This window comes from Erinaceus europaeus, chromosome 2, assembly GCF_950295315.1.
Source record: "Erinaceus europaeus chromosome 2, mEriEur2.1, whole genome shotgun sequence".
Taxonomy (NCBI): domain Eukaryota; kingdom Metazoa; phylum Chordata; class Mammalia; order Eulipotyphla; family Erinaceidae; genus Erinaceus; species Erinaceus europaeus.
In genome coordinates, this window is record NC_080163.1 from 127134003 (window position 1) to 127206091 (window position 72089).

A 72089-nucleotide genomic window follows, 5' to 3' on the forward strand; every position below is an offset into this window, starting at 1 on the left:
ATATACACCACTTCTTAAAAAATCTCTAGGGACCCTATTTCCAAGTGAGGTGACATTCTGAGTTTCTGGGTAGACCTGAATCTTTGCACAGAAAATCTTAACACAGGAGTTGGGTGGCAGCACAGTGAGTTAAGGCAGGTGGTACAAAGTGTAAGGATCCCGATTCAAACCCCCAGCTCCCCACCTGCAGGGGACTCACTCGCTTCACAAGTGGTAAAGCAAGTCTGCAGGTGTCTATCTTTCTCTCCCCCTCTCTGTCTTCCCCTCCTTTCTCCATTTCTCTCTGTCCTTTCCAATGACAACATCAATAACAACAATAATAACTACAACAATAAAAGAACAAAGGCAACAAAAGGGAATGAATAAATAAATAAATACTAAAAAGAAAATCTTATGCACATTGCATTCTTTAAACCATCTGCCTACCACCACTTAAATCACATCCCCAAACAATATTTGTCTTTATCTTTCCAGGTCTCCACAACCCTAAACAATTTTGCATTTCCGTACTCCTTTAACCACCACAAACTACCTAATCAGCATTTTTTCATAATAAGTATCACTTTTATTTCAAATACTTAAAAATAAACTTCTTAAGGTAAAACTCTGTCTGTTTTACCCCCATTTTCCAGAATACTACACAATAGTTTATACAGGGGTTTTTATAAACTATCTGTTAAATGAAAGCTTGCTAAGTTGAGTTCAGAATCTTCTGACTTTGAAGAGTCCTTCATTACCTGTCACTGCATCATCCGCTACAGTCAGCATTTGCTAAGTAAAAATTAGGTGCTCTCAATAAATACTTGTTGGTTGATTGATCAATCCATCAACCAGGTTTCCTGCTTTGAAGCATTTTTAACATGGGTCTCCTGGGGGCTAGAGTGGGGTGCATCAGAGAGGGGCAAAGTCGTGGACAGTGGAGACACTTGATCAGCATTCCCTTCTTAGAACTTCTTGGGCTTGCATAATGTTCTCATTTATACAGGAATCCAACTCTAGACTTTCTAGAAAAAATAATAGTAACTTTTGGAAACAAAAAAAAAGTAGAATGCAAGGCACAGAGTTTAAGATTTATATGAAGAACAAATAACACAACCCCCTTTTTCTCTGTAGAAATTACTGCAGGAAGGCAGAGAACTGACCCTAAATTGAAAAAGATGCTTATCGTTCTACTATTTTATCAATCACCAAATGGCCTATAACAGTGAATGAAGATTGTGAGACTAACATTACTGCTTATAACATACTTTGAGCCCATTTTGTAGGAACTTCTGTAGATAAAATATTTGGATGAAATTCTTCCACGCATAGATGTAAGACCACAGAAAACAAGCAGTCCTTTCAGATGGTGCTAACTATTCTATGAATTGAATAACAATAAGACTAAATAGGTATTTTATGGGTGATGATGGGATCCATCATTTTACTGTGGAATTTGATCATGTGTCATACAATAGTTACACCTGAATGAAAGTCAGTCCCTACTCCCACCACTATGCCAGATAAATGTGACCTAAGTCATAAAGGTCAGGTACCAGAGTAAGTGAAATGCCATATGCATCTACCACTTTATTTTGCTGTATTTATTTTTCTCTCTAAATGTCCTAAGTCACCCTAGTCTTAAGGCACATACTCTTTTGGGAATTAGAGAATTAAAGCAGGCTTTATTTTGTTTCAGTTCCCTTATATCCATTTCAATAGACTCACTAATACCACTCATTTTCAGATTTTGTGTGCTTAATAGATTGGGAATATGAGGTCATGTGTCCAAAAAGATAATTATCATTCTGGGCACTGACTGAATGGTTTCATTGTCCTGAAAATACACAGAAGGCAGAAAGAACTGCTGTTATGGTTTTACCTGATGTGTAAGTGTGTCTCTGTGTGTGAGTCCAAAAACTTTACATGACTCAATTTGCCACCCCACAATAGAAACTTAATTTGCTGCCATGAAAGTGGAAGTTTAATAACAGATAAAGTTGTTTTTTCAGAAATTGCAATCCATGCAAAAGTTATATTGAAGATTATTAACCTTTCTGATTAAAGTAAATGAGACTTTATCACATCTGCCTATTACACCTCACTGCCCTCAGTCTAACTGTACCCAAGACCACAGTGAATGGCAGTCACCTCATTATCTCTGGAAGAACACAGTTTGTTATTTTCTGTTTCTATCTCTAGGACCAAGTGGTGGCTCACACAGGAGAATGAACACTAGCTACCCTGTATGAGAACCCATGTTCCAGCACTTGGTCTTCACCTTGGGGGCAGAGAGGAGATTTCAGAAGTGGTGGAACTTTCAGGAGAAGTGGATCTGCACACATACTGAGCCTCGGCAACTATACTGGTGACACCAAAAACAAAACATAAGAAGAAAGAAAAAATATTTTCACTCTCTACCCAATCTCATCACCAGCATGTATCAGTTAATACAACTAAGAAGACCAAACCTATCTAGGCAAAAAGACAGAACAGAGATATACAATCTTGGGATTGAGTCTCACTGTATTAAGTGGGAGAAACTAGGTGATTAACTAAATCCACCTGAATCTCAATGTCCTCATACTGAAAGTGAAAATAAGGGCACCCTACTCTTCAAGCTGTTAAGATTAAAAGTGGCTCTTCTGTGAGCCAGGGTTGGGGCATGGAAACCACCTCTTTGCTGGAATTTTTTAATACTGTCTTTTTGTAACAAATATAACTTAAATTAAAATTGGTAAATTGTATTCTGAATTATCTGAATGACCTTTTATAATTAATAACTGCCACCACATTTTAATGTCAGTAATTACAAACAAGTTGGCAATATAAAACACCAATTTTCCTGGCTCTGCTAATGAGACAAGAATAAAGAAGAAATAAATTCAAAACCAGAATTACTTACAAATTATGGTAAAGGAAGCTTACATTTCCCAATACAAATGGAGAGCAATTGTGGAGTATTTGAGCCATCATACTTTGTAGGCAGGTAAACTGAAATAAACCAGAACAACAGTATCTGATAAACAAGTTTTGAGCCAGTTTTGTCAGAATGATTTAATCTCATGTCTAACTAAAATTGCTAACTTGAATTTCAAATATTTTGTAATATTTTGCATTTAAATTTTAAGTTGTTTTACTGTTTCATGGAAGCATTAAGTGTTATATTAATTAGAATTTATTTTTGAAATATTGAAATACCATACTTAAAAGAAAGTGTGGGGGGGGTTGGGCGGTAGCACAGTGGGTTAAGCGCACGTGGCACAAAGCACAAGACCAGCATAAGGACCCAGGTTCCAACCCCCGGCTCCCCACCTGCAGGGTAGTTGCTTCACAAGCAGGTCTGCAGGTGTCTATCTTTCTCTCCCCCTCTCTGTCTTCCCCTCCTCTCTCTATTTCTCTCTGTCCTATCCAACAACAACGACATCAATAATAACTACGACAATAAAACAAGGGCAAGAAAAGGGAATAAATATTTTTAAAAAATAAATAACCACAACTAGGCTACAACAACAAAGGCAAGAAAAGGGGAAAAAAAAAAAAAAAAAGGCCTCCAAGAGCAGTGGATTCATGGTGCAGGCACTGAGCCCCAGCAATCACCCTGGAGGCAAAAAAGAAAAAGAAAGTGTCAGACTTTTTTCTGTATCTTAAGTAGACTCCCTACACAACTAAGTTAGAGAAATATACTATTAATGCATGTAAATTCCCATGGAGCAAACAATTCCATGAAGTACATGAGCATGACTTGAGTTTCTCTGTGTGTAGGTGCATGTTTTTAGCATGCTGGCGAATATAAAAGTCAGAATAATAAGATCAGACCTCTCATTTTTACTTTCTGTGTCCACTAGCATGCTAAAAACATTGCATAAATTTTAAGTCTTTATAAGCATTTAAAAAAAGAGGATGCTATATATTATATTATATCCTCTTCCTGCCCTCAAGGATTTGATAATCTACACAGGAAATGACTTATACATATAAAGAATTACTGTAAGGTTATAAATATCAAACACTAAAAGAGAGGTATGTTGAATACAGAGGTAGGGGAAAGAAATCTGTCATGGTGGACAGTCTAGAATGTTGCCTGAAGTAAGAGTCAGCTGACTGAGTGGCTGCAGTGCTCCCATTAACTCCTCAATTTCACATCTTTCCTCTGTACCTGCTCTGGACCTCTAGGAGGTAACCCTTATAGATGACAGCAACATCTTCTCCTGCCCTTGTGGTGCCATCTTCTTGTGCCATAACATCTTGACAAAATACTTTCTACTTCTAGAATTCATCTGATCTTAGAACTCTTTCAGTAACTTTTCAAGTCAAATAACTCTCAAGATTTACCATCAGAACTGTCTATCCAGGACTCAGGGTCCTGTGGTGGTCCCTTGCCAGGCTACTGAGCAGGTTAACATAATTTTCTTGAAAAACATTTTAGTGAGTTTGGTTGTTCCTAATATAGATCATGTAGTGTTGTAACCATTGGTGGCCCCCTTGAAAAGGCAGCTTTCGGGAGCCGGGCGGTGGCGCAGCAGGTTAAACGCACATGTCAGAAAGCACAAGGATCTGCATCAGGATCCAGGTTCGAGCCCCCGATGGTGAAGCAGGTCTGCAGGTGTTTATCTTTCTCTCTCCCTCTCTGTCTTCCCCTCCTCGCTCCATTTCTCTCTGTCCTATCCAACAACAATGGCAGCAATAACAACAACAATCATGATAAACAACAAGAACAACAAAAGGGAAAAAATAAATTAAAAAAAAGGCAGCTTTCGGTTTTCAGGTGTATAACATAAAGGTATCACAGTGAAATAAGTCAGAAGAGATGCCAAGACAAAAAATCTTGACAGAGATGTGAGCAGGACATAAGAGGGAAGAAAGAGAGGGACTTGCTACTTGTTCTTGACTTCTGCCCTGTCCTAGCAAATTGGATATTCCTATGAGACCAGAGTTCAAGTTAAGCAACATTTTCCACATGATCACTCTGTCTGGGTTCTCATAACTGCTTCCTAGCCTTGGGCTTTCAAGTTGGGGAGTAAAACACTTTCTCATTTCCTCACCCCTGCCAACACTGATAGTCCTTTGGCCTCATGTTGCCCCCCTTGTTGATTTCTTAAACCCTTCTCTCACCTTGGATAAAAATTCCTTTATTAAAAACTCTCCTTCTATTTATTGCCTAGTTTGAATATGCCATCTGTTTCTGTCCAACCTCTGGTTCATTATGTGGAGGGATGAATGGTCTTTTTAACTTTCTCTTTGTTCACTGATACATGTATTCACTTCTCAGTGACAGTCATAGTCTTAAGATATAAAGCAACTACTGGGTTAAAGGACCTAATACTCTCCTGAAAAGGAATAATAATGGAGAAAAGACCCTGTATCCTTCCACCCTCAGATTCCTGTGGTCTTTCCTGCATCCCTAAGACGTAGAACCAACAGACTCAAGTCTTTTGCAGGACAGTCTATCTTAAACTTTATCCTATTCCAGAGAACACACCAGCATGCTGGTTGGAAAACCCTTCCCCAATGAAATCAGAATCATACTTTAGAAACTCTCTGAGTGTCATTAAGTTAAAAGCTGTCCATCATGCACCTGACTAGTTTGCATGCCTACAGGCCTTGAACTTTGGCCGACTGCTATATCTGAGCTGGAGCCCACCTGCTCCTCAAAGAGCTGAAGCCTACAGAATGAGCATGCATTAATGTGATTTCCTTGTGGTTAGACATTTGAAAAGACCTAATATAGTTATAGAAGAAAATCCAGGCACCAGGCATGCAGACCTAGCAAAGAATGTGCTGGAATACCTGGCCATTTGACAAGAAGTATGAGAAGGGAAGATTTTTTTATATTGATAAAGTGTATTGCATTTTAAAAATGTTTTCTTTACATGTTCACTATTAAATTTTTGAAAAAAGAACTTTCTTACTTAAGGGGAAATCTACTCTTTGATTTATATATGACAGTTATTTTGAGTCTATGAATATATATGTGAAAAAATACAATTTCCTCCTACAAAATATGCATTTTGTTACTCAAAGTGTGGCCCATATACCATAAACTTGGACTCACTTGGGAATTAATGATTTACTGAATCAAATCAGTATCTGCATTTCAAACAATATCTTTTGGTGACATGAGGGCACACAGATTATAAAACTACAGAGACTCAATAGTATGAATGCATCATGAAACATTTCATTATCCCCTTTCAGTTCAAAATCATGGTCTGTTTAAAATTTTCATGATTATATACTGCAATGTAGTCGAATATGCAACAAAAAATTCTTTCTTCATCCATCTTTGAACAAATAATAATGACAATTACCACCATTATTGCTATCATTTATTGAGTGCTAATTATGTGCTAGACTCTGTGTTGAATGTTTTATAAGAATGATCTCACCTCATCCTTATGCTAGCTCTACTAAGGAAAGATTTATTTCTTCTTTGAAATGATGTTACTTGGGCATTTTAAAAATAAAACACTTCAAAGAAATTATGTTATTTCTACAATGACTCAGGATAAGAATAGCTCTTAATGAACTATTTATTCTAGAGAGCGTACTCAAGGCTCAGAAGTTAACTATGTTGGCCAAAGTCACATATCATAACCCTAAAAGGATCAATTTGAACAATCTGAGCACAGTTCTGTCTGATTTCACTTGCTCACATGATCAATCTTGGGTATGAAGAGGAATGTGCTAAATTGCTTCTAATTCTTCTGTGTATCATTTGGGGCCTCACCTCCCTGTCACTGCTGGGTTTTGAAGTGGGCCATTCTTTCCCCCAAAGCCCTTTGTGTGAATAGACAGAGGGGATTCAACTGTACTGTCTCCTCTGCAGGGACAAGCTTAAGGGCACAGAGGAATTTTCCCCCCCCTAACCACAGCTCTACACAGAGGAGCTGCAGGCATCAAGATTCTCAGACATTCAGACTCTCTTGCCGCGTGGCAAACATCCCAGGACTTTACAGGGAACAATGGGCACTGAACTGCAGGTGACCCGACCTGCTAATCGCTGCCTGATTACCAGCTAATCAGTGCCTTGTTTGGGACACTGAATCCCAAATCCCTTTGGACTGGGATGGGCCCTGGCAGGCAGTCACCTGGTTAATGTGCCAAGGCAAGGCAGGGGGTCATGTGTTCCAGCATAGAATGGCCAAAGGCCACATTCAGGGAAATGGTCATGGGGTCTGTTACCCTCCAGCTGGTGCTGGGCAACTACAGCTCTTGTCAACAGCATTGAAATGAACAGAGGCTATGAATTGAAAGCCGGCCTATGGAGAAAGAGTGAATCTGCTGTTCCCAGCACAGAGAAAAGAGAAAGTCCTTTTTCCTAAAACTCCAGGAGACAATATTTTAGCAACCAGTACCCTTTTTACCACCAATGTTGCAGCTATCACTACCACTGATATCTGTACCACTGCCATAACTACTACTGCTGCCAACATGAGGGCCAGCACCTCCATCACTATCGTCACCCACAGCAAGATCACAACATATGTATTATTGAAATATATTTTTAAATTATTTATTTATTTATTATTGGATAGAGATTGAGAGGGGGATAGAGAGGGAGAGAGACAACTGCAGTTCTGCTTCACCACTCATGAAGCTTCCCCCTGCAGGTGGGGACCAGAAGCTTGAACCTGGGTCCTTGTGCACCACAATATGAGTGCTTTAGCAGGTGTGCCACCACCTAGCCCTTACTCCATATGTATTATTAACATCACCATCAAATTCAGCCATCACTATGATCAATACTTCTGTTACCACCACCATCACCAATAACAGGATCATTACCACCTCCATCATCAGAACTATCATTATATTATGAATACCAACGTCACCACTACCAATATCACTACCTGCATCACTGTCCCATTACCATTTTACTATTATTACATTTGTTTCTACCATCAGTTCTACCATCATCATTGTTCTAAACCCCACCATTACTACTATCACCATTATTCCCACTATAACCCCTATCACCACTTTCACTATCATCTCCTCCAAAACTACCATTGTAACCAACATTATTTCCACTGTCACCATCCTAACCCTCCTTACCACTACTGTAACATCAAGATGTGAACATCACTACATTTCCCTTTATCATCACTACCATCACTCTTACAGCTGTCATTGCCACCATGCGCACTGTCATATCCTAGAAAAGCAATTGTGAGAAGTATTTTTTAAAGAACTGGCTTGAAAGTCAGTCAAATTTAGGATTTAATCTATGAAACACTAGTTGTTTAAGCTTGGATAATTAATTAGAGCCTGAGGCTCAGTTCTTCCAAATAGAAAAAATAGATATAGCAATATAACCAGCATATAAGTATTGTGAATCATGTAGGCCATTTGTCACAGTTATTATCATTATATTCTACCCAGCTCTATTTATTACACATCTTTTCTATCTACTTGTCTGAAATTTGATGGGAGGAGGATAATTTATCCCTTCATCTCCAGGAAGACTGATATTCTTTAAAAACATGGTGGCGTAGTTTTAAAGAAGTTATGTATTTGGATTAAATTGTCTAGGTTTGAATACACATCTTATTTTAAAAAAATGTGATCTTCTCTAACCTTTCAGAGGGGCTCCTTTTCTTCATCTAAGAACTGGAGAAAGATAATCTCTTCCTTGAAGGATTGTGGGAGGATTATGTGAGATAAGATAGGTAAAAGCCCCAGCAGATCAAAAGGCACAAAGTAGATATTCAATACATTGTGTTAACTTCATTTGACCAATATGTTACTTTTGAATAAATAAGTGCCAGGAAATGGAAAACCTATGCCTTACTCTAAAAGAGTCTCTTAATTGGGAAATAAAACAAGTCTTTGTCTTCCTATTTCACTTCCAGAGAGAGCTGACCAGCTGAGCTCAGTCTGACCAGTTCTCAGAGTGTACTTCTAAGGCCTAATAAAAGGGTACCTTTGCCCAGTTGCCTCAGTTCTAGGAAGTTGTTCAATGTTTGACTATATTTTTCCAAACTCATTTTAAAACAGTTCATCAGGTTAGTTCAGTTGAATTATTGCTCCTTGGGAGTTTCCCAAATCCCGAATTTCCTATTTATTTATTTTCTTCATGTCTAGAGATGTCAGGCATTGATATTTTAGTAATCCACATTAACATATGGACATAGGGCTAGGGAGATACAATGATTATGCAAAAGCCTTAAAATGTCTAAGGTTCCAAGATCCCAGTTTTAATCCTCAGCACCACCATAAGCCACAGTTGAGCAGTTCTCTTATAATACTAATACTAGTACTAATACTAATACTAATACTAATAATACATGCTTGAAGTCTTTGCATGGTTAAAGGAAGGAGAAAAATCTCATTCCACATAATCAAAACTGGTTCCTCTATAGCCTATATAAAATTGACTCAATTCTATCCTATAAGGAATCTTACAGGAACAGAAATCTGAGCAGATCTTCAGTCCATGATAATTTAACACAGTCTGCATACAGAAGGTCAAGAGAGGCAGTAATGAATTAGGAACTCACACAAACAGTTAAGAATTAACTACGAAAAAAATAGTATCTGGCTAGCATACCAATAGAACCTTCATACTAACATCAGGTTAGGCACACTGTGTTAGGCACACTACTTCATGGTCCAAGTTTTTCTCCTTATAGAGCACTCCAGTAAGAAAGAATAAATGAAGAAAATAAAAAGAGGTGATTGGTAGTTCATAAATTCTTTTAAAATAAATTTAAATATCTCCCCTCACTCTCTACCCCTGTATTTTTCTGTCACCATGGACTGATCCTCCTTTTCTCACTTCCCACTGATAGAATTGAATACTTCATGTTGAGTAATGTTTTATTTTCATCTTTTGATCCTCCCAATAAAACTGACCAGTTGCTTTAAAGAATGTCACATATTGTTACTAGTGGTTCTGCTTACTCTCTTCTATCTGCTGTATACATAGTATGACATATTCTATAAGAGGACACACAACATTTTACCTCCCTATTTCCTCAACCTATTGATTGTCTCTCTGACCCAACAACCATGTATACTGGCTCTATGGCATTGTCTTAGATCTTATCTCATGGATAAAAATGAAAGGTCTTAGGATACTTCACAAATAAGATCAATAAAATTTTTTCTAATATACATGGATACTCAACTTTATAAAATTATTCTTTCTTTTTTCTTCTTCTTCTCTTCCTCCTTCTTTCTCTTTTTGTCATCAATAGGGCTTCGCATTTCCAGACGAACTTTTTCAGATACAGAGAAAGTCAGAGAGGGAGAGACAACATAACAATGAAGCTACTCCTGTGTCACAGTACTCCCAAGTGGTGTAAAGGGGGCTTAAACCTGGGTCACATGCATGGTAGAGCAGGTAGCCTCCCCAGTGAGTTACCTTGCTTTCCTAAGGATAATTTTTTAGGATGAGACCACTAATTTATATTCTTAAGAACAGCACATAAGGATTCATGTGTTCTCACATATTAGGCCGACACCTAACATTGTCCAAGTTTTGTCATATTTGCCAATATGGTAGATACAAAACCGGATCTTGGATTTGTTTTGCATTTCTCTGACCAGTAAGTTTCAATAGCTCTTGATACTGTGTTAGCCATTTGAATTTCTACCTCTGAGAGTTGCTTGTGAATTCCTTTGCCAAGGTTTCTGTTAGATATCATGATCCTTTTTATATCAATTTACAAGTTACCTTTACATTTTACTTAGTTCTGGACATTTAATAAATACTGTGTTTAAAGTATACAAATATTTGTATACTTTAAGCTTTGTCTTTGATATCATTTATTAAAAATAACTGCTCAAGGAAGGAAAATTAAAGTCATTTACCCCTCATGATTTATGATTTTCAGTCTTGTTTAGAAAGCTCCCTCACAGGGCCTGGGTGGTGGTAGCCTAGGTTTAGTGCACAGTATCACACACAAGGGCTTGGGCTTTAGCCTCCAGTTCCCATCTGCAGGGGGGAAGCTTCCATAAGCTGTGAAGCAGTGATGTGTCTCTGTCTTTCTCTCTACCTCTATATCCTCCGTCTCTCTCAATTTTTCTCTGTCCTATAAAGAAAGAAAGCTCCCTTACTTCTTAGTCATAAATATATTTTTCTAAATATTCTTTGTTAACTTTATAATTTTGTATCTCATTTAATCTCTTACTCATCTGGAGTCCATCTTTTCTTACTATAGGGAAACAGAATTTCATTGTTGTCTATATGGTAAGGTTCTCAATATCACTTACTAAATAATCTAACCAGTGATTTATAATCCATGTTAATCATATGCCAAGTCCTTATTTATAATCTGTCTATTCATCAGTTTCTGTTCTTGAGCCAATACCATACTGACTTTATTATTATTTTGTAGTTTATCAATATTTTGTAGGGTAAATCCTACCCCCCATAACTTACTTCAGGATTGACCTAGCTTTCTGAGGACCTTTACCTCTGTATCCATATTAGCATAATAGTTCCATGTTGTGCAACAATAAATTCAAAATAAATAAACATGTACAGCTGGACTTCAAATGTGATGCATTTGCTTTGTTTTTCATCTTTTTAAAATGAGCAAGACTTGTCTTTTTTCTATGTTGTTGTCCCCTAGTGAAAGAGAGCATTCTCACTGTACTTTCTTATTTCACAGTAAAGTAAATAACTGGAGTTGACCTACTGACTTTTCTTTCTTGACCTGTTCACCCCATGACCAAGGTAGCTCTAGATTTGGTTTTAGTAGAGTTACTAAAGTCTGATCCTTACTTGAATAAAAGACTCAGCTCAGAAAAACCATGCCTTAGGGCTCAGATTTCTCCATTTAAGCTTGTGGCTTCTTGGCCTAGAGCCCGTTCCCTTCCCCAAATGTTTGTTAGTACAGTGGCTTTTTTATGGTACTTTATGGAAAAATTAAAGAGGGTGGGGTAAAAATCACTGCATTCTGCAAACCAGGCTGTCTTTAACCTTCATTTACTGGAATCTGAGTCCTCTACATACCTTGTTGGGGGGGGGGGGGGAGAAGAAAGAAAGAAAGAAAAAAAAAAGAAAAGAAACTGAAAAAATATTTTTCTATCCAAACTTACAATTGGAATGTGCTTTACCTCTTAACAGACCACAGCAAATGTGTTCTAAGTTAAAAAAAAAAAAAAAAAAAAAGCCTCTTATTCAGCAAAGCTGTCCATGGGTCTTTGCATAACAGTTACAACTGCAGTAAAACTACTTGGGCATCAGGAGAGGATTGACCTGGTGAGAATCAAGGAGTAGAAGTAACTCTTGAAAAGTTGACTCTAGTGGTAACATTGGTGGGCCCAATCATTAATCCACTGCAGCCCTTCTACCAACTTTAAAGTTTCACCTTGGAAGTTCTTGGGTTAGAGAGGTCCCTCTAGAATAAGACAGATCTTCACTTTTGAAAATGGGAACCAGCAGGTCTACCTATACAACCTCTGTCTGCTAAAGGGTGGAAAGTTAGAGATGTTGACCATGTTACTAGCTAAAGAAAGAGAGGCCAAAGAAAGGTCTTCCAGAAATGTCATGTATTTCTTAGAACTAGGACCTATATTGCACACAAAATTGAGATTATCTCTAACAATTATCTGAAATTAACTGTGGTTTTCAAATGAAAAACATTTAAGGGAAAATCAGATAAGAAGAGGCCTATTTATAATACTTTTTGAGGGGTTTGGGGAAGCAGAGAGAGAGGGGGAAAAGCATGAGTGAACTCCATACCAAAAAAAAAAAAAATACTAAATGCATTTTCAACATAGTAAGCCAGAAGACAGGCTCTTTCCCTGGTTTCATTAATAACAAAATGAAGATGGTTATCTGAATTGTCCATTCATCTGTGGTTTCTTGGGGTGGGGGGGGAAACCATTCCAGAGTTGTGCTGATTATTCACCTCTTTCTAGATACAAACAGAATCAGATTTCTACAGTTCTGAAACACTGACTTTGTCCTAAAAAATGTTGAATTAACAATGAAATATTAGCCAGTCATTTCTGCCCCTGAAGAGATTTACTGGAATAGTTCACAGATTTGGAAGTAACAACACAGAATCTAGTTGAAGAACTCTGGAAAGAATATATATATTCATCAGCTCTCTATATTTCACATGTATGTGAAAACATACAGTAGCTGTCTTCTACCTCTTTGTTTAAGAACGAAAAGGGATTTGGTGGTGGGTGAGGCATGAAATAATACCTCTGTGGTAATATAATCTTGGAAAATATTATTAAATCACCAATAAGGAGAAAATAAAAATTAAAAGATACATTGAAAGTTAAAAATAGAATTCTGGAAGATGCCACTTTAAATAACTATTTTATAGATGAACAAAGAACACTGTGGTGGTCCTCAGTACCTATTCTCTGCATTTTAAGAGAAACAACTGCACTATGCTAGAGGTAGACTTAAGTTGGTGGTGGGAGTGGTTTGCAGAAACCTATAGTAGTAAGATTTTTTAAAAAGTGTTATGTGACAGTAAATATCTTATAAAATCATCATTTCCCTAATAAAATATGGGAAATTAAAATAAATAAATAAATAAAAGTAGGTACTGTTATTCCATTTTAGAGATGAGAAAATTGAGACACAAGGAGCATATTTGACTAGAGATAAAACAAACCCAAGTTCAGAAATCACATACTTTACCTTCCAGGCCAGATGAACTCTACCCAAATGTGTTCCATTCCTGTTTGGCATGATTCCACTCTGTACACACTGATGGTGCATAGCTAATCTGAGATAAAGAGAATGGGAAGTAGAGGTATGTGTGTTGAGGGAAGGAAGGCATTCTATGTAGAAACTTCATGAGAGGCCAACCTAAATTGAACATATTTTCTATGACAGATTCTGGATATATGTATTTTCATATTATCTTTATAGCTGCTATACACAAGGTCATTTCTTGGGATGCAGGAGGTCAAGCCCAGGATCACATGCTAGGGCATTACCAGTGAAACTCTTCTCTGGCTTATTTTGCTTTCATATTTAGCAAACAAGAGAGAGAAAGAAGGAGAGAGGCAGAGGGAGTCAGGTGGTGGTGCACCTGGTTGAGCGCACATGTTACAATGTTCAAAGACCTGGGTTCGAGTCCCCAGTCCCCACCTGCAGGGGGGAAAGCTTCCCAAGTGGTGAAGCAGTGCTGCAGGTGTCTCTCTGTCTCTCACCTTCTCTATCCCTCCCTTCCCTCTCAATATCTGACTGTCTCTATCCAATCAATAAATAAAGATAATACTTTTTTTAAAAAAAGGAGAGAGGGAGAGAGGAAGAGGAAGAGGCAGAGAGCAAAGTATTATGTCACCATCCTTGGAGCTCTTTTTGTTGCTCCCATGTGGCACAGGATCAAGTCCAGAGCTTCACATGTGTGAGAAGGATGTTATACTACTGAATCACCTCCCAGGCCAGTAAGGTCATTTCAGACAAACAAGAAAACTGAGCCTTGAAAGGATAAAGTACAAGGCTGGAGCTTGGTGTATTTCAACTATGAAAAGCAAGGCCCACTTACTGATTTCCCATTATGTTGTGGCACCTCCTCCCACCATGGCTAGCATCAACCATTTCCAGGGGCTTTGGACTATGTGTGCATTGTATTTTGCTCCCTGAACAGCTCTTAGACACAGGCTGGCAAAGAACAAATGACCCCAAACACCAAATACCAAACACCAAAAAAAAAAAAAAAAAAAAAGCCCTAGTGGAAAATATTTAACCTAGGTCCTTCCATACTTTTTGACCTGGACCAGTGCCTTGTCCTACCTCTGTTCCAGAAAGAAATGGTATGAAATGAAGGACAGTTTTTATAACCTCTTTCAGCTCTAAACCATGTTTCCTGTGCACTTAGTTGGTTTTAATGGAAACCAAACAGTTCTCTGAGGCATCTATATTCCTAACACCCTAAGTTCAGTGCCCATGTGGTTAAGAAAATTGCACCAACAAAAACATTTTTTAAAAATATCATAACACAACATGAAGTGACCATTGCTAATTCAAAGAGGCAGATATATTTCTTAAAGGTTGAAAAGAGGTGAGCCTTTCACAAGATTCTAGCTCAAGGCCACATTTGCAGAAGTATAATCATTTCCCTAACAAAGTTTTGTTTATCTGGCTATTAAAAAATGTAAAACAACTTTTACTTTTAGCTCTCTGAATAAGAACTGTTTATCCAGCTGTGCAGTCTGAGGAGGATACTAGAGGTCTCCTTTGGTTATATGTGTATTTTTTTTCCAGAATAGGAGGATAGTTTCTTAAACAGTCTTGCTTGGGCTAAACTGCCTATGGGGCAGTTTATTTATGCCGTTTTATCACACACCTGTTTGGATATGGGCTGTTTTCTGGTATTTAAACATACCATTTCTTGCCAGCTGCTTTATCTGCAGAGTCTCATGCTTTTTCTGCAAATGTTTCGTATTAACTCAGAAAGAAACATCAATTGTTCCACGAACATTATTAGTGAGGACTAAAATAGCCTAATTGTTACTTATTTCTAACATATTATCATTGAAGAACTATATCTCAAGAATTCATTTAAAATATGTTAAAGTCCATTTTACTGTACATAGTTAAGGGAGAAAAAAACGATAACAAAGAATTTTGGGATGAAGTATTTTAAACAAAAACACTTTTAAAGCCACCTGGTTATTTTGAGCTAGGAAGGAAATGGAAAATATCTGTATTTCATATTGCAATGGACTATTTTATCCAGTGTAGAAGTCCAGGGTTATACTGATGACAACTTTAGAATGTGGGTATTTTAGCTAATTAAATCTTCTTATGAATAACACAAACTCTAAATATCTCTCAGTAAAATGTGGGTCATAATAGCTAAACAGCAGTAAAATGATTTAACTCAACAAACAGTTATTGACCAGTTGTTCTGAGATAAGCTATGTGCTGGGTCTTGGGGTGCAGAAATGATAATATAAAATTTCAGTTCCAGAAATCAACAACATGAAATCCAGCATGCAGAAAATCTTGATTCATTGTTAGAGGAATTTGGGGAAAATATGTATGTATATACTAAATCTGAAATTAAGATTTGAGTGTTTATTGGATAGGCAAATGTTATTTTGCAGATTGTTTCTGTTATCTATTTTTTTAAATATTTATTTATTCCCTTTTGTTGCCCTTTGTCATGCTGCGATGTGGAGGAGAGAGTGAGAGAGGAGATCTGGAGTGGAGAGGGAACACAATTCTTTTGCGGGGGCACCTCAGAGTTGGGTGATAGTGCAGTGGTTCAGGCCAAGTGGAGCTAGCCAAAATGGCCACCTCGTGCAGCAACCTTCCCTGCATCTATCACTGAAATGAAAAGCAAGAAAGAGAACGAGGGGCAGAAGAAGGGCTTTATAGGGCAAAAACTGGGAGTGATGATCTTGGACAGGATTGGTTGGGAAAGGCACTCCAAGAATGTCCCAACTCTCTGGGGAACTGGCAATAGCCTGAGGGGACAACATGGCAGATGTGACCGCATCTGCACAATTTCCTAGCAGCCCTTGTTGTTTTATTATTGTAGTTATTATTGTTGTCATCATTGTTGGATAGAACAGACAGAAATGGAGAGAGGAGGGGAAGACAGAGAGGGGGAAAGAAAGATAGACACCTGCAGACCTGCTTCACCACTTGTGAAGCGACTCCCATGCAGGTGGGGAGCCGGGGCTCAAACCGAGATCCTTAAACTTGACCTTGAGCTTTGCACCACATGTGCTTAACCTGCTGCACTACAGCCTGACTCCCTCAGTTATCTATTGCTACATGGCAACCCCCAATCTAGTACACTGAGATAATAAATGTGTATTATCTCATAGCTTATGCAGGTAAGGAGCATAGGTATGGATTTTCAGGTTATCTTTGCTTTGAGGTCCCTCCTAAGACTGCAAACCAGGTATTATCCAGTATTGCAGTCTCACAGACTGAACTGAAGGGACATCTTCAAGCTTAATTAAATGGCTATTACCACAATTAGGTATACTGAGGATAGTTGTCATGGGGTTGCAGTTCCTTTCTAGCTATTGGTTGAGGGGCATTCTCTTGGGCTCTGTATCTGAATGAAAAGCAGCCCAGAGGCTGTGGAATTGTGTATGTAGGAGTACCTGACTCCACTAAGTAAGTAAGTAAGTAAATAAATAAATAAATAAATAAGGTGACTATCAGGTAGCTAATAATCAGTAATTATATAAAAGCATTATAGTGTTTAATTTGTATGAGTACAATACTGTGTATTGGTTTATTTTCAGTTATCAGTTCTGAGAAAGGCACTATGGGATTGCAGGTAAGAGGGGTTTGTACTTCTCTATAGAGCTTCTCTGAGAAAGAGACTCTAGTATAAACATGGAGGATTAACTTTGTATAACCTGTAAAAAATATATACATACAAGAGTCTAGTGGTAGCACAGAGGGTTAAGCACACATGGCGCAAAGCATGAGGACCTGCATAAGGATCCCGGTTCCAGCCCCTGGCTCCCCATCTGCAGGGAAGTCGCTTCACAGGTGGTGAAGCAGATCTGCAAGTGTCTATCTTTCTTTTCCCCTGTTTTCCCCTCCTCTCTCCATTTCTCTCTGTTCTATCTAACAAAGACGACATCAATAACACCAACAATAATAACTAAAATAAAAAAACAAGGGCAACAAAAGGGAAAACAAATAAATATAGAAAATATATACATACAAGGGGGAAGAACAACAACTTTGTATACCTAAAGGACAACATAAGCAAAGACTCAGACACTGAAGAAGGCATGATATATTTAGAAATCCAAGGAGATTATTGTGAGACTAAAACAGAAAGAACAAGAAAGAGACTGAGGTTACTTTGGGTCATATAAAAGTTTTAAAAATTTACTAGAGGTTCAAAATAAACAACTGAAGTGATTTCAATAAAATTTTGGCTTAAACATATTTGAATTCTAACAGGAGATACTCACAACTTATGGATAGGTATCATTATTGTTTTCTATTTTCCATTGCTATTGCAGCCCTAAAGACACAACTAGTTAAAGAACACACAGATTCTGGCTGCCTGCCCTGTTAGGGAACACAAACAAAGCTCTTGGACCTTTGGATTCAGCCCACTAAAGTCTGGGTTCAAGTCCTCAGAACCAGTCAGGCAGCACCAAAACTAACACCCCTGTTTGAGCAATATTTTAAAGACATTAGCCTGACCACAAATGACTTCTTGGGGTGACATTCCTAAAAATTGTAGATTGAAGGGATTAAGGTGAGCATGGAACTTACTTTACAGATATCTTGACTTTCCCCACATGTTGTTAAAGTATTTCAAGTCCAAAACCTACACATATTCTTGTGCATCAAAATATAAATATAGCCTTCAGAGGACAGAATAGTCACTAAGATAATAAGCCTTCGAGTAAAACTGGGTTTGACAAGAACTTACTCAAATGTCTAAACTCACTTAATTACTCTGGACCTGTATTTCTTCATCTTTAATATTGGAATATGATTAATATCCACCTCACAACATTGTGCTGAAATTACATGAGCAACATCATGTGAGCTCCTTAAGCACAGCACTAGCCATAAGCATTGCTCAAAATCAGTAGCTTAAAAATACATTGACTCTATGGGTTGACTAAAGTTGCATAATAAATAGCCACAAAATCTCAATATTTATTATAAAAATAACCATTGGTTTGACTCACAGGAAATGTGGGTTTGTCATAAAGGGTTAATTCAGGCTGGATGTGGAGGGTGACACTGCTGGTATTGACTGTACTCAATTCGCATTTCTGGTGATCAGCTGTATGGTCAGCTTGGTTCTGCCCTAGCCCTATTGATTCTCCTTTACTGGAAATCTGCAGGTTACTTTGGCTATTGTCTTCCTAGTGTGGAAACACGAGAGAGAGAGAGAGAGAGAGAGAGAGAGAGAGAGAGAGAGAGAAGCATTCCTAAGGCCCAGGTTTAAGACATAACTTTAGTTCGTTCACCTTGAAAGATAAGTAAGGATTGTAAAAATAGAAAGACAGGAAGGAAGAGAGGGAGAAAGAAAGGAAGAAAGAAAGAAAAAAGAAAGAAAGAAAGAAAGAAAGAAAGAAAGGAGAAGGAAGGAAGGAAGGAAGGAAAGGAAGGAAGGAAAGAAAGAAGGTAGGAAGGAAAGAAAAAAGGGAGGAAGGAAGAAAGGGAGGGATAAATGAATATAATCAAAGATTTGAAGAAGGGCAGGGAGGAAACTGACGGGGCAAAGATAAAACTTAAGAAGAGTTGTCATTTGAATATAAAGATCACTGGTGGACTGGCAAAACAGCTCACTTGGTTGGTGTGTTGCTTTGCAATGTGTGCAACCCAGGTTTGGGTTTCATTCATTTCAAGTGCCTACAGCAGTGTTTAGGCATAGATCCCATGTCCAGAAAACGTGTATTAAATAAGTAAATATCTGGGAGTCATCTACATGGAGGTGCCAGTTAAAGCTGTTAGAAGACAACTAAGCAGAACAGAAAACCCAGAAAAGTCTTACTTGAATGTAAAACACGCATGGCCTATCTGCAAGAAGCTCCCTTGGGGAGTTTGTTAGAAAGACAGAACAAGAAAAGCAATGGAGACATAACTTTAGCTGAAATTGAAGGCTAAGTGAGGATCACAGTAGAAAGAAATATAACAGTTTTCTTTGAGGGAAAGATACATAACCAAAGAAGTGAGACAGAGCTGAAGTTTCTTCTAGAAAAGTGGTCTCCTGGGCCCCACCCAAATTCACTACATGCCACTCTCTCAGGGGATACCTTGAACTCTTAAAAAGCCACCCAAGAGACTGTGAGACAGTCTGTTTTGAGAACCACACATCTAAGGAATGAAAAGAAAAACAGAACTCAAGATCCAATTTATACAATGCCTCCCACAGGGATTTGCATTAGAGAGAAATAAGGTGAAAGCAGAAGTGGGTAAAAATTACCAGAGTTTATCATAAGACAATCAAGCATCTCGATTTCCCTACATCACATGCAATATGTTTTCCTCATACCATTTTAGGGTGTACCATTCTCACTAATTATGTTACCTGGTAGATGAAAAGCCTGTTTCACTTTCTTTAATGCACAAAATGCAAATTTCCATTAAAAATGTAGGCAACCATTGACTAAATTCTTGATATGCACCAAGACTGGTACTGAGATCAGGAATACAAAGATGAGTAAAATGCACAATTATTGATGTCTTCATTAACTCCTGTGATAGACTCACAACAAAAGTTCATGTGCTGAGAAGTGGCAAAAAAGGTGAGTATAAGGTTCTATAGGACATCAGTGGTGGGATGGACTGTCTCCTCAGGGATCCAGGGAAAGTTTCCTGGAACTGGGGAAATATGAAGAATAAACAGTGTTTTCCAAATGAGCAAGATAAGTACAAGTCTTCTAAAAGGAGGAGAAGGAGTAGAAAAAAGAACTAAGACCCCTGTGTCCACATGGGCTTCTGGGTGTGATGAGCAAGGTCAAGCAGCTAAAGATGGGAAAGTAAACCTAGTGCAAAAGGGGGAGCCCAGCTGAACCTAAGAGCCATCAGGGTAGCATAAGGGTGGGGACAGGAGAAGAGCTGCCCTCTCTTTTCCACACTGTGAGGGCCTCCTCAGTGCCTAAGTGAGCAGTTCCTGGAGAGAGGGAGTAAGTGGGCAATTCCTGCACTGTGACTCACTCTTGCTCATTGGAGTCTACCAAGGATGTGCCAAGAAGCCAGGAGCTGCAGAGAATTAAGGCAAGGGCTGGGTTAGTCCCTTTCTACCTCGCCTTCTTTACACAGAGGCAGTTGGTGAGCCTGTGGGGGCTCTCAGCTACCACCAGTCAAATGAGGGTCAGGGAGGAGTACAGAGTCATACTAGTAAAGGAACTGACTGGCTTGAAACTGAAACTGCCCAAGGTAGCAAACTGTGCCCTCCTTGTACAGGAAGAAAAGTGTCAAGGCCACGAGGTGAGAGAGAGCAGAGCTTTTAGTCAGACCTCCCAACCAAAGCCCAGTATCTCACAGAGCACATCCTGTCAAATAATCATAAAGGAGATGACCTACTAAGAAATGAAGACTTCAGTATCCCTCTCACTGACCAAATGACCTTTTTCAAAAATAGCACACTGATTCTCAAGGTAGATACAGCTATGCCCATTCATTCACTGACCAGGACTGCTGTCATGGTACAGTGCCAAGAGGACCACTACAAGAGATATTATGAGCACTAAGTTCCCAACCAGTTATACTTGACCCTGTAGAAAAAAAAAAAAAAGTCTGCTTACTGACCACTCTCCCAGCCCCAAACTACTCCAGTGTCAGCGAATTTTGAGAAACATCAAATAGAAGGATCCATAAGAGTGGGAACCAGGAATCTAAAGGGTAATAGCCCCATAGGGATAATGCATTAGGTCTAAGACCACTCCTCTTCACCCCTTTCTTATTCATTTATTTTCTTGTTTATTTAATGATTTTTATAGTGAGCATGATTATGAGATTATAAAATAAAGGATACCATACCCAACACCAAAGCTGCCAGGTTCACTTCTGGAGAACTGGTTCATCTCCCGCTCAGGGGCAACAGGGATGACTCTCATGGGGTATGTCTGGTCTTCACAGAAGTCCAGTGTACAGCTCCTATGTATTATATGCCAAAGTTCTACTAGTTGCTGCAAAGTTAAGCCCATGAGTTCTCTGTAGGATCCCTTTCCAGAAAACAGAAAGGACAACACAGTTGGTGACAGGAAAATGTTTTCTCAGTAGGTGTGTTGCTAATAGTTGAGGGGCTATAAACCTTCATGAGATCATTTTCTTTCTGTGCATTAGCATCCTCCTCAATAAAAGAACCACTCCATACAACCCTGTGTGTGCACAGATGCCTTTCTGTTCTATAGTTGTTGACTTAATACAATTATATATAACATCAACAATGATGGACTGACTCTCCATGATATAAGCATAACACCACAAAAGCAATGATCTAACAGAGTTCATGAATAGAAACTGAAGGAAAAGTAGGACTGCACATTATATAGGAAAAACCTTGGGAGTAGGGCAGTAGCACAGCAGGTTAAGTGCACATGGTGTGAAGCACAAGGACCAAAGTAAGGATCCAGGTTTGAGCCCCTGACTCCCCCAGGGGAATTGCTTCACAGGTGGTGAAGCAGGTCTGCAGGTGTCTTTCTCTGCCCCTCTCTATTTTTCCCTCATCTCTCCATTTCTCTCTGTTCTATCCAACAATAATGATATCAATAACAACAAGAATTATAACTAAAACAAGGGCAACAAAAGGTAAAATAAACAAATATAAAAAAAATTTAAAAAGACAGAAAAAAAATCTTTCACCATCACCAGGGTTTAATAACATAATTAATCATGGTGCTTTAGTCCTTTTTATTGAGAACCTACTATGTGCCAGGCTGCAGAGTATGACAAATACTCTGAGAGTATGACAAATTATTACAGATCTGTTTTGAGTAGCTCCCACTACTAATGAGGCATGAATTTTTGGCATTTACAGTGTTCACTGACTTAATCTGACACAGTGCTTATAGGAGAAGAGAGGAGTATTAGTGTTTTGTGTTCATTCAAAACACATGAACATGTTTCAATGTTATTTTCCTCAGTAAAAGTAAATAAATAAATAAATATCCAACAATGGAGAACTGGTGTTGAAATAAATTAAAGGCTTTGAGTTATTGAATGATATTAAACTATCAAAAAAGATATTAAACTATCAAAAATTATCTATAGCAAGATCTTTTAACACCAATGTTGTGCTGACACCAAGTATAGGATAGTTCTTTTCCATATGAACTGTCCAGTTCACTGTGGGATATTTATGGGCAACCTCCCCCTCTAATTCAGACAAGTAAAATTACCTAAACATTGCCAAATGCTCCTGAGAGGGCAAAATCACTCCCTTTCTCCACTGAGGAATATTGATCAAAGTAAATTTTCAAGTTTTAGAAACTACCATGTAATTTATTGTAGTCAAGAAAAACATACAATTCAAAATTAGAGTGTGATCTATATAAAAACTGTAGTAGATAGAATAGCAGTTAAAACAGAAAAAGGAGGAAAGATAAACAGCAGGAAAGGAAGAATAAAAATGACAGAAAGGAAATAGTCCAGAAGCTTAAATATAGTGACTTCTGAATGGTAAGATTATAATCATTTAGATAGTTCTGTAATGTTCTCCATTATCCACAGAGACTGCATATTACTTTAGCAATCAAGGAAAAGAATGTAGAGGGAATGATGACAGGCAGTCCTACAGAGAAACTATGAAGATAACCAATAAAATACTTTTTAAAATTTTTTTACTTAGGTGGCTGCTTATGTGAACAGTCACATTAATGTTGATACATTTTTAAAAAATTTTATTTATGAAAAGAAAACACTGACAAAAACCATACGATAAAAAGGGTACAACTCCACACAATTCGCACCATCAAAACTTCATATCCCATCCCCTCCCCTGATAGCTTTCCTCTTCTTTATCCCTCTGGGAGTATGGACCCAGGGCCATTATGGGATGCAGAAGGTGGAAGGTCTGGCTTCTGTAATTGCTTCCCCGCTGAACATGGACGATGACAGGATGATCCATACTCCCAGCCTGCCCCTCTCTTTCCCTAATGAGGCAGGGCTCTGGGTAAGAGAGGCTCCAGGACACATAGGAGGGGTTGTGATAAGCTTTTTTAAACCAACTCTTCTTCATTGCCATACAATACACTGCCCCAGGTTTCTTTAGAATCAATCCCAATACTTTCTGAGACGTTTCAGGGAATATCTGGTGGGAATTTAAAATATACCCCTTTTAAAGGCTTTTGCCTGATTAGGTCTAGGTGGGCAGATTCAGGAGGGCAAATAATCTCTTTTATATTCATTCAAAATCAACTAATTGCAACCCAGGAGGTAGTACAGTGAATAAAGGGTTGGGTATTCAAATACGTGGTTCCAAGTTCAATCCCTGGCATCACATGTGCCAGAATGGTATAGTAGATAAATATGTAAATATATATATATGTAAATATGTAAATATATATGTAAATATATATATATATATGTAAATATATATATATATATATTTGAAACAGGTAGATAAATACGTACTTAAAAATAATAAAACTAGCTGCTGTTTGGAGAACTTAGTTATAGCTGTAAAATTCTTTCACCTTTTTGTATTTTAGGGGCCAGAAGAAGGTCATTGATTCTGCATATACGCAAGAGAAAAAAAAAACTATATAGAGTGTGAAAGAGGAGGAAATATGGTGGGAGTGGTGAGGGAGGTCATAGTAGGGTGTCCTCAACACAGAGGGGAAGGCTTGTCAATGAAAGTGAGGCTTGGTAAAAGAGAATAAACTAGCAAGGGAAACTTAGAGGAGATAGAGTTCTAGGAAGAGGGGATGTGTGAAAGTCCTAAAGAAGGATGGCAATTTTGCAAAGCTAAAAAGGTTCAAAAAGTTTCAGTTTGATGAAATAGTGACTTTCATTCCAGACTGTATACGACCTAGAGAACTCAAAAATAGTTACTTTAAAAAAACTGTTCCAAGCTAATAAAATTCCAAGGATCTTGGCTTACAGATGGGCAGCCATTTGTGTGTTTTCACTAAAATTAGCCAAATTATCTCCTAATAAAACAGGATATAAGAATTGTCCAGTTATTGGTGACAGAGATTTAAGACATAAATACTGTCTATATTAGCTCAGATCTGAAGTTTCTCAATTAAGAGAGGTAAGGAACAGCTCTGCTGTTTTCATAATGCAAACATAATTTAAGTTTCATTTAAGTAAGTCAAATTCATGTTCTATAAAAAGCAGTAGTATTTCCTTTGGACCAACAAAGTTAGACTTTAATTACAGGCACCCATACACACAGTTTTACCAGGATTGGTAAATGTCCTCTCCATTATGCCTATCTTTCTTTTTAAAATATCCTATCAAAATTCATAAAAGTTTAGTTAAACATGCTTTTCATCCAAGAAAATGTTAAGAGACAAAAGACTTTAAAGCTCCTTGGAAATGAGACTGACTTCAAATCAGGTAGTATGTATCCCTTTCTGGCAATGTGTCAAGTGCTGCATCAGACATCATTGTGTATAAAAGATTATTTAACACACACAATAGTCTTACAGGGACACAAAGAAAATAGCATTCCTATTTCATGGATGAAGAAAGAAAGCTCATAAAATAACTTATCCCAGAAAAGGTGGCTGGTGGGAGCATAAACTTTGAAATGAATAGAATTGGCTTTTATCAAGCACTGGCCTCTTCTTCATGACCTCTGTAAACTTGGGGAGGTTACTCAGTCCTTTTTAGAAATACAAAAAACACAACTCTAATATTTCAAGTTTAGCAGACTATGTGTCAACTAACAGAGAACACAGGTTTCACAATTCACTAGAAGATTTAACTATTTATTTTTTAGCACCGGAATTATCATCAGAGCCTGATGCTTACCTGTACCATACCATGGTTCCTAGAGGCCATTTTTTATAAGAGACAGCAGGAGAGAGAGGCAGAAGGAAGGGCAGATACCTAAAGCACTGCCTCACTGCTCATTAAGCTTTCCCTTCCCCACAGGTGGGATCTAGAGGCTTTAACCCAGGTCCTCACATATTGAAATATGTGTTCTCTCCCAAGTTAGCCTCTACCTGGCCTCTTCACTAGAAAATTCTCACCTAAGGAAATTGAAGATTATTATTCATGTACCTTCAGGAAGTGGAAGTATGTTAAATCTTTCATCCTTAAACATTTCATTTAGAAATCAAGCAATTTCACATATTTAAGATTAATAAATTACTAGGTCAGGAAACTGGTGTTGATTCCCTCCCAAATTACTGTGCAGTTATATAGCCAATACTCTTTGAAGAAATAATTTTGATTCTCTTTATCTAGAATCATCACATGATGTGAACCAATGAGAACTACATAGGGAGACCTTGTGTTACAAAAACAAGGAAGCTCTGACATATCTCCCTACAGAGTATTTCTAGATCTCATATATGTGGTTCTGGTGTCAGGTGCACCACCAACCCTCTCTGGGAGCACTTTCACTATGTCATCACCAGGGTAGAAGGAGGTGTTGTGAGGAAAGGTTGTTGTAGATCCTATATTACATTACCCACTCACTAAAATCTGGACCACACTCTTAAGGTCATAATCTCCAGCTTATGGCCAAGAACAAGCTGGACCCTGCTCTGTCAGTCCCTAAAGATTTAAAATTCTGCAATCCAAAAGGCACAGCACCTCCTCATCCCAGCCTTGCCCTACTCACCCTTCCACTATACAGGGTAAACTTGTAACTGTTAATTCCTCCTTCTGATTCCAGTACTACCTTAGGAAAGTTATCTTTTAGAAAAGCAAAGAAGGGGAGTCCAGCTGTAGCGCAGCGGGTTAAGCGCAGGTGGCGCAAAGCACAAGGACCAGCATAAGGATCCCGGTTCGAACCCCGGCTCCCCACCTGCAGGGGAGTCACTTCACAGGCGGTGAAGCAGGTCGGCAGGTGTCTATCTTTCTCTCCTCCTATCTGTCTTCCCCTCCTCTCTCCATTTCTCTCTGTCCTATCCAACAACAACAACAACAACAATAATAACTACAACAATAAAACAACAAGGGCAACAAAAGGGAATAAATAAATTAAATAAATATTTTTAAAAATTTTTTAATTTAAAAAAAAAAGCAAAGAAGAAGGCCTCTTGATTCCTAAAGGTCATTTCTGGTTGCAAATCCAGTGCTCTAGCCACTATTCCACCTCTCAAGCCAATGCCATTTCTGAAAACATGTGTGCTGCTGCTCTAAGAGCAATGGAAAACAGATGTGAAACTAGAGTCTTTGCTCCCAGGATTAAGAGGGAAACCACAGGCTCCATTCAGCACAGGTATCTGAGAGTGACTTATGGTTATTAATGGCAAGATGGGACATGCATTTCTCCTTTCCTGTACTGCTATGTCCTTCACTATGTCAGCAAAAACACTGAACATGTAAACTCCATAAAGCAAGCTGAATACACCTAGAAATTGGACCCATGTTAGGAATATTACTAAAGGATCTTCTTTAGTTCCTAATAAGTTTTTGAAATGTATAATTGGAGCTTGAAAAAAAAACCACATAGATAATGAAACTTTTTTTTTAATTTATTTCCTTTCCCTTTTGTTGTCCTTGTTGTTGGAGTTATTGCTTTTGTTGTTGATGTCGTCATTGTTAGATAGGACAGAGAAAAATGGAGAGAGGAGGGGAAGACAGAGAGAGGGAGAGAAAGACACCTGCAGACCTGCTTCACTGCTTGTGAAGCAACTACCCAGCAAGTGGGGAGCCAGGGGCTTGAAGTGGGATCCTTATGCTGGTCCTTGCGCTTCACTTCACGTGTGCTTAACCAGCTATACTAGCACCCGACTCCCAGTAATGAAATTTCTTATGATAGTATGGTAAATGTAAGATTTTTTTTTTCTGGGGAGGGGAGTAGATTCATAGCTAGATTTCAACTTCCTATAGGAAAAGTCTTATTTGTTTCATCATAGAAATGATTGAAAGCAAGATATATAAACAGAAGACTTGTTTTTTTTTCCTCCAGGGTTATTGCTGGGCTCAGTGCCTGCACCATGAATCCACTGCTCCTGGAGGCCATTTTTCCCCCTTTTGTTGCCCTTGTTGTTGTAGCCTCATTGTGGTTATTATTATTGCTATTGTTGATGTTGTTCGTTGTTGGATAGGACAGAGAGAAATGGAGAGAGGAGGGAAAGACAGAGAGGGGAGAGAAAGACAGACACCTGCAGACCTGCTTCACCGCCTGTGAAGCGACTCCCCTGCAGATGGGGAGCCAGGGGCTCGAATCAGGATCCCTACGCCGGTCCTTGTGCTTTGCACCACATGCGCTTAACCCACTGTGCCACCGCTGGACCCCCAAAACTTGATTTTTTAATATGCTAATTCTAAGCAGGAAAGAAAAAAAATTGAGAAGGGGGAAGGAAGGATAGGAAAAAGAAAGAGAAATTCATGGATGGAAGAAAAGGCAAAGAAAGAAGGAGGAAGTGAAGAAGGAGAGAAGAAAGAAAGAAAGAAGGATCAAAGCAAACTCTTCTATCAAGCACAGAGAATCTTATGTTTAGGATACACAATACTTTCAGGAGCTTATAGAAATATTTTAAAGAATTAAATCATAATTAAATGTAAATATAATGATTTAATTTCAAATCTTGCTTCAATTATAATCATCTTATTTGAATGTAGGCATAAAATACAATGTTTAATTATTTGTATAGAATAAGGAACCCATGAAGGTAAAAAAATCTGTAGGGTCTATGAAAGTCATACTACAGGTCAAGAAGGAAAGAAAGGTAGGAAAGGAAAAGGGACAAAGAAAATAGATAAAGGCTTATAGAAGACAAGCATGAGCTTTTGTACCTGGTGACAGTGGTTGTTAAAGATCCATGGAGAGGTAAATTTCACAGGTATTATCTAGTTAAAGAGCCTGACTTGTGACTTGGATGCAATTACTCATAGTTGTAGTTTAACATTTGGATGATCATTAATGCACTAGAGAAAGATTGACAAAGGCAATAAGTTACTTTAAATTATACCAAACTCCCTGGTCTCTGTTGTAGTGCAATTGTGATTTTAAAATATTTTTAAAGTATTTATGAATAAGCTTTAGAGAATATGAAGACAAAGACAAAACTTTACCCACAGGCATTACCTTCCCTCTTTTAACTAAGATGGCTAGATCTTGGTCTTGTTTTACTTAATAAGGAGCCACTGCTGGCTGAGAAATGTATAGTAAAAACTGACCTTCCTATTTATCATTCATCTTCTGTTCTTTTCATTTTACAGACTCCTGAGTTCAGGTAGCTGACTGCCATGCTTGATTTCTCATCTTCCACTGCATGTCTCACTGGAACTATAACCCCACCAAGAGATCATAAACAGTTGGCTTTTCTAGAATTTATAAGACTGAGGCCATAAGAAAAGCAAATAACCTAGTCAATGGCAAATTAGTCCGCTGACTCCTCAACAGAATGAATTTAGTAAAGAAAAATTACCACAAGTTTTTCTTACTTATGAACTTATTATTTTAAAATAATTTATAAGCATATAAAATATTGTAATACAAACACTTTACATTTAAAAAATAAAGAAGATAACCTGATTATTGTATTTTTATTTGTCTCCAGTCACTGGGTCTCACTGCTGGCACTAACCTGGTGCACTACTGCCCAACCCCCTATCCTGATAATTTTATATATGAGGTTGTTGGAAAAGTCATGAACTTTTGTATAGGAAATCACAGAAAAATATGTCATGCTATTCCAACAACACAGTATTATACACTTTATTTTATGTGTCCTCTGAGCTTTTCCAGAAAATACCATAGTAATTTATATTATATTATATTATATTATATTATATTATATTATATTATACACACATCACAGTATGATCAGACCTAGATCAACTACTTAGTGTATAGCTCAAGTGTTCTGTACCTGTTTCCCTGCTTCAAATATGTTGAGCAATACCTTCTATACAAGGTTATTGCCAGAATTACATTATATTTATAAAAATTTTAATATTTCTAGACAAATATAGGTATTAATAAAATGATGATGATTATTATTCACTTACCAGTTTTCCCCTCAGTGATTAAGGATATAATACCTATTGTATAAACATTAAAGTATATAAAAGCATTAAAATGTAGAAATAAAATCATCCAAAATTTCCCCATCCAATGTTACTGACATTGTAACACAGCTTATACCACTTATATCTAAAGCATTTCAGATAATAGGAAAGTTCATCCAACTTGCTCTATACAAATCCAGTACACAGAAACCTATTGTGTTCTTATTCACTAATGACACATAATTACAAAATGAATTAAGTGGTATGATTTACCATGACAACTAAGTAATAGAGAAAAATCTAACAAAAATGTATGTAATTACAAATACAAATATGCACAGCTCTAAGAAAATGTTGTTATTGATCATAAAAGAAAAACAGAGTTGGTTATACAAGACCTTCATGCCTGAGGCCCTTAGGTCCCAAATTCAAGCATAGCACCACAATAAGCCAGAACTGAGCAGTGCTCTAGTCTGTTTCTCTGTCTCTCTCTCTCTATATCTTTCTCACTGAATCTCTTTCATTAAAGTAAGTGAAATATTAAAAAACAAACAAAATCTCTGTGTACAAACATAGAGCGTATGATCATGGTGAGCAGATTCCCACTTAATAATTCTTACCAGTTCACCTTAATTCGAAAAATTACAATAAAAATCTCAACAAAAACTTGATAAGATACTATCAAAATTTTACATGGGAGGTGGAAGCAGGAGAAATAACCAAAACTATTTCAAATAAATAGAACACGGTAAGGAACTTATTAGGCCTCAGGTAATATTATAAATCAATAGTGATTTTGTAAGTGTCATAGGGACTGAAAAGTAGACTAGTGAAATTGAGTAAAAATCTCTAAAATAGAACCAATTATTTATGAAAACTTGGCAGAGAATATAAAGGCATAGAAATCAGTGGGACATGGAGGAATACACTATATAATTAATAGCTCTGGTACTACTGATTTTCCAAAAGAAGATAAATAAATTAGATACCCTTCTCATTCCAAACACATGAAATCTATCTATATTTAGTAAGGCCTACATATAAGAAACAAAATTTAAGAATTTTAGCAAAATATAAGAGCCTACCTGAATACCTTGTGATAGGAAAAGACTTCTCAAACATGATTCAAACTAGAAGGTATCTTGACATTAGAATATTAATAAGTTTTGATTTATAAAAACCTACAAGTTATAAAACAAATGACACTATAAAAAAGCCAAAAGTTTCATAGAACATATTAGCAACATAATTATAACTATTAAAGGGTTGGTGTATATAAAATCTTACTACCAATAGGAAAACTGTAAAGGCACCAATAAAATGATCAAAATAAATGAATAGAAAAGATATAGCTTAGAAATATTCAATTACTAATAAGTCAATGAAAAGATGCTCAGCCTCATTAGTAGTAAAGAAAGTTCTAACTAAATTAGTACTAGCATTTCACATTCATAAGAGAAACAAAAGTCTAACAAACAACAATAAGTGCTGGCAAAAAATATGCAATAAAGGAGATCTTTATACTCACATTCCTTATATGAGCATACCCTTTACAAATGTCTCTAAGAACAGCTTTGGAAAATCTAGTTAAAATGAAGCTGAACACCAGTAAGATGCCATAATTCTAGAAACAAGCTTCAGAGAAGTCTCTGCACATCCTTCTGTGTATATGATATGCAAGGAATGTTTAATGCTATTAATTAGAATATTTAATAGTTAAAAGTGAGAAGACACCTACAATACATGTACATCAAAAATAGAATGGATTAAATGAATCATAGTAAATTCATACAGTAAGAAACTCCTCAGTGAATAAAATAAGGCAACTAGGAATACCTCTATCAAAATGAATTAATCTCCAAAAGATACGTAGTGAAAAAGATTGCAAAAGTGGTTTACATAAAGATTAAAATACAGATATAATAGCATAATATTGCTCACATGCTTTTTAATGTTTAGTAAAATGAGGTAGGATTATGATCAGTTAAATTCAGAGTAATTAGTTACTTCTGGCAAGAGAGCAAGATATATAGAATGGAGGAGAGATGATGAATTTCAACTGTCTTTGTAATGATGCATTATTTAAGGGAACAAATTAAGAGTATGTCCAAATAAAACCTAAATTTTAACAAACCTGAATGATGACTACACTGTTCAAGTTATATTATCCTCTGCATTTTTATGCACTTGACATACTTCATAATATTACAAATACAATTATTTTTAAGCATGTTATTTCAATTGAAATTGTGAAAGGAATAAAGTCTAATTGTTCAAGTACATGCCAAGAGAAATGCATACAGTAGAAAAATAAGTATGACAGGAATACCTTATGGAGAAATGGAGATGTTTTTGTCTGCCTGATGCTCTCTGGAATTTTCTATTAAACTTCAAGCAACCTGAAAGTCACAAAGATGGCACTTTTTCCCAGGTGACTAGTACTTTCCTCCCAGTAAGACTGGGTAGAAACAGACCACCATAGAATTTCATTCTTCATTTCATACAGGACCTTTATCACTAAGAAAAAAAAATCACTTCGGACCATGATCAGTGCAAACAACATGGCGCCAGGCCTGTGGTAAAGGGGTGGGATTGACTCTAAACTTCCTGAGTGACAAAACCAGAAAGGAAACATGGTTCACCCCAATTTTTGCAATATCTCCAAAACACAATTAGTTTTTTAGAAGATGCACAGCAATTGTGGGAGATTAGAATGTGAATGAAAATCCTTCCTCATTATAATAGAACAACAATAAATAGACAAACAAACAAACATGAGAAATGAAGCTACCTTCTCCTTCACATAGTTTGACCACAGAGGACTGAAACTCCCCAGCCCAAAAAAGGCTGACTGTACTGCATTATCATATTACAATGCCATATTTTTCACTAATGCTTTCACTATACAGAGACTTATCCACATAAGGTCTATTTGTAGCAGGAACTCCCCAATGACCAAAGTGTCAATAGAGGATCCATGCTCTAAGGATGTTTAACTTATCCTCCACCCACCCCCAAACTAGATGGCTACTGCTATATGTGATCCTTAGTTCTACTCAAGTCTCCACATTAAAATAACCTCTTTCAATCAAATTTTTATTCTCAACAAATCCTGATCTCACCTCCTTTACATAATCTTGCTGCCAAAAGTCTGTTGAGGTGGTGTTCTTCCCAAAACTCAGGTCTGTCTTGTCAGCAGGTTATATGGTGGTGACAATACACAATTATTTAAATTTTCAAAAAAGACTGCAAGAGAGTTAACACTCTCCTTCCTATTCTAGGTCTGTTGAAAGACTTGTAGCAATGGGAGAAAACAGATTTGTCATATGTCATATGTGGCCAAGATGCATGGTCACTTCCTGACACCTAGAAACCCATCACCTTAACAGATAGCACCCACCTACACCCCCACCCCTCGCATCCACAGCTCTCTCCCTGCTAGTTCTGTAGGTTCCACTTTCTCCTGAAGCTTTCTGGATGCCTGCAGAGAGGTCTGGGCATGCCTATGACTCTGCCTGTGATTCTACTGGGAATTCTTGATGAGAATAATAAGGGTAATTATAGACTGTTCACTCATTGTCCTCACTCTTGGGAGCACTTCAGCTCCCAAGGAACTGAGCACCTCAAAAAGGACATTCGGGAAGAATAAAGTCAGGAAGCATTCACCTCAGGCTTCTCTCCTATTAAGGAAGAGATGAAGAAAGCTTCCAGCATTGCTACTCAATGTGTCTTTCAGAGAGAAGAAAGGAGAATAGAAAGAAAAAAAAAGGAGGAGAGAGAAGAGAAAGATAAGAATTATTGTTCTCTCAAAGGACTCCCCAATTCCATATCAAGTGGTGCACCTCCTAGCAAAACCACAGAACCTAGATATAGATTAGGGCCCATGAGACAGAACACATGTGCACATGTAACTATAAGTTAGGGGAAATATATACACCTTAAAGCAAAAGTACACAATAGTTTGCAGTCACCCAAAACAGCAAGCAAGTAGTAAGACCTAAGAAAAAAGACACCATAAAATGATACTTATATACTTTTCCCATATTTGGGAGCTACTCTCTGCCCTGATCTAGCTTTCTAGTCCTATTTCTATTTCCTGTTTCCAAGTCTGACACCATCTCCCCAGACAATACCTTTGGTCCCCCTGCATGTTAGCTGTTGTGCTCAGGCAAAAATTAGTAAAGTCATGGGCCCTTGGAATATACCTAAAATAGACTTACTAGCTTTTCTCAAAATGGAGACCCCAAAACCCACCTGCCATATTCTTGCCTTTAGGTTCCTGTCTAATAAACTATTTGTTGCAGTAGTACAGCATGTTGAGTGCACATGGCATGAAGCTCAGGACCAGCTCAAAGATCCTGGTTGGAGCCCCAGCTCCTCGCCTGCAGGAGGCTTGCTTCACAGATGGTGAAGCTGTTCTGCAGGTGTGTTTCTCCCTCTGTCTTCCCCCTCCTCTATTTCTCTCTATCCTAGCCAACAACAGAAATAAGAACAATTACAGTAATAGCGACAACAAGGGCAACAAAAATGGCAAAGAACGACCTACAGGAACAGTGAATTCACAGTGCAGGCACTAAGCCCCAGCAAACCCTGGAGGCAAAATAAATAAATAAAAATAAACAAACAATTTGTTCTGATTTATATCTTAGTACTTTTTTAGCCAACAAGTTTCAGATACTACCATGATGCCAACCTGACTTCCCTGGACAGAGGATCTCAACAATGTTTTCCTAGAACCTCGCCTCTCCAGAAGCCCCGCCTCACTAGGGAAAGAGAAAGACAGGCTGGGAGTATGCATCGACCCTCCAGTGTCCATGTCCAGTGGGGGAGCAATTACAGAAGCCAGATCTTCTACACTCTGTACTCTATAGTGATCCTGGGTCCATACTCCCAGAGAGATAAAGAATAGGAAAGCTTTCAAGGGAGGGGATGGGATACTGAACTCTGGTGGTGGATACTGTATGAAATTGTATCCCTCTTATCCTATGGTCTTGTCAATATTTTTATTTTATAAATAAATTAATAACAATTAAAAAGTCATTGTCCTTTAAAAGAAATGTGCTACTTTTTAAAAGGAAAAGAACATTTTTATAATCATAGTACAACTGGAACTTCCTTATCATAGTCCTAACCCCAGACAAACATTAAGAGTTCCTGGAAGTAAAGGGATAGGGGAAGGAGTAAGAAGCAGGATGTTGAAACAAAAGATACAGGGGAACAGGAGATAACTCACCTAGTAGAGCACACAGTTTACTGTGTAGGAGGACTTGTGTTTGATCTCTTGGCCAGCACATGAGAGCAGCATGTACATGGGGAAATTTCACGTGTGGTAGAGTAGTGTTATATCTCTCCTCTCTGTCTCTGTTTCAGCATTTAGTATGAAAAAACAAGAAAAAAATCACCAGAGGGCATGGGAGATAGCTTATGCAAAAAGACTCTCAGGGCTGAGGCTCCAAAGTCCCTGGTTCAATACCCTGCATTACCATAAGCCACAGCGGAGCAGTGCCTTGATAAACAGTAATAACAACAACAATTTACCAGGAGTAGTGGAATAGTAGAGATAAGAAATACCAGGAAGGAAGGGAGGGAGAGATGGGCTAGTGCCTCTAAGATAGTTGATTTAATTTATCTAAGGTAGAGATTGACTGGTGATTGACATACTTTCAAAAATTTATTTAGGTGATTCTAATATACATATTTATATATATACACATATGTTTATTACAATCTCAGCAGCAATAATGAATCTTATGATCTTATTTTACTAATGTACTTTGAGGAGATACAAACTCTTTTCCCACATATATTTACCCTTTATTAGTTTTATGTCATAATTTTCAATAAAATATACACTGTTGAAGTTGGAATTTTTCTGCTATGGGTACATTTTCCTTTACCTAGAAGGAGGAGAAGGGTTTGGGTACTAGCACCCAATACTAGGAAATGAATGTTTTCCTCAACTTCAACTTACATAAATAATACCAACAACTGGTATTCAGTAAATCTTAAATATTTTGCATTTTACTCAATGATTAAGACATCACTCAGTGCTTAGTACTGCCATGAAAACACATGGAAATTCTGAGAGCATGAACAGATATTAGGAAGATATTAGCCTTGAGTTGGATCAGTATTAAGACTTGAGTTGGATCTGAGTGCCTTGAGTTTCTGAGTTCTACAACAAGGATGTTCTATTGCTTCCGTTAGAATAAACATGATTCTTACGCCCACCAAATTAACAGTATTGGAATCCTAGAACCTATCTAGCTCTCCACAAAGGGGAAAGACATTATCATGTGTTCCTGTCTCTGAAATACTTCCACAAAAAAAAAAAAAAAAAAAAAAAGCTGTTCTGAACCTGACTATAATACTGTGGTGCTTGCAATTAAGCAATGTCTCCTTTTAACCCATATCCTCACTCAGTCTACCCCAAGATTAAAAAATTAAAAAAAAAAGATTCCCAGTTTTTGTAGTCCTCACTTTGACAAGGTTAGCCTTGAGAGTGATGAGGGAAGTGAAATAGGAAATAGGTGAGAGGGTATCTAAGTCTAAGTAGAAACTATTTGATTAGGTACTTCATGGAGTCTTTTTTAGGTCTTTTTAATTGCTTCCTGTATTTATTGACTCACCGTGAACTATTTTGTACTTTTGCTTTAACATATATACTCAAGAGACTGGCATACTTTAATGATAGCTCTTTGGTCACTACCAGGCCACCCCATCACCTGGGGCCCTAGTCAGGGAGTCTTGGGATTTCCACACAGACATTTTGGGCCTAGACCTCTAACAGATCCCACTCACCACTGTCATCAGTCATCTCCATCAGGAAAAACATAATAAACCCCTTCATGGGCCCCTATAGAACTTTGCTCTCAATGTGGATCAACAGTGGTAGGTACTTTACCATTCTCAAAGGGAGGGTGTCCAACATACTCTATCATTCAAGGAAGATGAGTCCTGAAATTAGTGCAGCCTAGAATGTTCCTAGCCATGACCACAAAATGCAAGCTCAGACCTACAGGGATGTAGAGGTTACACAGGCTCCTGTGCTGAATATGAGCCCCAGATCAAATCAATGGGGTTTATAGTTAACAATACTTAAGAACTTTTCCCACGTTTGGGAGCTATTCTCTTCCCTGATCTAGCTTTCTAGTCCTTTTTACAACTATGACACCATCTTCCCAGACAATACCTTGGTTCCACCTGCATATTAGCTGTCAGGCTCAGGCAAAAACTAGTGAAGTCATGGGCCCCTTGGAATATACCTAAAATAGATCTGCTAGCTTTTTTCCAAAGTGGAGATGCCAAATTTTCATCTGCAATATTCTTGCCTTTGGGTTCATGATTAATCGACAATTTGTTCTGCTTTATATCTTAATTCTTTTTCAGCTACCAGATCCCAAATGCTACCATGACACCAGCCTGACTTCTCTGGGCAGATGACCATACCAATATATCCTGTAGCCCTGCCTCCCCAGAGCCCTGCCTCACTAGGGAAAGAGAGACTCAGGCTGGGAGTATGGATCGACCTGTCAATGCCCATGTTCAGCAGAGAAGCAATTACAGAAGCCAAACCTTCCACCTTCTGCACCCCATAATGATCCTGAGTCCATACTCCCAGAGGAATAAAGAATAGGAAAGCTTTCAAGGGAGGGAATGGGATATGGAGTTCTGGTAGAGGGAATTTTGTGGAATTGTACCCCTCTTATCCTATGGTCTTGTCAATATATTCATTTTATGTTTTTTTTTTTTTTTAGAAAGGATGTCCATTGTGCTGGAACAACCACTGCCTCCACTATGAAAGCAATGTAGGGCCACTAAAGCTTTGAGGATCATTTGGCAACAGGGACCACATGGTTATGGGCCAAGGCTCGCACAGGCTGTACAGTGATTTGCAATCAGTTGCAAGTGATTACACATTGCTTCTTATCGATAGGCAGGAGGGAGCCCTGATGGGATAATGAGATGCAGCTGATGGAAAATCACAGCTGACTATCAACAGCAAAGGGGTTTGCACAGCCCTCCAGTACTGCAATGGAGTCCTCCCACTGCAAAGGCTAGGAGCAAAGCTGAAGAATGATAATGCTTAGCCACCTCACTGTACCCATGGAAACTGTCCATAGGGTACGTTAGATAAGAACCAGATAATTAGGAAAGACTAGGACCCAGGAACTCCCCACTAGACAAAATAAAAAGTCTTTTAAGTCTCAGGCTCCTAATAGCCTCTCCATAAGGAAGAAAGCTAGCCTGAGACTGGTGGTGTAGAGAGAAGACTGAAATTCAGGGCAGTAGAGATGAGTCCTTTTATTTCACCTCACAAAAGTGGGTTTCTTGGACACTGTATATTACCTGGACAGAGCCAGGGAGTGGTGCTGAGTGTTTTTCTCACTGTGCTGAATGAGAGAATCTGTCTAAACTATCTTTCCATGGATCAGTTCGCTAAGGATCAACTTGAGTCCTGTTTACCCTTCTGGTGTCATAGAAAAACAGCTGTTTGCTTAAATTGAGGTCTCCTTCTTCCATGACAGTCATTACCATCTCCCTAGTAAGAGATAATTATTCGAATTTCCCAACTAGATGGGAGTTCCTCAGGTCTTGACTATCCTGGTAAAGGCCGCCAGACTGGCCTTCCTTAGGAAGGTACTAACTGCCTTAATCTCCATGCTTAATTACCTTTGCCAATGAATGTGCAGAGGTCCCTCATAAATGAACTTGCCAAGAGCAATGCTCAGGTTGCAGTTCTTTAAACCAATTTCATCACTACCATTTCTGTCTATTGCATTTAGGCTACTTGGCCTTGAATGACTTGCTGGAATACTTTCATATAAGAAGATATAAGATGATCAATCAACAATTGACTAGAGAGTGACTACACTAAAAGGAGGAAATACTGGGTTGTTGGAAAATTCATCAGATATGTTTTCTTTTTCTTTCTTTTTTTTAAATACAGGACCTATGAAAGTCCAAGGACATCTAAATTGCACCACTTTGGAGCTATTATGAATAATTTTGCTCTGAAAATTCTCAGATGGGTCTTTGGATGAACAAATATTTTCATTATTATAGAATAAAGGTCCAAGACTGCAGTGACTGTACATGTTTAGTTATACCTTACATGTTTAGTTATATAGGAAGTTGCCAAATTGTTTTCCAAAGTGACTATCCCATTTTAATTCCCACAGCAATGCAATTGTGATCCATTTCTCTCAGCATTCTCAGTAGTAGTGAAATATCTGATTTTTCCTTCATCTTGGTTATCTGATAGGTGTTTGGTATTATGTGTCAATTTAATCAAATGTTCCTGATGGCCAATGATGTTGAACATCTCCCATGTATTTATATGTCAGCTGTATATCCTCTTCAGTTAAATGTTCTTTGCATGTCTTCTGTCCATTTTTCCAACTGAATTGTTTAGTTTTTTTTTCCATAGACTTTTGTGCATACTTTACATATTCCAAATACCTATTCTTTTATTAGATACATTATATATATAGATGTTTTATACTTGGAGTCTTTCACAAAATTCTTTAATTTTTGTTCTAAACTATGTATCAGCTTTTCTTTTATGAATCATCTTTGATATCAAATTTGAAATCTAGATGCTTCAGTTCTCCTTAATTTTCTAAAATTCTATATTTCCTATTTATTGTCATGATCCAATTTAAAACTACTCTTTATGTGGAATGTATGGTATGCAGTTTGGGTCAATATTTTTTTCTCTTTCATTTTTTGCTTTGTTTATTGTTGTTGTTCATAGGTACTCAATTGTTTAAGTACCATCTATTGAAAAGAACTTCTCCCTCCACTGAATGGCTTTCACACCTTTGTCAAAATCAGTTGATATATTTGCATAAGTTAGTGCTTTTACAGATTAAATGAAAGAGCTAGTTACCGAAAAATGTATATAGTATAAATGATACCATTTCTGTTTAAGATATCTGGATATATACATGTTCACAATATGATTATTCTAATTATCTCTGGAGTGAAGTTGGGAGGATTTTTCCCTTAGATACTTTAAGATAATAAGATAATAGCTGCTTTGCTAATCATTTGTTATGTGACAGATTATACTCAGAATTTTATAAATAAGATAATGATAATGATTGTGGGTACTAAATTTATCTTATACAGTCAGATTCTATTCTTAAATGGTTTATATATACTCTCTCTTAATTGTCACCACCCTATTATTAGGGGTGATTATTCCTTGTCACAGTAAAGAGAGAGAAACTGAATGCAACTGTGAGCTCAAGGTCATAGAACAGAAAAGTTGTGGGTACAAACCCAGGTATTCTGATACTACAAACTGGCCTCCCATCACCCATACTATTCTGTCTACGTATGTGCTATTTGAACTACCTAACCATTTGAAAACATGAAATTATAGTTTTAACTACAGGAAAATTGTTTAAAATAATGTGTTCTCTAAGAACAATAATAAAGCAAACTGGTTTGCAAAAGACATGTGTTCTCTTTGACCAATTTAACTAAAATGCCAATTCATCTGTATATGAACCTATGAGAATCTTTTTCTTACGATGTTATTCACCCTAAACAATTCTACAGTATTCTAATGCAGTTTTCTGAAAAGAAAGCAATTTTAAAAGAATATATTTCTTTCTTTAGGAGTTTTACTTGCCTTGTTTCAGACAACTCCTGGAAATTAAGTGTTCTCTATAATGTCTCTTCTATACGCCAAATAAATAAGACAAGTTTAGAAAAACGCTATGACAGGACATGACCCAGACATTCTAGTCTTTATAGCTGAAATAATTTCCTCAAAATGCGCTCCAAGGCAAAAAGCAAGCATTCTTTAAATATTTCTGTTTTTTTAAGCTTTTTAAAAATCTTTATTAACTAGAAAGCCTCTAGAAAGGAAATACTAATTATGTGTTAAAATGTATATTAATTAAAATATTTCAGTATTCACTGGAGTATAAACACCCTCAAATACTTCAAATCCTGCAAATGAATAAAAATTGTAGTTTGACATAAAAGTTCTATAGTGTTATCCTTCAATTTCCTTATTTCACACTTTCTTGTTTCACTGACTTCCTCCAAATCTTAAGTTTCCACAAAAATAAAAATGATAAATTAAAATTTGTCATCATTATTGCTGTTCAAGTACTACTACATCTGCCCTGAATTTACTTATTACATGGCTTATATCCTTTTGTTCTTATAATTATTGGTTTCGTTTGGGCTCTTATCACCTGCTTTCATTTGCATCCTTGTAAAAATTTCTGATCTCTCCAGGTTGACAATAAATAAATAAATTAATTAATTAATTAATTAATTAATGTAAATAGGAAAGTCATGGAGGAGGCTCACTAGATTCTAGCACAAGACTTGTATACTGGAGGTCAGGCAGTAGCGCAGCAGGTTAGGCATATGTGGTGCAAAGCGCAAGGACTGGCTTAAGGAACCCGGTTCCAGCCCCGGGCTCCCCACTGCAGGAGGGTCACTTCACAAGTTGTAAAGCAGGTCTATAGGTGTCGATCTTTCTCTCCCACTCTTTCTTCGCCCCCCTTTCCATTTCTCTCTGTCTTAACCAACAATAATGACATCAACAACAATAATAACTATAACAACAATAAAACAAGGGCAATAAAAAGGGAAAATAAATTTTTTTTAATTCTTAAAAAAAAAAAACTTGTATATATGAGACACCTAGTTGAGTGTCAGGTACCACATATGCCAGAGCAGAGCTCTGGTTTCTCTCTCTCATAAAATAAAAAAAAAAATTAATAAATTAAATGTAAATAGGAAAGCTATAGATTTAGAGAAAATTGATTCATATTATAAATTACGAATAGTTAAACAGGCCTACAACTCAATATCTAAAATATAAATGACACAGTTTAAATCTAGGCAGAATGTATTCAAATAAGAATTTAACAAAGTGGAACCAGTAGGTGGTGTATTTGGTAGAACACATATGCTATTATGTGCCAGGACCTGGGTTCTAGGCCATGACCTCACCGGCAAAATGGAAGCTTCATGAGCAGTGAAGTGGTGCTATAGGTGTCTCTCTTTTCCTCTCCCTTTTTGTCTCCCTTTTCTCTTTTTTTTAATACTTCATTAATTTATTAGGTAAAGACAGAAAAATTGAGAAGGGTGAGGGAGGTAGAGAAGGAAATAAACAAAGAGAAACACCTGCAGTACTGTTTCATCCCTTGTGAAGCTTCCCCTCTGCAGGAGGGGACCAAGGGCTTAAACCTGGGTCCTTGCACACTGTAATGTGTATAACCAAGTGTGCCACTGCCTGGCCTCTGTCTCTCTTGTCTCTATCAATTTCTTTCTATTTCTATCTAAAAAAGAAAAGAAAAAAACATTTTAAAAAACAATGTCTCTGGGAATGGCAGATTTCTTGTGCAGGCACCAAGCCCAGTAATAACTCTGGAGACAGAAAAAACTAATTTAAGGAAGGAAAAACATCAAATTGTTAACATTAACATGAAAAAATATTTACTATTTAAACCAAAAGTTAAGACTATATAACCATCAGTTGGCTATAACAAATGAGATTGACAACAGCAAATGCTGATATGGGCCTAGTGGGAGTAAAAAATGGTAAAATTATTTTGAAGATAAATTCAACTACATATGAACACACATAGTCCATGAGCTAATATTGATCTTAAAGGGTTATCTGGGAAAAAAAGAAAATTTATATTTATTCACAAAAATACCTATACCACATATTTCTAGAAATTTCATTAATAGTATAATTCTACCAATAACCCTAATGTCCATTGGAATAAATATGATACATACATATAACATATTACTACACAACAAAAAAGACTATCAAAGTACAAATATATCCCATAATATGGATGAATTTCAAAAGCATTATGCTGAACAGAAAAAAAACAGATGCAACACTATAAATGTGTGATTCCACTTAACTAACTTCAGGCAAAAATATCTGATCAAAAATGTTTTAATGTTTTGTGTTTTTATCACCAAGAATACAAGCCAATGTAAACTCATAAATGAGTGTATTCATATGCAAATTTGCACAAATACACACATACACACACACACACACACTAACCTTCTGACAGACAGATGATACCAGCTCTGACTTAGACTTCTCCTTCACCGAAATGCAGAAATTGGATTTTTTCCCCCTGCTAGTACAGAATCCTATGTACTCAAGAATGCAAACTGTAAATCAATACTTACATCTTAAAGGTGACATTTCAACAACTGTACATCCTGGAGCCTTTCAGGATCTCAGGATCACTTTGTTCCTATCAAATGACTAACTTTTAAATTATTTATGAGTATCTAGTTCCACATCTTGCAATACAGGATGAAACTTTTTTTCATTTTTGTATGTGTATGTCTTCATTCAAGTAGCCTGTCATTCATTCACTAACTTTTGTGTAACCCTACTTGGTTCCCAATTACTGCCTTGTACAGTGTGAATATAGTAGTTGAAGAACAGTTATGGCCTGAATCTGGAGTTTCCATGGAGTGGAAGCAAGGAAAGACATAAAATGATGGGTTGCAGCAATGGCTGTTAGTTCTTGATTGCAATGATTTCTAAATAGAATTTATAGTGTAAACTACTTATGAATACATCTACCAAAAAGTCCTGTTCTCTTCTTGGATTGATGGAGTAGAAGTAAATATCAAGGAGGAAGAATTTTTTGAGCAGGGCATTGAGTGGGGATATATATATATATAAGAATATATGTAGAAGATTAATATTTCAAGTACTAAGAGTATTGTATCAATGGTCACAATATACAAAGGAACATGATATGTTTTTATTTGTTTGTTTGTTTTTAAAGTGCTCTGTTTTTTATTCACATAAGTATCAAAGTATGAGTAGACTTCCCTTTAACAAAAGCAGTGAGTGATCTCAGAACAGAGGTAACCACAGGTTTGCATTATGAGAATGCTTATCACTCAAAAAAAGTAAAATTACAATTTTAGATGTGAAATTGTTAAGATTTTAATTAAGTAAGACTGTTAAGAATTTTTGCTTAATAGATAAATAAAATCAATGAGAACCTGTTAAAGACTTTTCATGTTGGATAGGTATGATCATCTGTGTAGAATAGGTTGGGGAATATATATATGCTAAGAGAAATAGCACAGCTTGAGACTATCACATGTATGAAATAAGCAAATCCCCTAGAAATTTTCAAGAACAAGGGAGTGTGGAGAGCTCAAATGCTGTCAAGCCTATATGATCTGTAGAGGTAACTTAGACAACTCTGCTTTGAACCTTTAGCAATGTACTTGCATTCCTCCCTTTCAGATGAGAGATGGGAGATCTGAGAGGTTTATCAGAGAAAGTTGAAGATCCACCAAAAAGAGAACACAAGAATGAACATACCAAGGAAGAAAGCTTTGGGGAAAAGAATTGGATGTACAGGTATGTGCCAGTTTTTTTAACCTCAGAGTCAGTAGTTGAGAACTCTTTCTGTCTCAGAATTGCACCAATATAGTGCACATTTATCACACTCAATCCTCACCTCTATTCTATAAAGGATGTTATATTATTAAAGATTTTCACAAAGAAAACTGAAAGTTTCAAGAGACAGAGTATGGTACTTGAAAATCACATAATCTGGAAGTGGCAGAGATAGAGCATGAACACAGCTCTCTCTAATTTCAAGCACCAGTTCTCTACCACCTCAGTAACCTCTTGCCTTAGTTCTTACTTGCTTCATTCCCATTATAGTTGGAAACAGTTTGGGATTCTTCTCTACTTCACCATAAAGTCATAGTATGTTAACTTTAAAAGGGCCTTAGAAATCAGATCTGGCAATCCTCTTACTGTATAACAAACATGCAAGAGACATGCTGGAATCCACCCAAAACATCCCAGCAAATGTTGGACAAGTGAAGTACAGAACCCCTAGTCTTGCAAAAAAAGATTATACTATTTATTCAACTTATCTACACTCTGTGGTTCTAAGGGTTTTAATAAAGGTAAAGTTGTACTAAGTCTCTGTTAAAGCTTGTTGAGGAGGTCTGTTCATAAAAGCTATTATATTAACACAGTAAAGGTCAGAATTCATTTAAAGAAAGACTAAATCTAGACAATTACTTTGTAAATTTTTCCTTCTCTAATTGGAGGAAGAAGTTTGAATATGTTGACTATATTACAGCTTTAATTCTCACTAGTGGCTTTATTGATGAATTGCTTAAGGCCAAGTGCCTTCTGGGGCAAGAATGATGCTTTGGACCCTACAATCTCTAGAACAGATAGTAAAATTTAATTTCTTAAACAGCAAAGGAGCAGTTTGTCTTAGGTAGTAGAGTGGGCCAGTTAAGAGTTTCAAAAAGAATATATTCATTATTTATGCTTCAAATTACACATTGGTACTTAACGCATATAATATCTGAAAGGTGTTATATTTTCTAGTCTTGTGTGATTAAAGATAATTAATATGTAGTTATTTCAATTCTTGTTGGTAGAAAAGTGTCCACACCAACCTCAACAATGAATGATCCCAGAAGGAACCCAGATTTTGCAATGGAAAATTTGAAGACTCAAAGGGACCCCTTCATGTTTCCACAGAAGACTTAGGGAATATGTCTGTAATGAACAGGGGAATGTGGGGGAGATCAGGGTCTATCAGAATGTCATGACATAATTATTTTAGCAGAATTCCTTACTTCAGATAAGTAATCAGTAGTCTCTGGGTATGCCTGGAAAGAAAGTTTACCTTCTGTGTTATGACTTAATTGATGTTATGTTTTAAGATAGAATACTAGCTTTTACACCACCAAAAGAAGTCTCTGCAGGTTACCTAACAACTCTGTTATAATCTTTTTTTGGATGAGTATATAGTATTTAATTTCTTTTTATTTTACTAGTGATTTAATACTGTAATTATTGACAAGATTGTGGGATAAGAGGGGTACAATTCCATACAATTCCCACCACCATAGTTTCACATCCCATCCCTTCCACTAGAAGCTTCCCTATTCTTTATCCTTCTGTGAATATGGACCCAGGATCATTATGGAGTGTAGAAGGTGGGAGGTCCAGCTTCTGTAACTGCTTTTTCACTAGATAGGAGCATTAATAGGTTGATTCATACCCCAGACTATTTCTACCTTTCCCTAGTAGGTTAGGGCTCTGGAACGGTGGGGTTCCAGGACACATTAGTGACGTTATCTCCTCAGGGAAATCAGGTTGGCATTATGGTAGCATCTGTAATTTGGTGTCTGAAGAGCATTAACATATAAAGCAGAACAAATTGTTTAGTAAGCAAGAAACTAAAGGTAAGAATATAGCAGATGAGATTCTGGGTCTTCATGTTGGAAGAAGCTAGGAAGTCTATTTTAGATATATTCCAAAGGGCCCATTACTTTACTAATTTTGCCAGAGCCCAATAGTTAACATGGAAGTAGGCTGAAAGTATTGTGTGGGAAGATGGTGTCAGAGTTGGAAACAGGACTAGAAGGCTAGATCAGGGTAGAGAGTAGCTCCCAAATATGGGGAAATAAATACAGCTAGCTGTAAACTCCATTAATCTTACCTATGACCCATGTCTATCCATACTTACTTAACACAGGAGCCTGTGCAACCTCTGCATCCCTGAAAGTTTGAACTCACATTCCATGGTCATAGCTAGGAACATTTTAGGCTGCACTCATTTCAGGACCAATCTTCCTCAAGTGGCAGAATATGTTGACCCAGCCTCCATTCAGAGAGTTGGGGTAGTTTCTACGATTGTTGTTCTACATTGAGGGCAAGTTCCTATAGAGGCCCACAACAGGGCTTTTCACGTTGTTCCTGAAGGAGATTACTAGTGATGGTGGAGAGAGGGATCTGTTAGAGGTCTACGCCCATCATATCTGTGTGGGAATCCTAGGATTCCCTGACTAGGGCCCCAGATGATGATGGGGTTATCTTTTATAGTCCTTACTTTATCTGACAGTGTTAAGAGTTAGAGTGATGGAGGGAAGTGAAATAGGAAGTAGATGAGGAGGGGATCTAGGTCTGAGTAGAAAATATTTGATTTGGTACTTTGTGGTATCTTTTTTTAGGTCTATCTACTTGCTTGCTGCACTTACTGAGTCACTGTAGACTATTGCACATTTACCCCCTAACTTATGTATACATATGCATGTGTGTCCTATCTAATATGCCCTGATCTATATCTAGGTTCTATAACTCCTCCTGGAGGTGTGCCACCCAATATGGAGCTTAGTGGTCTTATGAGCTAGGAAAGGTCTCACCCAAGTATTGGAGCTAGAGAGTTGACATCCTAGGCCTGGTGTCTCTGTGAAATACCAGGCCTAGAATGTCAACCCTCCAAAGTGAAACATGTAGAAATGGCCCTCATTGCATTGATTTGGTTGAGATCAGCATATGCAGTATCAAATGGTATGGATTAAGAGACACATGAAGGAAAACAAGCAAAGGCCCAGAGGTTCCATACAAGACCTTACCATGATTTATGCCATTCCATGCTATTTACAAATAACCATATCTTAAATTCTGACTAGATAAGTTGTTTCTGGTGAAACTGACTGATTTTATATTTTAAGATAAAGAATATTAACTTTACACCACCAAAGGAAGTCTCTGCAGGCTAGCTTTCTAACCACTTTGTTATAAGCTACTTTTCTTTTCTTTTAATTTATATTAGTGATTTAATAATATCTTACCTGATTGTAAGGTAACAGGTATATTTCATTTTTAATTTATTTTTAATATTTATTTATTTATTCCCTTTTGTTACCCTTGTTGTTTTATTGCTGTAGTTATTATTAATGTCATTTCTGTTGGATAAGACAGACAAAAATGGAGAGAGGAAGGGAAGACAGAGAGAGGGAGAGAAAGATAGATACCTGTAGACCTGCTTCACCACTTGTGAAGCTACTCCCCTGCAGGTGGGGAGCCTGGGGTTTGAACTGGGATCCTTACACTGGTCCTTGTGCTTTGTGCCACCTGAGCTACCACCCGACTCCCTTAATTTAATTTCTTATTTATAAAAAGGAAGCATTGGGGAGCCAAGTGGTGGTGCACCTGGTTAAGCACATGTGTTATAGTGCACAAGGACCTGGGTTCAAGCCCCAGGTCCCCACCTGCAGAGGAGAAGCTTCATGAGTGGTGAAGCAGTGTTGCAGGTCTCTCTCCTTATCACCCACTTCCCTCTCAATTTGTGGCTGTCTCTATCTAATAAATAAATAAAGATAATAAAAATTAAAAAAGGAAACATTGACAAAGCCATAGGATAAGAGGGGTACAACTCCACACAATTCCCACCACCACCTCTCCGTATACCATCCCCTCCCCTGATAGCTTTCCTATACTTTATCCTTCTGGGAGTATGGACCCAAGGTCATTGTGGCATGCAGAAGGTGGAATGTCTGGCTTCTGTAATTGCTTGCCTGCTGAACATGGGTGTTGACTGGTGGATCTACATTCCCAGACTGCCTCTCTCTTTCCCTAGTAGGGTGGGGAACTAGGGAAGCAGAGCTCCAGGGCACACTGATGGGGTCATCTGTCCAGGGAAGTCTGGCAGGCATCATGCTAGCATCTGGAACCTGGTGGCTGAAAAGAGAGTTAACATATAAAGCCAAACAAATTGTTGAACAACCATGGACCTAAAGGCTGGAATAGTGCAGATGAAGAGTTGGGGGGGGGGGGGGTTTCTCCATTCTGTAGATAGCTAATAGGCATATTTTAGTTATATTCCAAAAGGCCTCTGGCTATACTAGTTTTGTTTGTTTGTTTTTTTCCCTGAGCCTGAAATCTGATATGCAGGTGGATCTAAGTTATTGTCTGAAGATATGATGTCATGGCTGGAAAAGGAACAGAAAGCTGGATCAGGGAAGAGAGTAGCTCCCTAATATGGGAAAGGCGTATAAATATTGTTGACTGGAAACCCCATTGATTTGATATAATCTGGGGCCCACATTCATCTTAGGAGCCTATGTGACCTCTGCATCCCTGTAGATCTGAGCTCACATTCTGTGGTCATGAGTAGGAACATTCCAAGCTGCCCTAATATTGACCCCTCTTCCACATGAGTGTAGTACAGAGTATGCTGCCCATCCTCCCTTTGGAGGATGGAACATTCTCTACCGTTGTTGATCCAAGTTGAGGGCAAGGTTTTCTTTGATAAGCAGATATTATTTAATTTCTAATACAACAATGTGTCTTCTCAACATATGAAAGGAGAAAGAACAAAAGTTCTTTCTCCTTCTCCTGGATCACAGCTGTGACTTTTCTCTGATTGCATTCTCCATTATGTTTTTTTAAAAAATACTCAGAGTAATGTCTAGGAAAGAAAACACCAGGGTATTATTTTTCAAAAATATAAAATAAGGTAATTCAGTGTGTAAAATTTAAAAAAAATGTTAGGGACTGGAGGTGCAGAGGTGGTACACCCTGTTCAGCACACATGTTACCATGTGCAAGGACCTGGATTCAACCCTCACTCCCCACTTGCAGGGGTGAAGCTTCCTGAGCAGTGAACCAGTGCTGCAGGTCTGTCTGTCTCTGTCTCTCTCTCTCTATCTCTATCTATCTCTCTCTTTCTCCCTCCCTCCCTCCCTGATTCCCTTCTCTTCTTGATTACTCTCTATACTATAAAGTAATAAAATAAAATAAATTTTAAAATGATCATAATTCTGTCTCCACTGTTTACTATTTGCAGGACCTTAGACAAGTTAAACATTTTTTTTTTTCTAACTGTATGGAATATTTTCTCAGGTTATCAGGATGATAAACCTGAGATCCCTACAATCTAGTAAGTCTCTTGCAGTTTCTGGCAACACCTAAATTTCATAATACTTTCTGTTAAAGAAAAAAAAAATTCAAAAACCTCAAGGTCATACATCATTTTATAAATCCATAACAGCTCACCTTGTTTAGAATAAGACAGTTTTGAAAAATAGGGTATATAACTTGAAAAATAGGGTATATAACTGAAGAAGATACAAAACAAACAAACAAAAAAAGTGTGTGTGGGGGGGAGAGAAAACCAACAATAACAAAGGATTTACCATAATCATTTCTAAAGATCTTTTCTGAGTAATGTGAGGCTCTTGCACAATGGCCAACCATAAATTTGACAAACAAAATGATTGTTTCTGTCTGTGGTAGGTCATAGAACAATGGTAGACCAGAAGGCCATAAAAGGGATTTAAATTGAGTAAATTTTTCTATTCTTTTCTGACAAGTTAAGTGTTGTAAGCCCAAATAAAACTTGTCAGCAATGGTAACTTCTTTATTTCCAAGAGCCCCCTGACAAGTTGACACTTGGATTTTAATAGGCATCACTATGTTTGTTTTAGGTTCAGTAACAAGTGTAACTAGTATGAGGCTTCCCTAGATTCTTACACACAATCTTTTCTATGATTTCACTAAATCTAGGACTGAGTTCTTGTTATAATGGCAAGAGCAGACAAGGTCACAGTTCTAACTAACTTCTTGGTTAGTTTCTTTGGTCCAAAGGCCTAAGTCAGACTTGTCCTTTAATCTAACACATTCAGAACAAAAACAAGGACATAGACTACACAGTAAAAATTCTATATTGATGAAGTGAGTGAGGTGCTATTTTCTTTCTCTAGTTTCTATGCACACTCTCAAAAAGCAATTGGTCTCTTTAACGGTAATAAATACGATGGAATTTCATGGAGACTTGTATTTCTTTTATTTGATACTGATGAAGAAAGTGTGGGATGTGGAACAGACTATCATCCTTTGATATTAAAATAAAGGAATGCCATTGAGAAAAGCAAGGCCAAAATCAGAAGTGAAAACTTCCAGTAAGAAATCTGAAGTTGTAGTTTTGTTAACAGGGACTATCAGGGAAACAGTGTAATGGTTATGCAAAAGACTACTGCCTGAGGCTTTGAGGTCCTAGCCTGAATTTCTGGCATCACTATATGCCATAAATGAGTGGTTCTCTGGTCAATAATAACAATAACAGTAATAATAACGATGATGGTAAGAGCTGGACTATTTACTGAACAATGGGTAGGAACATAGTGACAGCTCTGTATGATTTCTATTTTATAATTCTTTTTTTTTCTTTAAGAAAGGATAAATTAACAAATCCATAAGGTAGGAGGGGTACCACTCCACACAATTCCCACCACCCAATCTCCATATCCCACCCCCTCCCCTGATAGCTTTCCCATTCTCTATCCCTCTGGGAGCATGGACCCAGGGTCCTTGTGGGTTGCAGAAGGTAGAAGGTTTGGCTTCTGTAATTGCTTCCCCGCTGAACATGGGCATTGACTGGTTGGTCCATACTCCCAGTCTGCCTCTCTCTTTCCCTAGTAGGGTGGATCTCTGGGGAAGCAGAGCTCCAGGACATATTGGTGGGGTCTTCAGTCCAGGGCAGCCTGGCCGGCATCCTGATGGCATCTGGAACCTGGTGACTGAAAAGAGAGTTAACATACGAAGCCAAACAAATTCTTGAGCAATCATGGACCCAAAGCTTGGAATAGTGGAGAGGAAGTGTTAGGGGGGTACTCACTGCAAACTCTAGTGTACTTCTGCTTTCAGGTATATATTTTGCAGTAGTTTATGGATATGTGTGAACATATGCTCTCTCTCACAGAAACTGGTGTATATCTAGGTTTTGGGACTTCGTTAGAGAGTGAACCACCTGGGATGGAATTAAAGAATACTATGAAAGGAAAGATCTCACCCAGTAATGAAGCTGAAGGGTTGTCATTCCACACCTGAAGTCTCTGGACACAGTCTGAGCTGAAGCATGTTGAGGTAGCAATCAATCGTTGTGTTGATTAGGTTGCGATCAGCAGATGCAGTATTATTTGATATAGATTGAGAGAGGCATGTGGGAAAGTGGGCCCTATCCAAAGGTTCCAGGACTGGGGGAAGTTGAGGTTCTATAGTGGAGATGTGAGGTTCCTGCTGTCTTAGGGTTCAAAGACAATGGATAGTTAATGTTATCATCACATTATTTGGTAATTGGGCTAACTTTGAAAAGTCCTTTTGTTAGGGTTTGCTGTATAGTACTCAGTATCTTGTATATAGCTGTGCTGCTAGTTGCTTCTTTTATAATTCTTATAATAGTTTTTTTATTCAGTTATTTAGCCTGTACATACTAAGGATCTTCTAATAACATAAGGAAATTTCATTTTGAACTGCATATACTTCCATACCCATAAAAAAAAAATCATAGTATTGACTCCTGGTTAGCATGGGATTTTCTTGACTTTTGACTTACGTCTCTACTCCTTGTAAGGTAAGTTCTTTGTAATTTTAAGGAATCCTTTCCACTAACTTTCAGAAATAATACCTGATTTGATTTAAGGATCATCTTCAACATAGATGACATGGATTTGTTATCAGAACACACACACACTCACACACACACACACTGTTCAGAAAGAAACTCAGAGCATGAGATAGTGTACCTGCATTGAATATCTTCTTGGAAGTCCAAATATATGAAGATATATATATATATAACTTCTTCAGACATCTAGCAGGTCATGATCCAGCCTCACTGAAGGACTTCCCTTTTACTCTCTGAGAAAAGACATTCTTCCTCCCATAAGTGTAAATATACTACTCTTTTTACTGCTCCATCTTACCCATCCTTCTCATCTGAGTTTAAGCAGGATGTCTTAAAAGAATTTTTCCCACATTTTCCCAGACTGGATTCCGAAGAAGTGAATCTGCTTTAGCATTTTTCACTCTGTCGGATAACCATTTATTTTCTATAGAATGAATTTCAATGTAAGGGGTTGTAATGTTCACCTCTGTGTCTCCAGTAATGTGGACAATATATTACATGTAGGTGGTATGTAATAGATTTTGGGTACCATAATAAAGGAATGGGAAGACTGGTCTATTCCATCTTTGTCATATTACATGAAATCAGGGAGAGAATTTATAACCTCCTTTCTGACTGGCCCATGCTACATGTGTAACTTTTCTGTTGGAGTGAGTCTAGTCAGAACAGAGAAAACAGCTATTGATATTTTAATCACTTCCCTAAACAGGACTGGTCCCTTAATATATTTCAGAAACCACTTTACCAGGTCCTAGGAAAACATTAGCCCCATTGAGATAGACCTTGAATTTGAACATTACTGAGGTTTTACTCAAAAAAGCCTAACACATTTATTCATCCTTCCTTCCTTCTCTTTTCCATTTATTTATTTACTCACTCATTTATTCATCCATTCATTCATTTTGTTCTCTCCCCCTCTTTCCTCTCTCTCTCTCTCCCTCCCTCTCTCCCTCCCTTCCCCCCCCCCCTTTCTCGCTCTCTCGCTCTCTCACTCTCTGTCTCGGTTATTGCTGGAGCTCAGTGCCTACTCCATCATTCCCAGCCATACTTTTTTTTCTTTCCTTTAGATACAGGGTGAGTGACAAGATAAAGATAGAGACTGCATGTGAGACAGACAGAAAGAGAGACCTGCAGCAATGCCCTACTGATCTTGAAGCTTCCCCTTGTACATGGAGGGGCTTGAGCATGGGTCCAACCACATGTTAATGTATGCCCTTTTTGGGGTAAACCACCACCTGTTCTCAGACCCCCTTTCTTAATCACTGGAGAGAAGGCCTGGTCACTACTTCCTCTTAAAATTTGTGTTATTAATTTAATAGTGGCTTGTAAGATTATAAGATTGCAAGGATATACACCTGCCACCAAAGTTCTCACAAAGTCTTAGAAACTTTGCATAATGTATCACATGTAGTCGGTATGTTGAATATCATAATAAAGGAATGAAAGGACTGGGACATTATTTTTTTGTAAGTTTGTATATTTCAATTCTCTATATTTCATATATGAGCAAAACCATTCAGTAGTTGCCTTTCACCTCCTTATGCACTTCACTCAACATAACCACCTCCTCAATTTCTGTGATCATTCTCTACAGATTTCGAGGACCACATCTCAGAGATAGCAGCTTGTCTGTACAACTCTTAACTTTACCGGGCTGGCTTCTCACTTTCCACTAATGACTTTAAGTGGCCTATATCTCAAAGATACCCATCATATGCCAAACTGGGAAATTATAGAGGCACAATCAGATTCTGACCACCCAATCTACTACTTTTCTGATGCCTTTAACACTGGTTTACATATAGATATTCATAAACCACATTTTTCTCTTTCCTTGACTGTGGTGGTAGGAAGTATTTCCCTTCATCCAGGATCCTCAAAACAGCAAGAACAAAAAATATTTGGCAGTAAATTCTGATATTCTATAAGGCCCTTGAGGGCACAGAACCAAGTCATATTTTATTTACCATCCTTGTAAGCATCTAGCATCAGTGGCCCAGTGGTGGCATGACCAGTTAAACATACATATTACCAGCTGCAAGGACCCAGGTTTAAGCCCCCATTCCTCACCTGCAGGGGGGAAACTTCAAGAGTGGTGAAGCAGGTCTGTAGGTATCTATCTTTGCAGTTCCCTCTCTTTCTCTATTTACCCTCTCAATTTATCTCTCCTACAAAATAAAAAGAGAAAAAATTAAAAATTGGCCACTGAGAGCAGTGGATTTGTAGTGCTGGCACTGAGCCCCAGCAATAATCCTGGTAGCAAATAAAAATATTTTAATAAGAATTGAGCACCAGTGACTCACAAATTTATTAATGGTTACACATTTGTTAAAAGAAATAGGATGAAATGATCTAGAATTAATAGATTGATTAAATGAAGCAAAATTTGGCATACCAACCATATGCAAAAGAATATAGATTTTAAGAAGTATTTAAAGTATCCTTGGTTCTTTAAATGGCTTTGATAATAATCTACTTCTGGTTTCATCATAATGATCATAGAAAATGAAAATGTTGGGAGTCAGGCGTGACCAGTGTAAGGATCACGGTTCGAGCCCCCGGCTGCCCACCTGCACGGGAGTCACTACATAGGTGGTGAAGCAGGTCTGCAGATGTCTCTCTTTCTCTCTCCCTCTCTGTCTTCCCCTCCTTTCTCCATTTCTCTCTGTCCTATCTAACAGCAATGACATCAGTAACAACAACAATAACTACTACAACAATAAAAACCAACAAGGGCAACAAAAGGGAAAATAAATAAATATGTAAAAAAATAAAATGACAATGCACATCAAATCATTGGGTACCATCAGACATTCATTAGAATGGCTGAGGAGAAAAATAGTTGACAATTTAAAATGATGGAGGGGATGTGGAGCAACTATAACTCTCATACTTCATTGATGTGAGTATAATATAGTTAGAAAAAGACTTTGGAAGTTGTTTAACAGATTTTTAAGATGGTAGATATGGACTGACAAAATAGCTCACATGGATAGTGGGCCTGCTTTCAGATGCACACAACCCACTGAATTGGATGAACCTTTGGTTTTGTCGTGTTTTTCCCTCTCTGCTCTTTCTCTTTCCATCTGAAAAGGTCAGTCATCACGGTGAAAATTTAAACACTAGTTGTACATAGCATCTACTTTATGACCCAATTACTCTAGTCATAAATATTTATCTAAAAGAAACAGAAATATCAATTTACAAAAAGCCTTTCATAAGAAAGTTCATAGCAGCATTACTCATAATATCCACAATGGAAACAGACCATAATAAGAAAGCAGACAAGTGAAGATGTATTCATACAGTGAAATATTATTTAGCAAAAAAGATAGAAAAAATATATTATCACGTGAATGAATCTCAAAATGTGACAAAAGAAGTCAGACACAAAGTACATAGTGTACAGTTCCATTTATATGAAATTCTAGAATATGCAAAAGCAACCCATGGTGATAGAAATCAGATGAGTGGTTGCTTCTGGGGTAGAGAATTTACTGGAAAATGAAACAAAGAAACCCTGTGGTGATGGAAACAATCTAAGACCTGGTTATGCAAATACATATGTTTGTGAAAACTATATAGTACATTAACAGTACACTAAAGAACACTTCACCATATGTAAATTATAGCTTAGGCTAGTGAAGAATTTTTCAAAGAAATTCAGAACCTATGAGAAGAGATAGAGAGAACCCAGGTAGCTGGAAATCAATTTAAGAAAATCATTGCTGGGCTTGGTGGCATGCGCCTGTAGTCCCAGCTACTCAGGAGGCTGAGGCTGGAGAACCCCTTGAGCCCAGCTGTTCGAGGCTGTAATGTGCTATGCTGATCTTGTGTCTGCACTAAGTTCATAATCAATATACTGACCTCCCTGAGCAGGGGACCACCAGGTTGCCTAAGGAGGGGTGAACCGGCCCAGGTCGGAAAATCATTTTGAACCCTCTGCTACTCAAGCCTCAAACAAATAAAAACATAGATTTGGAAGGCAGAAGAAACCTCAGAAATCTTTATTGCACAAATAAAGAAACTGAGTTTCCACAGAGAGAAGTGACTAGTTAGAGATCACACAGATTTGACAGCTGAAGAACTACAACTCAAGTCCCTTAATATATTGGAGGGTTAGGGGTCTGGTTGAGTAACCATTTTTTATTTATTTTCTTACTTATTTACACTGCCTCCAGAGTTATCACTTGGGATCCGTGATAGCACTACAAATCCACCACTGACTATGAACATTTTTTTTCCTTTTGTTCTTTCTCTTTTCCCTTTCTTACTGGGTAAGATAGAGAGAAATTGAGGGAGGAGAGGAGGGGGAGACTCAGAGGAATAGAAAAAGCTACACACCTGTAGACTTGTTTTACCTAATGTGAAGCAACCCCCCCACACACACACACAGGTGGGGACTGGAGACTCCAACTTGAAACCCGGTACTTTGTATATGGTAATATGTACTGGTAAGAGGGTGTGCCACTGCTCAGTCTCATGAGTAACCATTTTCAATAGGTATGTTAAGAATTATTCTAGGGAGCTGGGTGGTGGCACAGCAGGTTAAGTGCACATGGCGCAAAACACAAAGACCATCATACTGTACGGATCCCAGTTCAAGCCCCGAGTTCCCCAAGTGCAGGGGGGTTGCTTCGCAAGAGATGAAGCAGCTCTGCAGGTGCCTTTCTCTCCCCCCTCTGTCTTCCCTCCCTCTCTTGATTTCTCTCTGTCCTATCCAACAACGACAGAAACAATAATAACAAAAAGGATAAACAACAAGGGCAACAAAAGGAAAAAAATAGCCTCCAGGCGCACTGGATTCATAGTGAAGGCACCAAGCCCCAGTGATAACCCTGGAGGCAAAAAAAAAAAAAGAATTATTCTAACTCTATATTCTCTTTACTTTTGTATTAATTTGCCATTTGACCGAGGTTAAGTCTGATGGTGTTTAACCAAAGAAGAACATTTCCCAAGTTTTGTATCCATGAAGACCAATATTTCGGTAGTTACCTATAAGAAACTACAGTTGCTTTATCTCTGTACGTAGATAAAATGTTTTGTAGTTCCTTTTTAAGCTACTTGAGAATCCCTTAAAGACATTCAAAGATTATGAGGGTAGGCGAGAGAGCTTCAGTAGCCATAAGTCATGTGAAGTGTTTTATGACTACATTCAGGAGAAACCCAGACTGCTACAGAGAGAACAGAGAAGTCACATCAGGAACAACACAATAGACCCCTTTGTGGGCCCCCATAGGACCCTGCCCTCAACCTGGAACAACAATGGTAGAGACTGTTCCATCCTCTGAAGGGAGGCTGGACTACATACTCTATGCTACACCTGAGGAAGATGGGTCCTGAAATTGGGACAGCTTGGAATGTTCGTACTCATGACCACAGAATGTGAGCTCAGATCTACAGGGATGCAGAGGTCACATAGGCTCCTAAACTGAATATGGGCCCCAGATCACATCAAATCAATGGGGTTTACAGTCAACAATATTTATACACCTTTCCCATGTTAGGGAGCTACTCTATTCCTTGATACAGCTTTCTGTTCCTTTTCTAGCCATGACATCATCTCCACAGATAATAGTTTGGATCCACCTGCATATCAGATTTCAGGCTCAGGGGAAAATGAAAAAAAAAAGAAAACTAGTATAGCCAGAGGACCTTTGGGATATAACTAAAATATGCCTACTAGCTATCTACAAAATGGAGGACTCCCCCCCCCCAGCTGAATTTTCCAGCCTTTATGTCCATGATTGGTCAACAATTTGTTTGGCTTTGTATGTTAACTCTCTCTTCAACCACCAGGTTCCAGATGCTATCATGATGCCAATCAGACTTCCGTAAACAGACAACCCCACCAATGTATCCTGGAGCTCCGCTTCCCCTCAGAACCCTTCTCCACTAGGGAAAGAGAGAGACAGGCTGGGAGTATGGATCAACCAGTCAACATCCATGTTCAGCAGGGGGTCTGGCGGTAGTTTAGCGGTTAAACACACGTGGCATAAAGTGCAAGGACCTGCGTAAGGACCCTGGCTTGAGCCCCTGGCTCCGCACCTGCAGAGAAGTCGCTTCACAGGTGGTGAAGCAGGTCTTCAGGTGTCTGTCTTTCTCTCCCCCTCTCTGTCTTCCTCTCCTCTTTGGATTTCTCTCTGTTCTAACTAAAAACAAATGATATCAACAATAACGATAATAATCACAACAAGGCTACAACAAGGGCAACAAAAGGGGGAAAAATGGCCTCCAGGAGCAGTGGATTCATGGTTTAGGCACTGAGCCCCAGCAATATCCCTGGAGGCAAAAAAAAAGAGAGAGAAAGAAAAAAAAAGAATAGGAAAGCTATTAGGGGAAGGGATGGGATACAGAGTTCTGGTGGTGGGAATTTTGTGGAGTTGTACCCCTCTTATCCTATGGTTTAGTCGATGTTTCCTTTTTATAAAGAAAGAAAGAAAGGAGAAGTCTCTGAGGCAAACAGAAAATGCAAGCCAAAGGAGAGCATACCCATTATCGCTATCACCTATGTACTTCAGACTGTGCTCCCTGCTTATTTCTACACAGTCTGTCTTGCTAGATAGAAGTCTTGATGACTTCCACGCCCATTACTGATTCCCCTTACTGTAGCTATGCATTGCTGGAATAGAATGATGGAGAGAATCAATCAACTAAGGTATGATTTCCAGTCTTATTATCTCTAAAGAAGACAGGGGAAGGGACTTTACCAAACATGTCATTATTCTGAGGCCAAACCTACATTAATCATCTTAGAAACATCAGGATGGGAGGTTCCTGGAAGATGGCGGAGTGAGAAGCTGCTAGTGGCCTGAGCTCTGACCACATCTTCTGGAAACTGTAGGATTTTCTGCCTTTAGTAGGCCAGTCAATAAGGGGTCCTAGTAGTGACACCAAGGAGGTGACTATAACTTGGGTTAAGAAATAGAGTAGAAAAAAAGGGGGGAAATTTTTTTTCCATTTAATTATAAAGCACACCACCTCCCCCTCCCGACCCCCCCCATATCCAGTCCCTGGGGACCAGCTCCTAGCAGGCTTCCCTGCTGAGCTTCTGCCTTTATCAAATTCCTAACCCACCAGGGAGTATCATTCATTCTAAGTCTATACCCTTCTGAAACCTATGGCCTTTTTTTTCTTTCTAAGTAGCCAACCCCCCCACGTCAGCCAACATAGCTAATTAAATAATTAAAAATAAATAAATTTAAAAAATCTTTACTTTCACCGCTCTTTCATGACTGTTCTTTTTCTTATCTTTTTCTTTTTCTCTCTCTCTTTCTTTCTTTTTTTCTTCTTTTTCTCATTCTTGTCATCCTTTCTTCCTTAATCCTACAGCTTCCAAAGCCACAGGCCCCAACCCCCACACAACCAAACAGTGTGCTTTTTTGAATTCACTGGTACACATTTGGGAATTAATTTGGGGAAGAATTCTGACTCATTGTGGACTCTAACTACTAGTGTCTCTGCAACACTTCCCTTCCTCCTTTAGCCACCTCTAGAATATACAGTGGGTAGTAGATTTGCATAACTGTCTATTTCAGCCATCCTTATCTAGTCCTGAGGGTTTTTTTTCTGTTCCTGCTCTTTAATTACAGCTCTTTTTCTTCTCTTTTCCCTTTTCTCTCACTTGTCTCTTTTTTCTTTTTTTTCTTTTTCGTTTCTTTTTTTTTTAATCTTGTCATATACTTCTTCCTTCTTTCTTCTCTGCCTTTCTGAATTTGTGAATTATTATGGGGAAGAAATCTGACTCAGAGTGGACTCTCTATGTGTGTATCTCTGCTCTAGTTCTCTTTCCCCTCTTGTTACCCCTAGAATATAGAGTGGGTAGTAGATTTTCATAACTGTCTATTCTTGCTATCCCTTCTTTCTTTTCTCTTTCTTATTCACTGGGATTTGGTTACTATTTTTTCACGGACTGGAGAAATTGTTTGGCTAACTGGTAACGATTAAACTGCTTCAATACTTGCTTCAGTTGCTACTGTAATTCCTGAGGTTGGTGAGTGCAATTGTCATAAAGGTATTTAGTACAATGTTGCTTCTACTCAAGACACAACAAGTGAGGAACAACAGAGCATATAAAAAAAAAGATACACATAAATCAAAAAATGGGTAGATCAAAAACAAATAAAACTGCTACTCCAATGAATGAAGACAAGAGCCCAGAAGAAACTACAAATCAGCCAGAAGTAACCATAGATAAGAAAAGTATGCAAGCAATAATAAACTTACTAATCACAGAAATGAAAACAACACTGGAGGAAAGGAATGGCAGTATTAGGGAAACAACAGTTGAGACTCCCAAGGAAAATACTGATTATCTTGAGGCAATTAGAGAACTGAAAGCTGAAATAGCTGTAATGAAGAAAGAAGCTGATGCAAGGGAAAGAAGACTAACAAAAGTAGAAAACAGAATTAGTCAGACAGAGGATGAGTTAGAGAAAACCAAGAAAGAGGTGAAAGAGCTTAAAAAGTGATGGAGAAACACTGAAAACAACAACAGAGAAATATGGGATGATCTTAAAAGAAGTAACATTCGCATAATTGGCCTGCCAGAGGAAGAAAGAGAGGAAGGGGAAGAAAACATTCTAGAGGAAATAATAGAAGAAAACTTCCCAGACCTGAATAACAGAAAGGACATCAAGATTCAAGAGGCCCAGAGAGTACCAAACAGAATCAATCCAGACCTGAAGACGCCAAGACACGTCATACTCAAAATGAGAAATAGTAAGGATAAAGAAAGGATCCTAAAGGCTGCAAGAGAGAAGCAAAAAGTCACATACAAGGAAAAACCCAAAAGATTATCTGCAGACTTCTCCACTCATACTCTAAAAGCTAGAAGAGAATGGCAAGATATGTATCGAGCCCTGAATGAAAAAGGGTTTCAACCAAGGATAATATATCCTTCTAGACTTTCATTCAAACTAGATAGAGGGATCAAAACCTTCTTAGACAAACAACAGTTAAAGGAGGCAACCTTCATGGAACCGGCCCTGAAAGAGGTTCTAAATGACATCTTATAAACAAGAACATCACTATAATACTGGCAATATATCAGAGCAAACAAAAAAAATTTTTTTTGAACAATGGCACTACAATACATTAAATCCATAATATCAATAAATGTCAATGGCTTAAACTCACCCATCAAAAGGCACAGAGTGGAGGGATGGATCAGAAAACATAATCCAACCATATGCTGCTTGCAAGAATCCCATCTGTCACATCAAGATAAACACAGACTTAAAGTGAAAGGATGGAAAACTATCATATAGCTAACGGACCACAAAAAAGGGCAGGAACAGTCATTCTCATCTCAGACACAATAGATTATAATTAAATAGAGTAATAAAAGATAGGAAAGGACACTACATAATGATTAGAGGATCAATCAGCCAAGAAGACTTAACAATCATGTACATCTATGCACCCAATGAGGGACCATCTAAATACATCAAGCACTTACTGAAAGAATTTCAAAAATACATCAATAGTAATACAATAATAGTGGGAGACTTTAATACCCCACTCTCACACTTAGATCAACAAAGCAGAGAACCAACAAAGATACAAGAGAATTGAATGAAGAGATTGACAGACTAGACCCCTTGGACGTTTTCAGAGTCCTTCACCCCAAAAAACTGGCATACACCTTCTTTTCAAATCCACATAACAAATATACTCAAGGATAGACCACATGTTAGGCCACAAAGACAGCATCAATAAATTCAAGAGCATTGAAATTATCCCAAGTATCTTCTCAGACCACAGTGGAGTAAAACTAACATTTAACAACAAACAGACAATTATTAAAAGTCACAGAATTTGGAAACTAAACAACATACTCTTTAAGAACCACTGGGTCAGAGATTCACTCAAGCAGGAAATTCAAATGTTCCTGGAAACAAATGAAAATGAAGACAGCCTATCAAAATATTTGGGACACAGCTAAAGCAGTACTGAGAGGGAAACTTATAGCCATACAATCACATATTAAACACCATGAAGAAGTTCAAATGAATGACCCAACTGCACACCTCAAGGACTTAGAGGAAAAGAAACAAAGAAACACTAAAGCATCCAGAAGGACAGAAATCACTAAAGTTAGAGCAGAAATAAACAACATTGAAAATAAAAGAACCATAAAAAAGATCAATGAAGCCAAATGTTGGTTCTTTGAAAGATTAAACAAAATTGACAAAACCCCTAGCCAGACTCACCAAACAAAAAAGAGAGAAGACTCAAATTAATAGAATTGTAAAAGATGCAGGAGATATCACAACTGACACCACAGAAATCCAGAGAATCCTGCAAAACTTCTATAAAGAACTATACGCCACCAAGCTAGAGAATCTGAGAGAAATGGAACAATTCCTAGAAGCATATGCCCTTCCAAAACTGAACCAAGAAGAACTACAAAATCTAAATGCACCAATCACAGACAAAGAAATTGACACCGTTATTAAAAAACCTCCCCAACAACAAAAAACCTGGACCAGATGGTTTCACAAATGAATTCTACAAAACTTTCAGGAAACAGTTAGTACCCATACTTGTGAAGCTTTTCCATAAGATTGAAGAAACAGGAATACTCCCTTCCACCTTCTATGAAGCCAACATCACTCTGATACCAAAAGCTGATAGGGACACAACAAAAAAGGAAACTACAGACCAATATCTCTGATGACCATAGATGCCAAAATATTAAACAAGATCTTGGCCAACTGGATACAGCAACATATCAAAAAGATTGTTCATCACGACCAAGTGGGATTCCTCCCAGGAATGCAAGGCTGGTTCAACATCTGTAAGTCAATCAATATCATTCACCACATCAATAAAAGCAAAGCCAAAAACCACATGATTATTTTAATAGATGCAGAGGAAGCCTTTGACAAAATCCAACACCCATTCATGCTCAAAACTCTACAAAAAATGGGAATAGATGGTAAAATCCTCAAGATAGTGGAGTCTATATATAGCAAACCTACCTTCAACATCATACTCAATGAATAGAAGCTGAAAGCATTTCCCTCAGATCGGGGACTAGACAGAGCTGTCCACTATCACCATTACTCTTCAACATAGTATTGGAAGTTCTTGCCATAGCAATCAGGCAAGAGAAAGAAATCAAAGGAATACAGATAGGAAGGGAAGAAGTCAAGCTCTCACTATTTGCAGATGATATGATAGTATACATAGAAAAACCTAAAGAATCCAGCAGAAAACTACTGGAAGTTATTAGGCAATATAGCAAGGTATCAGGCTACAAAATCAATGTAAAAAAATCAGTGGCATTTCTTTATGCAAACACTAAATCTAAAGAAGAAGACATCCAGAAATCACTCCTATTTACTGTTTCAGCAAAATCAATCAAATACCTAGGAATAAAGTTGACCAAAGAAGTGAAAGACTTGTATACTGAAAACTATGAGTTGCTACTCAAGGAAATAGAAACTGATATCAAGAAATGGAAAGATATCCCATGCTCATGGATTGGAAGAATAAATATCATCAAAATGAATATTCTCCCCAGAACCATATACAAATTTAATGCAATACCCATCAAAGTTCCACCAAGCTTCTTTAAGAGAATAGAACAAACACTACAATCATTTATCTGGAACATGGAAACACCTAGAATTGCCAAGACCATCTTAAGGAAAAGAAACAGAAATGGCTGCATCACACTCCTAGACCTTAAACTATATTATAAAGCCATCATCATCAAAACAGCATGGTACTGGAACAAAAATAGGCACACAGACCAGTGGCACAGAACTGAAAGCCCAGAAATAAATCCCCACACCTATGGACATCTAATCTTTGATAAGGGGGCCCAAAGGATTAAATGGAAAAAGGAGGATATCTTTAATAAATGTTGCTGGAAAAACTGGGTTGTAACATGCAGAAGAATGAAATTGAACCACTTTATCTCACCAGAAACAAAAATCAACTCCAAATGGATAAAAAACCTAGATGTCAGACCAGAAACAATCAAATACATAGAGGAAAACATTGGTAAAACAGTTTCCCACCTACACTTCAAGGACATCTTTGATGAATCAAACCCAATTGCAAGGAAGACTAAAGCAGAAACAAACCAATGGGACTACATCAAATTGAAAAGCTTCTGCACATCCAAAGAAACTATTAAACAAACAAAGAGACTCCTCACAGAATGGGAGAAGATCTTCACATGCCAGACATCAGACAAGAAACTAATCACCAAAATATATAAAGAGCTCAGCAAACTTAGCACCAAAAAAGCAAATGACCCCGTCCAAAAATGTGCAGAGGATATGAACAAAACATTCACTACGGAGGAGATCCAAAAGGCTAACAAATATATGAAAAACTTCTCTAGGTCACTGATTGTCAGAGAAATGCAAATTAAGACAACACTAAGATACCACCTCACTCCTGTAAGAATGGCATACATCAAAAAGGACAGCAGCAACAAATGCTGGAGAAGATGTGGGGACATTGCTGGTGGGAATGTAAATTGGTCCAGCCTCTGTGAAGAGCAGTCTGGAAAACTCTCAGAAGGATAGACATGGACCTTCCATATGATCCAGTAATTCCTCTCCTGGGGTTATACCTCAAGGACTCCATAACACCCAACCAAAAAGAGGTGTGTACTCCTATGTTCATAGCAGCACAATTCATAATAGCTAAAACCTGGAAGCAACCCAGTTGCCCAACACCAGATGAGTGGCTGAGAAAGCTGTGGTATATATACACAATGGAATACTATGCAGCTATCAAGAACAATGAACCCACCTTCTCTGACCCATCTTGGACAGAGCTAGAAGGAATTATGGTAAGTGAGCTAAGTCAGAAAGATAAATATGAGTATGGGATGATCCCACTCATCAACAGAAGTTGACTAAGAAGATCTGAAAGGGAAACTAAAAGCAGGACCTGACCAAATTGTAAGTAGGGCACCAAAGTAAAAACCCTGTGATGAGGGGTAGACATGCAGCTTCCTGGGCCTTTGGGGGGTGGGAGTGGGTGGGAGGGATGGGTCACAGTCTTTTGGTGGTGGGAATGGTGTTTATGTACACTCCTAGTAAACTGTAGTCATATAAATCACTAATTAATTAATACGAGAGGGGGAAAATTAATTGTATGTCTCGAAGTTTTTCAAAACACAAACTGAATCTTTTCAATATATAGACTGTGTAATTGATATGCAGACTCTCAAAAGCCTAGACCAAGTGGATCAGAAGCAACCAATAGCACAGCTATATACAAGATACTGAGTACTATACAGCAAACCCTAACAAAAGGACTTTTCAAAGTTAACCCAATTACCAAACTATGTGATGATAACATTAACTATCGATTGTCTTTTGGAACCCTAAGACAGCAGGAATCTCACATCTCCACTATAGAGCCCCTACTTCCCCCAGTCCTGGAACCCTTGGATAGGGCCCACTTTCCCGTATGCCTCTCCCAATCCATATCAAATAATATTGCATCTGCTGATCACAACCTAACCAACATAACGATTGCCACCTCAACATGCTTCAGCTCAGACTGTGTCCAGAGACTTCACGTGTGGAATGACAACCCTTCAGCTTCATTACTTGGGGAGACCTTTCCTTTCATAGTATACTCTAATTTCATCTCAGGTGGTTCACTTTCTAACAAAGTCCCAAAACCTAGATATACACCAGTTTCTTCGAGAGAGAGCATATGTTCACACGTATTCGTAAACTACTGCAAAATATATGCCTGAAAGCAGAAGGGCACTAGACTTTGCAGTGAGTACCCCCCTAACATTTCCTCTCCACTATTCCAAGCTTTGGGTCCATGATTGCTCAACAATTTATTTGGCTTTGTATGTTAACTCTCTTTTCAGTCACCAGGTTCCAGATGCCATCAGGATGCCAGCCAGGCTTCCCTAGACTGATGACCCCACCAATGTGTCCTGGAGCTCAGCTTCCCCAGAGACCCACCCTATTAGGGAAAGAGAGAGGCAGACTGGGAGTATGCACCGACCAGTCAACGCCCATGTTCAGCGGGGAAGCAATTACAGATGCCAGACCTTCTACCTTCTGCAACCCACAAGGACCCTGGGTCCATGCTCCCAGAGGGATAGAGAATGCGAAAGCTATCAGGGGAGGGGGTGGGAAATGGAGATTGTGTGGTGGGAATTGTATGGAATTGTACCCCTCCTAACATATTGTTTTGTTATTTAATCCTTCCTTAAATAAAAAATAATATATATATATATATATATATATAACATCAGGATGGGAATATTCCCTTTAGAATTTGAGTAGTTTGCATATTAACTTGGATTTAATGCTTTTGAACATTACTGATTTTGTTCCTTGACTGCTGTTTTGTCAGTGAAATATAAAACTTCCATTGGAGTGTCTGCACTGTTTCTTTCATGGAGGACATCTGTATATCTACTTTAATTGGAAGGAAAAATCAGTAAATATTAGGCTATGAGTTTACAATAGAAGACAGAAATGGTAACATCTATATAAAACCTGATGAACCATCTCATATTTCAATTCTGGGCACTTAGTAGGTATTTTAATGAAGCATTTAGGGGGTAACTGATAGTTCACCCAGTATGGTATACACATTGCTAAGCATGAAGACCCAGATTCAAGTCCCCAGTCTCCATCTCTGTGTGTATGTGGGGGAGAGCTTCACAAGTAGTCAAGCAGTGTTGCATGTGTTTCTCTTTCTCTCTGCTTCTATCTCTCTCTCCATCTCTCACTCTCTGCTTTACTCTGTGAAAAAAAGAAAGGATAGAAGGAAGGAAGGAAGGAAGGAAGGAAGAGAAAGAGAAAGAAAGAAAGAAAAAAAGAAAGAAAGGAAGAAAGGAAGAAAGGAAGAAAGAAAGAAAACTGTTGCCTAGAGCAGTAGAGTTGTCATGTATTCACTGAGCCCCAGTGATAACCCTAGAAAAGAAGAAAGGAAGGAAGTTGGAAAGGAAAGAAGGAAAGAAAGGAGGAAGAAAGAAAGAAGAAAAAAAGGAATAAAATCATGTTAATTGGGTAAAAAAATCAGTGAGCATTTATTTCGGGAATCTCTGGTATTTTATCTTAGTGTATTTTGGGAGAAGTCAGCTTGATCTTTGGAGTACAGCCAATTTATACCAGTCATGCTACACATGAGCAGAACATATGAGGCTTCTCAGCCTCATTTTCTAGATGGAGAAAATGATAATGCTTAACTTAAAGCAGGGGTTTTGAACATGGTGCCCATGGACCGTAGATGGGGTCCTTAGAATTATGTAGATTTTTGATATATATTATTTTAATTAAGCAAAGAATTTTTATTTCATTGCACCTTTTAAGTAGGTCAGTGACTTATAAAAAAGAGTAAAAAATCACTGTGGCCTTAGATATATTTATGATGATGCAGATAAAATACATAAATTTGCTAAGAACACAAAAATAAGTTGCATTTGCTTTGGTGGAATGAATTTTATACCAGGCTGTCCCAACCCTCAGTCCGGAGCCCTCAACATACACTGCTTGAGTGACCACTACATTAGATCATTTTAATAAAATCCTTGCCTTTCTCAGGCCTCAGTTTCTTGTGTGTTATATTAGATATGGTAGTAATTCTAACCTTACAGATAATAAGATTCTCTCAGCTCTTATTCATCTTTCTAATCCTATTCTCATCTCTGACACCATCTGCCTAGATAATACTCTTAGCCCACCTGCATGTTAGCTGTCAGGCTCAAGAAAAAATTACTATAAAGTCATGAGCCCCTTGGAATATACCTAGACTTCCTAGCTTCTCCCAACATGAAGACCCCAAATCTCATCTATTCTATTCTTACCTTTAGTTTCCTGCTTACTAAACAATTTGTTTTGCTTTATATCTTAATGTTCTTCATCCACCAAGTTACAGATGCTTCCATGATACCAGCCTGACTTCCTGGGGGAGAAGACCTCACCAGGGTGTCCTGGTACCCTACCACCCCAGAGCCCTGCCTCACTAAGGAAGGATAAAAACAGGTTTGTGGGTATAGATAGACCTGCAAACACTCATGTCCAGCAAAGAAGCAATTACACAAGCCAGTACTTCCACCTTCTGCACCCCATAAAGTATTTTGGCCTATAGTTCCAGAGAGATAAAAAATAGGAAAACTTCCCATTGAAGGGAGGAGATATGAAACTCTGGTGATGGAAATTGTATGAAATTGTACCCCTCTTATCCCACAATCTTGTCAATCATTACTAAATCACAAAAAAAAAAAAAAGTCTGACCATGCAGATGGATATCAAAGCGATTGCTCTGCTTATTATCTAGAGACCTTATAAAAGGATCTTCTCTACTTTTTATTTCTAAGAATATCTTAGTTGATGAATAAAAGCCTGTTTTGGTGCAACAAAAAATTGGAGTCTGGGTAGAGAATAAAGGGTTCTCATTCTCAGGTCTACACATGGTGCAAAGTAGACCAGCAACTTTGAGCTTCTCCCCTAGTAAGGAATGCTTAACATATGAAGTTTTTACAGAACAAATGAGATCAGAGGGGCAGAGTGCAGTGGGGTCATGACTTCTCTGTTTTTCTCCCAATCGCTCAATCAGCTAAAAAAGGAAACTGAGATACACATTCGTGTTTAGAGAGCAAACCACCAATTTGCATAGATTTAGGCAGAAAGGAAATCCCTTTAGCTCTCTTTCTCTTTGGTTTGCTTCCAAGAACTCTTGAAGTTCTACCCCTGATAAATGCAAGCTTCCTGTAGACCCCTAGGTTAGGGCAGACTTTCAAACTCACCTTCTAGATGACTTTGGGGTAAGAAGCATCCTTTGCAATACATCACAGCTATGTAAAAAGCTCAGTGTGGGCTTATAGGAGGAAATGCACAGGAAACCTTGTCATTCATGGTTAGTTTGTGTGGATTCTTAAACAGACCAGGGAAAATTACTTATAAGAGGGGGCTGTGAGCAATCCTGGGGATAGAGGTCTCTGTATTAGGGCTTTAAATACTTTTCTAAGTCCTACATGAATTCATATGTTCATAAACCCCCACCCCATGTACTTGAACCCTTTGCTAATGCAGCCTATTTAAAGGTCTGTGGGACACTTTAGCACTGTGTTCAAGATAGATTGTTTATGGTTCCTTCACTAACTCTAGGAATCTGATCAATGTAAAATTTTACTGACCCTCAATTTCTCCTGAGAATGGAAATAGTAGAGAAAAACAGGAATGTTGTTATGTGGAGGCCAGGGAAGTGGTTCAGTAGAATAGCAAAGGATTCATATAACTTGGTGATCTCTCTCTCTCTCTCTCTCCCTCTCCTCTTCCTCCTTGTCTCTCTTACCCTTTAGCTCTCTCTCCCTCTCCCTCCCTCTCACCCTCCTACCCTTCCAAAGAATAGATAACATAGGCTAGAGAGACAGCATAATGGTGATGCAAAAAGAATTTCAGGCCTAACAAGTTACACACGCTACCATGATGCCAACCTCACTTCCCTGGGCAGATGACCTCACCATTGTGTTCTGGAACCTCACCCCTCCAGATCCCTACCCCACTAAGGAAAGATAGAAATGGGCTGGGAGTATGGATTGACCTGCCAACACTCATGTCCAGTGGAAAACCAATTACAGAAGCCAGACCTCCCACCTTTTGCACCCCATAATGATCCTGGGTCCACACTCCCAGAGAGAAAGAATAGGAAAGCTTCCAGTGAAGGGGAGGGAAAATGGAAACTCTGGTGGTGCTATTTGTGTGGAATTGTAGTCTCACCCAACAGACTTGTTGATCATTATTAAATCAGTAAAAAAAAAATAAAAGAATTTCAGGCCTGAGACTCAGAATGTTCCAGATTTAATCCCCAACACCAATAAAAGCCAGAGCTAGCAGTGCTCTAGTGAGTCTCTCTCTCTCTCTCTCTCAAATAAAACAAATAAAATATAAATAAGAAATAGCATTTTAAAAGAGTTTTGTGTAGATGAACTAAGTTTATTTGCTTAAAGTGCCTTGAATTGTGCCTGCCAGCTTCCATTTAGTGTTAGCAATTGCATTTGTTATCTATTACTTCTTTAAAATCACCCCCAACATGGAGGACTTAGTGGGGTTGAATTGTTATGTGGAAAACTGGGAAATGTTACGCATGTAGAAACTATTGTTTTTTACCGTTGACTGTAAACCATTATTCCCCCAATAACGAAATTAAAATAATAAAGTAAAATCACCCCAACATTCTGACTTTGAATATTTGTGATTTATTGTTTCCCAGAAACCCAACCCAGCTTTGTGGGGTTTTTGATTCAGATCTTTCAAAAGGCTACAATCAACACAATGCAGGGTCTGCAATAAACCAAACACTCAATAAGAGCAGGAGTCATTTCCAAGTTCAGCTTGCATGGTTGTTGGCAAGATTTAGTTTCTTGGGGGTAGCTGGCCAGATACCACCCTTTGTCCTCTGCCAAAGGGTCCTTTCTAGTTGGCTGCTCACAACATGGCAGCTGACTTTATTAGAGCAAATGGAAATTGTGGTCCTGTGTAATCTCATAACTAACAGTCCATCACTTTTGCTGTATCCTACTCATGAAAAGCTAGTCATCAATCCTGACCCATCCTCAGGGAAAGAGAATCATAGAAAAGTACAAATACTAGGAGACAAGTAGCACTAGAGGATCTCTTCAAAGGCTATTATCCCAACTGCCATTAGAATTATTATCTGAAAAGATACTTCTATGAAGAGAAATGCAAGTGTTAGTAATAGTAATAATAGTTGTCATTTCATTATCAACTCTCATATTATTATATGAGTCACTGTAACACTGAAATAATTTAATTGAGTGAGGGTCCATTTACATGGCCATATACCCTAGATTCTAGGAAACTCAGTATGGAGTTTCCATTCTCCATCATTATCTCCCCAAATTCCATACTTTTCTATGCATTTGAAGGGAAACAATGGCAGCAGGTAAATGCATTCTGGCTCCAAGGAATCTTTCACAGGTCAGAGTCATGGCAAAAAATTCAACAATTAATTCATATATATAAAGAGATGATGAACACATAGATAGCTATATGGATACATAACACCCTGGTTTGTAAGAAAAAAAGAAGAGCCACAGAAGATTGTGAGAAGAAATATTAAGCATTCATACATTAAAATACATTTAAAATGGTAATTAAGGGAATCGGGCTGGGCGGTAGCGCAGCGGGTTAAGCACACATGGTGCAAAGCGCCAAGAACTAGTGTAAGGGTATAGGTTCGAGTACCCCGCTCCCCACCTGCAGGGGAGTCACTTCACAGGCACTGAAGCAGGTCTGCAGGTGTCTATCTTTCTCTCCCCCCTCTGTCTTCCTCTCCTCTCTCTATCTCCTCTGTCCTATCCAATAACAATGACATCAATAACAACAATAATAATACCTACAACAATAAAACAATAAGGACAACAAAAGGGAATAAATAAATATTTAAAAATGAAAATTTAAATAAATCTGGGAGTATCCTGGTCAAGAATGATGAATATAAAACAAGAATAGACTCTGGTTAATTTAAGATGAATTAGCAGGAGTTTCAAAGCAAGAGGTGATGACAACCTTGCCTTACACCCTGACATCCAGCCCACACCTAATGGCAGACTTTGTGCAGAAGAAACTGCCAAACTGGAGGATACTCCTTTGAACGACCGAGGAGACATTTAATGAAAAAAAAATAGTATATAAAATTTGGAATCCATCAGAAACCTCATCATAAGCCCTCTTGTAGGCTTTCCCAAGACCTTGCCCTCACCATAAAGCAGCAATGGTAAGGACTGGCCCAGTCTACAAAGGGAGGCTGTGGTACCCTGCCCTGCCACCCAAAGAAGACTGCTCCTGAAATGAATGCAGCTTTAAACTCAATGTTCCCAGCTGTGGGCATGAACTGTGAGTTCAGACCAACAGGACTGAGAAGTTACATAGGATCTTATGCTAAATAGAAATATATATATGAGCCCTGGATCAGGTGGATAGAGTAAACAGTTAATTTTATTTATAGTTTATAGGCTCACGGAAAAAAAAAACTAGTACAGCCAGAGGCCCTTTGGAATATAACTAAAATATGCCTACTAGCTATCTACAGAATGGAGGACACCCCTAACTCTTCATCTGCACTACTTCAGCCTTTAGGTTCATGATTAGTCAACAACTTGTTTGGCTTTGTGTGTTAACTCTTTTCAGCCACCAGGTTACAGATGCTAGCATGATGCCAACCAGACTTCCCTGAACAGACAACCCCACTAATGTTTCCTGGAGCTCTGATTCCCCAGAGCCTCCCACCCCCACGAGGGAAAGAGAGAGGCAGGCTGGGAGTATGGATGGACCTGTCAATGCCCA